General features: G+C 50.6%; 2 protein-coding genes across 4 annotated transcripts; both read right to left on the bottom strand.

Moving 5' to 3' along the window:
• Positions 1 to 8,997: 8,997 nt before the first annotated feature.
• Fxyd2 (FXYD domain containing ion transport regulator 2) lies at positions 8,998 to 16,026 on the bottom strand. 2 transcript variants are annotated; one of them, XM_032910268.1, is made up of 6 exons: positions 15,985 to 16,026; positions 11,041 to 11,079; positions 10,808 to 10,882; positions 9,694 to 9,730; positions 9,525 to 9,555; positions 8,998 to 9,264 (listed from the first exon to the last, which is right to left on the bottom strand). In XM_032910268.1, exons 1-5 carry the CDS (start codon positions 16,001 to 16,003, stop codon positions 9,531 to 9,533), a joined length of 195 nt encoding a protein of 64 aa, XP_032766159.1. In that variant the 5' UTR covers positions 16,004 to 16,026; the 3' UTR covers positions 8,998 to 9,264; positions 9,525 to 9,530. The 2 variants fall into 2 exon arrangements, with proteins under 2 accessions (XP_032766159.1, XP_032766158.1); XM_032910267.1 differs by lacking the exon at positions 15,985 to 16,026 and adding an exon at positions 13,260 to 13,439.
• A 7,214-nt stretch (positions 16,027 to 23,240) lies between these two features.
• Positions 23,241 to 50,153, bottom strand: Fxyd6 (FXYD domain containing ion transport regulator 6). 2 transcript variants are annotated; one of them, XM_032910265.1, is made up of 8 exons: positions 49,924 to 50,153; positions 29,533 to 29,592; positions 28,890 to 28,928; positions 28,711 to 28,785; positions 27,897 to 27,933; positions 27,198 to 27,247; positions 26,761 to 26,810; positions 23,241 to 24,455 (listed from the first exon to the last, which is right to left on the bottom strand). In XM_032910265.1, the coding sequence occupies exons 2-7, from the start codon at positions 29,585 to 29,587 to the stop codon at positions 26,782 to 26,784; spliced, it is 285 nt and encodes a 94-aa protein (XP_032766156.1). In that variant the 5' UTR covers positions 29,588 to 29,592; positions 49,924 to 50,153; the 3' UTR covers positions 23,241 to 24,455; positions 26,761 to 26,781. The 2 variants fall into 2 exon arrangements, with proteins under 2 accessions (XP_032766156.1, XP_032766157.1); XM_032910266.1 differs by having other exon boundaries at positions 28,890 to 28,925; positions 49,924 to 50,152.
• Positions 50,154 to 60,948: the final 10,795 nt, after the last annotated feature.

Genomic DNA, 60,948 nt, shown 5'->3' with positions numbered 1-60,948 from the left:
GATGGTGTGGTTGAGGTAAATGACTTTTCAAATTTCACTGAGGGTTTAGAAACTATGAAGGAGTTGCTTAAATTCAGAGGTAGAACTTGAACTAGGCTCAAGGGATAGGGAAGCCCAGGTGTAGTGTGGGCAAAAAGGGGCAGAGTGAGGGTAGCTGAGACGACCTCACATTGGGACATACAGCATTTTAAGGATGTCTTCAACAACACTTTAGTTAGGACGCTGAAGCTAAGCGGAATCAACCAGTTGTTCGACAGCATCAGCCACTCCATTTGGCAAATTTCAGCCAGAGCCACGGACAACCACCCATAGCGATGACTGTACCAGGCCCTGGTGGTGACTCAGTGACACGCTCAGGCCCTCAGGACACGGCAACGTTATCACAGCTTCGTGCCCGGCATTCCCATTGTACAGATCATTCAGCTGAGGATCAGAGAAACAGCTTACCTTGCCCCCACACCGCTGCTGACCTTTGTGTGGCCACCATAGGCGGCAGCAGCATTTGCTGTCACCTTTCCAGAGCAGATTTGACACAGAAAATTTCAAACACACACGAGCAGGGAGAGCGGTCTACCAGATCACCTGGCCGGTTTCCCAGCAGCACCTGCTGTTCGCCTGAGGCCAGTCTGATTTCTTGGGTTGCCCACAAGGTCTTGGATTTTTACATTTTTATGCTATTTGTTATTTTGGGGGTCAGAGAACAACGTTCAGGTGCCTTGTCTTCTACTGTGCTTTTATCCTTTGAGGTAGCCTCCTGGACACCTTGAACTAATTTGGAGAAAATCTCTCGTGTTATCTGATATCACCAGTAGACTTTGAATTCTCCTAGCAGACGTACCCTAGGCTAGGGACACCCCCATCCTGCTCCTCTCTCACCCATTCTTCCAAACGCCCTGGTATTTGAGCCTAGATGTGAATCGGGGAACTGCCTATCCTAAAGTGCTGACCACCAAGTGGCTGGCTTCTCTGAGTCTCCTATGCCTCTGTGGCTGGAGCCTCTTCCTCAGCCTTGCTTCTCCTGAGACAGAGACAGCCCGATGTGCTGGTCTTCTGCCTGCTGGGGTTGCTGCTGTGAGCACAAGTCTTTCAAGATCAAGTTGGTCCAAACTCACACCCTGGCCCTGCTGTTAAGCCCTGTTCATTCCTGCTTTGGGGGAGGGGAGGGTGGGAGGAGGGGTAAGTCTCTGCCTGGGAAGGAAGGACTCTCTCCCCTTCCCAGTCTCTGAGCAAGAAATACCGAAAAGACCAAAGAGAGATAAGTAAGCTTTCTTAGTTGTTTGGCCAAATTGGGGGGGACCGGGGGGGTACAGTACTTATTGTGGCCAGCAGGTGTCACCAAAAGGCTGAGCACTAAAAACCCGTGGGCGGTGTGGACAGTTACAATGAGGTTTTCTTTCAGTATTAAATCCCACCAGACCTGGGAGAACAGAATGAAGCTTCCCCCACCCCCGACCCCAGTATAGTTTTATCTTGGTCGATCTCACGCTACTTGGATCTCAAGAGAAGCTTTAGTTGGAAGTGTGTTTGCAGCAGACCCGAGGGCCAGCCTGGTGTCGAATTCCCATTCTACAGATGAGGAACCTGAGGCTCTGGAAACCAAGAGGTTGCTAATGTCACACCGCTACCACGAAGGAGCAGAGCTTGGGGTCGGCAGCAGGATGCAACTCCAGTCTCCTGACTGTTCTGGACACTGTGCTGAAGCACGTCCCTACTGGCCTGGTCTTCAGGGGGAGACCAGAGGTCACAGTTGTCCTTGATGCTTTAGGAGTGGCAGGAGACTTACTGTTTTCTGAGGGCCTCTCCCTCCAGGCCTCAAAGTCTGCTTTTCAGCAAGAGGGTCCACCTAGATCAGGGGCTTCCAAACCCTGCTTACAAGAATTCACACACTACACTACACACACACACACACACACACACACACACACACACACACACACACACTCAAATGCATGAGTTAAGAGAGAAAGACAGCCCCAAGACTTGGATGTTAGCAGTGTCCCATGGGGCTCAGGGGCATTTATCCCAGGGAATCCTCTGTGGATTTCTCATTTACATTTTTACAAACAGTCTTCTCTCTAGTTTGTCAAAAGGCCTAGCACAGTGCCTGGCATGTGCTGGCTATTCAAATCCTTGATTGAAGCACACAGTCCACAACACCCAGGTAGAGCTCGTCTTGTCCCTCACTTAAATCCTGTTCTGTTTGGTAGCAATCTATGGCTCTGTTTATATGCCTGATCTCACTCAACGTAATGATGGGGCTTATAACGTCCATCTCACGGATGAGGAAACTGAGGCACAGAGATACGGAAGGATTTCCCTGCTGCTGTCCAGCTGATGGGCTGGGATCTTCCTCTCACAGTCTGTTTCCACACTGTGTCCCATCTCTGCCCCTGCAGGATCTGGGAGGAGGGAAGTACTAAGCCCAGATGGCAGCCAGGTTTCTAGACCTGCTCAGACTGGGCTGGTGAGATGAGTCTATGCAGACAGTGACATCAAGCTTTTGTCCCATTTGGTGAAGAGTTGGGTAAGCAGGAACCTCCATGTGGCCAGAGAGTTAAATTGTCATGTCCACCCTCCCCAAAGGGATGGTTGTGGGGGGCAGAGTTCATCTCCCCAACTCTGCTTATTCTCTGGGGAGGCTACATCCCTGCTTTCCCTGAAAAGGCTAAGTGTATAGTCCTCAGTGAACCTTGAAACGGAGACGCTGGTTATGTGGCGCCCCCTTGTGTCTAAGGACAGGACAGCAGCTCTGTAGGCTGTACTGAAAATTGGCCTGATTCTCTGCCATCCAAAGTTGTGTCTCACAGGCAAGACTGTAACCTGCTCTGTCCCATCCCACTTGTGTCCATATCCAACCCTGAGACTTCCCTGAAAGGACACAGTGTCCTCCAGCCTGGATCCCTCATTCTGTGATATGTGGGCAGAGCTCTGGGGAGGTGGGAGCGGGTTGCCAGTCACAGTTTGCTTGATGTTGCTGTGATAAAAGACAAATGGAGACAGAAAAGGGTTTATTCTGCTTTCACTTCCAGGTCACAATCCATCCTTGAGAGAAGTCAAGGCGGGAACATGGAGGCAGGAACTGAAGCAGAGGCCATGGAGGAGTTCTGCTTACTGGCTTGCTCCCCATGGCTTACTCGGCTTCCTTTCTTATACAACCCAGGACCATTAGCCCAGGGATGACCCCACCCACAGTGAACTGAGCCTCTCATATCAACCGGTCATCAAGAAAAGGCCACACGGATATGCCTACAGGTCTCTCTTCCCAGATAACTCTAACTTGTGTCAAGCTGACAAAAAATTAACCAGCAACATTCCTTGAGGCACATGGGCCTAACTTCTGCCACAGCATTAGCAGACTTGTTAGGGTCACAGCGTGGGATCTAACACACTGGGTCACCCGTCCTCAACAGATCTACTGACAGACAAGTCACAGAGGAAAGTGACTACATTGAGCATTGAGGGAAGGAACAAAGAGTCCCAGGGCCCCTCCAGATCTGCTATAGAGGTCCTGACGTGATGTTAGTTTTAAATAGAAAGAGGAACAAGCCACTGATGCACCATTGCTAGACACAAGTTCCTCCTGCAAGGCGGTCTGTCAGAACTGCATGGGAGCTCTTCCCAGGAGACGGACATGCTCCCCTCTGCCTGGCACCAGGATCTCCTCAGGCTTTTCCTTCTAGCATGAGATTCCTGGGGCCATTCCAGTTCCTCAGTGAGACCCTTATTTCTATAGACAGCAAAAGGGGCACAGAATACATTGATTGCTGCAGGGACCCTAGCATCAGCCCAGAGGCCAGGCTGTCCTCTGCTCAGGCCCTCTGTGCTTTGAGGTTACCCTGCTTCTCCCCGGTTCCAGCACAATCCTGTTCCTCATATAAAAGGAAACCTTTTCCCACATCCTCCTTGGTCTTCAGCCCATGTGACGGTTTGAAAATGCTTGGCCTAGGGAGTGTCACTATTAGGAGGTGTGGCCTTGTTGGAGTGGGTGTGGCCTTGTTGGAGGAAGTGTGTCACTGTGGGTGTGGGCAATGAGACCCTCCTCCTCCTAACCACATGGGAGCCAGTCTTCTCCTAGCGGCCTTCAGAATGAAGAGTAGAACTCTCAGCTCCTCCTACACCATGCCTGCCTGGACTCCGCTATGCTCCTGCCTCAATGATAATGGACTGAACCTGTAAGCCAGCCCCAATTAAATGCTGTCCTTATAAAAGTTGCCTTGGTCATGGTGTCTGTACACAGCAGTAAAACCTTAACTAAGACAGCCTAGTAGGACCATAGATGATCTCCCACCTCCTCAAGGGGAGAAAGTGAGAGCTCCTAGCTAGGGGTTAGGGGCCCAAGGAGTGAAGACATTTCACACATGGCCAACCACCCTTATACCTTAGCTCACATGGGACTGGGAGGGGTAAGGGGGGTTCCAGTCTGTCCCTGAGATCTGGCTATCTTCAAGTGGGCTCATAGAGCATTGCCTCTTTGGCATCTCTGGACATCATGGTGTTCTGAGAAGATGGAGCTGGACAGAATTCTCCCAAATGATTAAGGGGAGGGGGGACCCGGGAAAGTTGGTAACCTTGATTCTTCTTAGCCTGGAGATAATGCCCACCACATAGTCACGGTCCAGGGTCCCAGTGGGTTTTGCTGGTCCCCACGTGTCTTAGTTAGAGTTTCTTTCTATGGCTGTGACAAAACACCATGATCAAAAAGCAAGTTGTGGGGAAAGGGCCTTATTTCATTTACGCTTCCACATCGCTGTTCATCATTGACGGAAGTCAGAACAGGAATTCAAGTAGGGCAGAAACCCAGAAGCAGGAGCTGATGCAGAAACCATGGAGGGGTTCTGCTTAATGGCCTGCTTTACATGGTTTGCTCAGCCTGCTCTCTTAGCACCCAGACCACCAGCCTACAGTGGCACCACCCACCATTGGCTGATCACTAATTTCAAAAATGCCTTACAGCTGGACCTTGGGGAAGCATTTCCTAACTGAGGCTCCTTCCTCCCTGATGACGCTAGCTTGTGTCAAGTTGACACAAAAACGACCCAGTAGACCAAGACTCAGAAGTTGAGCTGAAGGCTGATACTGGGAAAGGTCTCAAAGACGACCCACCTCAGTGAGCCTACACACCACCAACTCTGCCCCAGACCGCATCCCTGCATGACTGTCCTCAACCCTATATAGCGGTGGGTCCCATTGAACCATCTTCCACTACGCAGCCAGTGTGATCACTCAACTGATGCTTACTGAGTACATCCTCTGCTGGATCTGGGATGGCCACTAGGGGGCGCGCACGGACTTAGAGGTATTATGCCCACTCTGGGATAGCTAATCTGCTAGAGCCTGGGGTGAAGAAATGTTCTGCTCTAAGAAGGTACGTCAGGGCAGCAAGAAGGATCCCAGAACAGATCCCTATGTGGTGGGTCCCATTCTGCATCCCCCCTGTTCCTGCTCATGTCTCCGGAGTGGCTGTCTGAGGGTTCAGACCTCTCCTGAATAACTTTATTAACTTGATAGTGGATGTTTGGTCGGCAGACAGGAGACCTGAAATGTTATTTACTGCAGAGCAGGGACGCTGAGTTCCGGGAGTCTCTGTGAGTGCAGACTCAGTTACTGATTGACAGGACTTTCTGGGGAACAGAAAATTCACCACGCTCTCAGAGAGGGCCATACTGTCTCCTTCTTCTGCTTCTCCGGGTGTCTCGTGGTGGTCTTTGTCACTTATCACACAGCTGAGCTCCTGTAGCCGTGTGCATCTAATTGTACATTAAGAACAACTAACCACCCTGGGTAGGGAGAGAATTTACTCCAGCTTCAACTTCCCCTTCAGAGCCACCGCCCCTTGATTTTTAGACTGGATAAAAGTTATTTAGGAGACCTTAGTCTCCTGTTCTGTTTCCCCAAAAGCCAAGTCTGGAGACAGACAAGGATCTTTCCACACAGAAGACTTGGGGACAAGGCTGCTAGGACAGCCATTTTCCATTTCCAGAGTTTAGTCAGTGGCCCTCGGGGCTGCAGTTGCTGTTCTGAGCCACCAGCTACTGCCTGCCTGAGAACTTCCCACCCTCGTCCATCTTCTGCCTGGCTCACCTGGGCATTCCTCCCTGTGACACCAAGATACCCTTCCAGGAGTTCTCAAAACAAGAGAACCAGCTTTAAAGATGTAAAGACAGACAGTAGCGCTGTGGGATTATGGGACACATTGGGCAGCTCAGCCGGCTCGAAGAAACAAAACTGCCAAATGGGGTTTGAAGATTGGCTCTGCCCCCTGACCCTCCCAAGATGTGAGGCCATGACAACTGGGGAGCCTCCCCCTCCCTCCCACATACCCTAACCTATGACCTGCTGCCATCCCCTTGTTCCCCCAGTGTCTTAATGAAAGCCTGGATACAAGGTTCCAAATTCTAAGCAGAAGCCCTCAGCTCTCCAATTGCAATAACAAAGTATTCCCAATTCCTTTTGTATCCTGACACGGGAGGGGACCAGAGTCCCCACAGTCTTCTCACTTGTAGCCCATGCCTCGGTGTTGCTCTCCTAACACACTTAGCTGAGGAGGCCAAGTCGCTGACTCTGAGGCCCAAGCTGATCATCTTCCTGATTGGGACAGCAGTAGAGCTGAGTGACTATGGGATTCATCAGGCAGGGCGTCTATCCCGGGTTACCATCCGACTGCAGTTCCGATCTTGGCCACCTGTGGCGCATGTCTGCGTCCCCAGCAGGGGTACAAGATCCCAGAGCAAGGTATTGGGGAAGGGGGGAACTCAGTCCTCCCTCTGCCCTAGGACCCACCTCTACCCAAGGTTTTTCTGTGGGTAAGATCAGCAGAGCTACTCAAATCGAGTCTTTTGTGGCACCTAAGAATTACTGAACCGGTAACCGCTGAGGTGAGGTGGGAGTGATCCCCAAAAGTGCTAAAGCTTTTAGGAAAGCTAGAGGCCTGCGCAAGGAGTCCTCACACTCCAGATGAGCCAGCCTTGGTCCCAGCTTCTAAAAGGGAAGCCAAGTCCAGACAAGACAGAGCCCCACCCAGACCACTCATCCCAAGATGGGCTCATTGACCTTACCTTGGGTGCTTCATATTTAGATAATTGTGCGTTTAGAAGGGAGAATCTGGACACTGGGGATAGGATCGTGACAACTCGAGCTGTGGGGTCTAAAGCTTCGTGCAAAGGAACGTTCCAGGAAATCAGTCGTAATTTCAGGTGACTTTGAGTAAATCATGGGCTCCCTCTAGTGGTAGGAGAAGGAACTGCACCCTAAGACAACTAGACCTCAAACAGCTGTTTAAGGCAAAGCAACGCTTCCTAGACTTGGTTTGTAGCCTGTAATTTAGGACAGCTCTGATGTGTAGAGAACCTCAGAGTGTCAGGCACGTTCAGTAACTCTCAGCATGCTAACTTCCTGGATAGTGAAGGGAAATGTCCTGGCCCAGGAGAAGCTCACAGAATCAGAATGGCTGTGGAGCAGTGATTCTCAGTCCCGAGCTGGCTCAGCCTGGGTGAGGGTGGCAGAAGGCATGAGGATAGGAGGAAGGTTCGCCAGTAATCTCATGCTTGTACCTAGCTCTCCCTGCTCAAGGATGACATATGGTTAGGCTCAGGTCAGGCAAAGACCTCAAAGTCTACTTCAAGTGGACCAATCTGGTTACTTAGAGAACAGAGCAGTAGTCATGGTGGCAGACTGAAGGGGGAGAGGTGACTCACCCAAGACCATCTAAGTAATGGGCTGGTGTTTAGAACATTCTGGAAATGGGGCTCCTTCCCAGGGCTCCCACTTCTCTCTAGTGAACCACAGACCTTGAATAATGCCTTTTCCCATGTGTCTTGCCCCGGCATCCAGAAACCTGAAGAGTTTGCCTCCTCCCAGGTCCTAACCCTGGCCAGATCTGCTCCACCTCAGCGCGTTTCTCCCACCCTCTAGAGGGAGCTCAAAATAGTGGTTCTGAGTTCTGCTTAAGGGTGTGAGGTCACATTTTGTCAGTGGTGTGATACTGAGCCCAGTACCCAAACTTTACCTGTGTGCCTACTGGCCTCAGCTGACACCTGCCCTTCCACACCAGGCTCCTCTCGCCTCCTAGCTCTTGCAGCAAAAGGCAGGCAGGGCGCCACCCTGTGCACACACGTCACTACCATTCAGGGTATTTGGGGGTGGGAGAGATCAGCATCCCCTTCTATACAATGGAAACAGTGTCTCAAAGGAGTGTCTGCGATTACCTACGAATGGATGGGTGGGTGGGCTTCACAGCCTGGGGCAGTGGGTTAGGACAGGAGGCTTAAGTACCAAGTGAAATGCTCTGTCCAGCCTGGCTGTATCGTCCACCCTAACACACTCTGTTCCTTTCAGAACATGGCTCTGCTTGGATACTTGGAGACGTAGATAAAGAAGCCAGTCACCAGATGATGCCAGTGCCCTGCCAGCCCTCCAGTCTCCTTGGAGATTCCATGGGAATGGAGGGAGAGGGAGTTGGACCTCTGTGGGTCTCTGCTCAGGTGGATGGTGCTGAAGCAGTAACAGAGGACTGCTCTCACCTTCACTCCTGACCCAGGGACAAAGCAAGCCAGCATCAGATAGATGGACGGGTGTGGGTCCAGCTAGAGTTCCCTGGACCCAGCTGACCCAAGGAAGGGCTGGGAGTGTGAGCTGAGGACCAGTAGAGGCCTTTCAGACCACCTGCCCTGGACAGTAGTGTACCTAGGGAAACCATAGAGCCCATGAATGTGGCCACCAGTTAGCACTTGGTTGGCCAGAGCACTGGAGAAGCAAGTTCCCCATGGAAGCTCTGACTTCAATAGCAGCAGCAGCAGCAGCAGCAGCAGCAGCAGCAGCAGCAGCAGCAGCAGCAACAGCAGCAGCAGCAGCAGGACCCAGTCCACCCAGTCACCTTCACCTTAACAGCTTCAGACTTTGGCAGGGCGCCCAGAAGTCAGTCAGAGGTCTCTGTCCCCAGGGTAACTGTTCAGGGGTGAAGGATACACACCCATAGATGACCACACTGAGCCTGCTTTCGTTGGCAGATTCTTGTAGAGCGATTCATTGAAAACCAGGGCAATGAGATTGCACACGTACCCCAACTTGGAATAGGGAGTGGGGTGTAAGAGAGGTTGGGGAGGGGAGAGAGGAGGTTAAGGATCTAGAGGCACGAGGGATGACCATGAGGGGGTCCCAGTAAGCCTGGCACTTCCTTCAGCCAGTGCTGACCATGGTGGGGTCCGTGGTACCTGGCTGGGGAAGGTGGGCATCACTGGTGCCCATGCACTGGTGGCACTGCCGGCTCTGGAACGACAAAGGCTGGCTTTGAGTTGGGAGGGAGGCTTCTGGGGCTTGTGGCTCTGTTCCTGTCCCTCTTATTATTCTCAAAGGCCCCCCTCCCCCACGCTGTTCCTATTCCACACATCCCACCTTAGACACCCAGTGCTCGCTTTAAAACGTTCATGGAAACAGCCCACCTGAGCCCCCAAGTTTCTCCCAGCTTGTTCTCTCTTATTCATGAGCACGCTCTACCTAAGCCCTCATGCCCCTTGAATGGCACATACCTTCCGTCACAGCTCATCTTCATTGACCTGCCTGGAGTGAGGAAGGATAAAGAGGGTGAACGCAGAGGGATGGAGTCCCCCAGATGAAGGACCCCCTCCTCCCCATAGGGAAAACGTCCCACCTTATTCTCTGCCCCACCCATCTTGTCAGTTCCCCGACAGCACTCACCTATGCTTCTTACTGCCCCCACAGCGGAATCTTTTGCCTTGAAAAAGAGAGGGTAAACTTTGTTGCCATTTCCTAAGGAGACCCTGGGAGAGCCAGTTCTTCCAGGCTTACCTCCCTCCTCCAGCAGCACCACAGGGTGGGGCTTGGGGTCCATGTTTCCTCTGTTTATGTAAGGTTGAACCACCAAGCAGTTAGTCAATCAACGAACAGTCCCTGCACCAAATCTGTGCTGGACTGGGGACATGTTGAAAGTGGCCGCTGGGACCAGAGTTCACGATGCCACCAGCCTAACACAGCAAGGCATCTGCTCAGCACTCACGTGGAGGAGGACAGGCCAAATCTAAAGTTCACACACACACACACACACACACACACACACACACACACAACACACACACACGATGCCACCAGCCTAACACAGCAAGGCATCTGCTCAGCACTCACGTGGAGGAGGACAGGCCAAATCTAAAGTTCAGACACACACACACACACACACACACACACACACACACACACACACACACACACACACACACACACCCACCCTGAACTCTTCATAGCTACCTCAGAACCTTCCTTCCTAAAGTACCCCTTCAACCCCTATGGCTATCTTAGGGTGGGTTTATCCCCATTTAACAGAGAGAAAAGGGAATCGCTCCATCCCCAGAGTTAGGAGAAGTCAGCAATAGGCCCCAGGGCCCGGCTCCCATCCCTGCTAACTTGCAGCAGTATGTTAAGGGGTGGATGTCAGATACACTGAGGGAGCCACCCTAAGTCTCTCCCTGTGAGTCTCACTGTCCTTCTCAAATGCTGACAGTAGGGGTAGAGGTGGTGTCCCTCAGTGTGCTGAGACTACACAAGGGATAGGGTGCCAGTGTCCCGATGGGGCGGCGGCACCTGCTCTCCTAGCTGCTTCCACCCTCACAATTGCCCAGCCAGACTTCCCTCTCAGCTTCACCTCCCAAGGCCACCAGGGGGCACACTGAAGGAAGCGGGAGCCCGCTGTCCTCTGCGCACTCTTTCTGAATTCCTCTTCAGGCTGGAGTGTGGGTGGGGACCTGGCAAGTGTCCTTACTGTATGACTTTGGGAAATGCTCCACGGGTCGCCACTTACTGAGGAGGATGAGGAGTCCCACGACGAAGGCAAGGCCCGCGAAGATCAGGCCTCCTTTGCGGACGGTTTCATAGTCTTGGGAGAGAGGAGACATGCGCAGTAGTGCAGGCATGGCCCCTCACAGACCCCCTCCCAAAGTCCACCCACCAGCAGCCCCACGGGGTTAAGAGCAGAGAGCAGGGACCCAGGGCTGGAAGCCAACTGATGGAGTAGGCAGGGGAGGACTGGCTTACCATACTCGAAGGGATTCTCCGTCCCCTTGGCACTGCCACCTGAGAAGAGAGCCAGGGGTGGGATGAGCAAGAAAGCACAGCCCCAGAGTAGTGGGAACTTCAGACTTCCCAAACGATCCCGCAAGGGCCGATGGGCAAGGGAGGGCTGGGTAAGAGTGGCCTGGGAGTCTGGGGGTGGTGACACATGCCTTCAACTCAGGAGGCAGAGGCAGATGGATCACTGTGAGTTTGAGGACAGCCTAGTCTACAGGGTGAGTTCCAGAGCAGCCAGGGCTACATAGAGAAACTGTCTCAAAACAAAACAAAACAAAAACGAAAGAAAAAAGGAACCTGGGAACCCCAGACATCTCAGATGATCACCAAGGGCCCACATGGGCATGAGAAGGCAGGACAAGAGTGGCCCAGGGAAGAGGGGGCCTGTGGGGACCCCCTAAGGTTATATCCCATGAGTATGCTGGGATCAGACACAGGGCATCTGAAGTAGAGACCTGCACTGTCAGAGGGGACCCTCACAGTCTCAGGAGGGCGTGGTCCTCCCCAGCACCCAGCACTATATCACAAGAACAGGACAAGAAAACCAACTCGCAGAAGGCCTCTGATATCATTCCACTTCCTCAAGGAAAAGCAATTATCTGTGAAATAAATCAATGGGGAAATCTATGCTTAAGGAACAGGAGAAGGAATCAAGGGTCCGCGGGAGTCTTCGTAAGGACACAATGGAAATGGAGGGCAGAATCGGGCTTGACTCATCCTAGATTCTCCTCTGCTATGTCACCGTCCTCCCCTCCTGGCAAACAGGAGGGAGAAGCATTCAGTGCCCGCTTTCCGGGCAAAAATGATTCAAGCGTCAGCTCATAAAACCTGTGAGGCATGGTTGTTATTCCCCCTCGTCCACAAGAGACTGGAGCACAGAGAGGGTAAGTAAGCCACCCCATAGCCACACAGCAAGTAAGGGGCAGAGCTGGGATTTGAACCCGGGCAAGACATCACCATGAGTCTAAGTGCTGACCTCCCTCTCAAGTAACGTGGAGGAAGAAGACTTTTCCAGACTAAGCTGCATGGCCCCTGGCCCTGCCTCCTGTGGCTCCCTTCATCCCGGTGGAAGCAGATATCTCGCTCTCTGCCAGCCCGAGCTCAGAACACTTACCCTAGGGTAGCTGGTGGCACACTGGCCAGCAACGCTGCAGTCACCCCACCCTTCCCCTCCATGCCAGCTGCATTCTTTGCTGCCCTGCTGGAGACCCTCTTGTCGGGAGCCCTTTCTAAAGGGGTGAGCAAGTTAACAATTCCCAGGCGACTTTGAACTGTGCCCTGTAGTGATCAGCCACAGGGTCTGGTGAGTCCGGCTGCCTCCAGTAGCCAGAGAGGGTCAGTGCCTGGTTAACCTCAGGTATGGGTTATTCAGGAAGGTGAAAATCTAAGGAGAAGCCACAGGGACCCAGGCTCTGCATCCATGCAAAAAGTCTTCGCAGCTTCTGTCATATTCAAGATGACATGGGAAGCTAGTATCAGCCTCAGCCAGATCCAAGACAGGACTCCCCCTCCCCTTCAGGAGCATTTGATGAGCCCCTCCCCAACCAGTGCTCTAGGTCAGAAAACCCAAGCTATATGGACCTGCAGCAGGGGTCCTCTTGGGCTTCAAGCCTGAGTCTGTGAATCCCAAAACTCTCAGCTTTTCTTGTGGTCCTAAGCCTGCTGGGGGAAGCCGGCCAGAAGGGCTACTCCTCCCGCCCCCAATCCTAGCAACCCCCTCACCACTTTGTAACCTTAGTTGTCCATCCAAGACTAGAAAGTCACACTGAGCAGAGTGTGGAAGGCTGAGAGAGGAAGACTGCAATGAATTCAGGGTTACTCGGGCTATATAAGTTCCAGGCCAACCTGGGCTACAGAACAAGACCCTGTTTTCAGAACAGTCACACACACACACACACACACACACACACACACACACACACACACACACACACCTCCAAATGCTCCAAATTCTGCTATTCTGTTCTTTTTCTGTGGGGTTAGGGGGTCTCTTCTGAATGCTAATTTTCTTAAGGAGACACTGGCTGGGGACCTAAGGAGCAGGAGAGGGAAGGGAGTTCAGCCGCCCACCAGAGCCAGTCCCGGAGGGAAAGGGACTTTGGCTGCCCACCAGAGCCAGTCCCAGAGGGAAAGGGAGTTCGGCTGCCCACCAGAGGTAGTCCCAGGCAGAGTCCTGCCAATCTCACCATTGTTAGCTGACAGCTCTGTCATTTCCCCAGCCACCAGGGCTTCTCCACGATCTTCCTGTGGCCTCCACTACGGGGATAGTGTCTGCCGTGGGGCGACCAGGGCAGAGGTGGGGGGCATTAAATATTAACAGTGTCAGGTAATATTTACCCTAGTCACAAGAAAGGCTGAGTTCCCAGAGGGGCTCTTGCTGAGCCAGGCAAGGGTAGGCGTGGGGGGGAGCCAGAGGCAGGGAGGAGCTGCCTGAGGTCTCCAGCCCCTCCCAGAGGAAATTTCCAGAGAGCAGGGCAAGGATGGGCAGTAACAGTATTCTTCCATCGGCTGGGGAAGCTGCAGCTGAGCGGCGGGATGAGGAAGTGAAAGTTTCAAGCTGCATTCATTGAGAACAGCACATGAGGAGTACATATATAGAGGTCCTGTGACGGGTTAGGGACCTCCCAGTCCCTTAGCCTTCAGAGCTTCCTACAAGCCCCTGTGGATAACACTGTGACAGCTTACATTCTCAAGGGGCAGTCATGTCTCCCTGAGGTGTTCCTAGACATCCCGGCCTGCCTCCCCTCTTATCACAGCCCTGTGAACCTTGGGTCCACAGCAGGATCAGCCTCGATGGCACTGCTGTCTCTGACGGCCTGCCCTGACTCGTTTTATTTATCATGGTCCTGAAGCCACGGTTAGCCACTCACACCTCCGTCTGCAATGCTCCATCATGCCTGACTAATGTGCTACCCTGATGCCCTCCCTCTCGTGGCTGTCCCCATATACTTAGGCCTCCTTCAGGAAGGGGCTTGGGCTTGTTCTGATGGTTTACAAAGCACTTTCTCGCCGTTGTGTTCTCTTGCTAGTTCCTCACTTGACGTGAGACATCTGAGGTACCGAGAAGCTAGGAGCCTTACCACAGTCACACATCCAGTAAGAGTTGGAGACAAGATTGATGGCTGCCCTTTCAGGGCTCAAATACTCTGGCTGTACCTCCCAGGCTGTCCCCCACCTCACTGTAACTGTCCCCTTAGGAACTATGGTGTGGGTCTATAAGCACCACAGTTTTCTTTGGCCTCCAGATGGTAGATTGGGCCTCCAAGAAGCTAATGTCCAACACTAGCAGGTTATATATAATGGAGAGATGATACCAAGATGGATAATAGATTTATGGATGAGTAGAGGATAGATAGATAGATAGATAGATAGATACATACATACATACATACATACATACATACGTACATACATGCACACATATATACACACATACAGGCATACATATATACATATGACCATGCATACATACAAGATATATACAGGATAGCTAGATCTATAATAATTTATAGATGAATAGACAGATAGACAGACAGACAGACAGACGGCATCTACTCCCCTGGTGCAGTCAGTCCTCCTGAGAGGAGGGGCTCCATCTGCAAGTGCTCCTCAACCAATGCCAGGACAATGGCTCTCCTCACTTGCCTAGAAATTTGATCTTTGCCAATTTGCCTACCTCTCCATGTCTGTCTCTTCATCTACACAGAGGACAGGGCACAGGACTCTGGGAAGTTGTGGGGACTGAGCCAGAATATGGCCTAGGACAGCGGGCACCATTGTTCCTGCATTGCTGGAAAATGACAGACATTAGCCTTTTGTTAGCCAGCCACTCCCTGCTAAGTGGGAAGAGGAGAGAACAGCTCTGGCTGCACAACTTAAGAGCACTCAGGCAGCTCTCCCGAGCTTCCGGAGCCCAGCACATACACAGATAGACTGCAGCCCCACCCTGCGAGAGTCCGGACCCACAAGCCAGGCTCTCAGCACTCACCGTCCCCATCTCGTTTCCGGTAGTTCCGTTCGACAGATGAAGGAACTAAGGCTGAACATTTGCTTCCCCTAAACACACCCAAAGGGACTTGTGCCATAACCCAGCAGAGACCAGAAAAACTGAGAGCAAGGGAAGATGAAGCCCGGAGCATCCGGAAAGGGGAGAGCAGAGCTGGAAGGTCCAGGTGCCACCATGGCTGCCGAAACTGTGTGTCAGAGGATGCATCACTACCCCCACCCCTTATTATGTTACCTTGGTGACTATCTTTGTAAGCCCCTGTAAGTTCCTTCTAGAACAAGATGAAAGTAGGCAGCGAGTGAGAAAGCTATATGACAGACAGACAGAAGGATGGGTGGGTGGGTGCATGGATAGATGGACGGATGGGCAGACGGACAGATGGATGGGTAGATGGATGCATGAATGGGTACATGAATGGATGCGTGGATGGGCAGGCAGGCAGGTAGACAGGTAGGCAGAACCATGTGGAAAGCAGGTTGACAGCTAGTCTTCTGTTCTAGGCCCTGGGGAGGCAACCCTTTCACCACCACATGGTTCAGTAGGAAAGAGCAGGAGCAGCGTCATCCTGTCTCCTCTGAGGCGCAGACAAGTGGCATAATCTGACAGAGAGCAGGCAGCTAGAACGTACGGGGACTAAGGTGCGACTCTGTAGTCTGATGCAGGGCACAACGCTGAATGAGGAGGCTGAGAAAGAGTGCATTTCCCAGCCTCTGACTCAGAGTTGCCCAGAGCACCACAGCAGGCCACAGGACTCAGTATTGAGGTGTTCTTATTAGGGTAGCCTGTCTCTCCCATTTCTGTTTCTCCCACAACTGTGGGGAGTCAGTAGGTATATTTGAAAGTGATAAGTGGTCCCCTGAATCCAAGTTGGACAGAGCAGGGAGGGTCAGGCTTGGGAGACTCACCCAGGTACCACCTGTCCATGGCAGGAGCTGCTGTAGGTGTTTGAGGTACACAGGAACCAGGGAGAGCTTGCCCTTGCCTGAGGCCTGGATGGGAACAGTGGCACTTCCTCCCTTCACACTGGATGAGCTGAACTGGGACAGAAGAATGAGGCAGGAGGAGGGGCTGGTGAGGGAACTCTTACCCTGCAGTTGCCTGCCTGGGCTGGTTGGAGCAAGGGACCCACGTGAGGGTAGGGGAAGAGTCTCTGACCTCCACAGGCACTGAAGGAAGGGACGTTCTGAGCAGCAAAGTAAACGGTAACATCCTCTCCTTCCTCCACAGGGGCCTTGCTGTTGCAGCCAATGGTCTGCACTGTGGGTTCCCAGAAGGACACTGATCAGGGTACAAGCTGGCAGGACCAGAGCCACCCCCTTCCCCACTTCCTTGGGCTTCAGGCCAGCAGCTTGAGGAGACATTTAGAGGCAGGTGTGGGTCCCCAGCCTTCACTCAAAGGATTCTTTGTCCTCCTACCCAGCAGGACCCATCCTGATATCTCTTGCCCCTGGGCCCATTCCATAGTTCAGAGGACCCTTGAGACCAGGTGGGAAATTGTTTCAGATGCAGTGGGGACTTAGTCTCTGCTGGTCCTGGACCCGAGGCTGTTAACTAGCCTTCTGAACCATTCTGGGCAGTGGCTGGAGCCACGGCTGGTTTGAGGGTGCTCCCATGGTGGCTTGTCCTAACCCTGGGGGCATGTGTCATTTGTGATGTCACACCTGCCTGGATGTACCTACGGGTCTCAACAAGAGTTCCGGCACATAATGAGGTCCTCTGAGAAGGGTTGAGCTTTCTGTCAGGGGAGCAGCCGAAAGGCAAAATATCTTCTAGTCCCCAAGCTGAGAGGGCACAAGGAGACAACTAAGGACTAACAGGACAGTCACTCGGTGCCTTCCAGAATCTTTGTGCCCTGGCCATGGTGACAGACCCAGAACAAGGCTACTATAAGGAGTCTCTGTTGGCTGACTAAGACTGGACCACAGGGTCTCTTCTAGGCTCTCAAGATCATCCTGGTGTGGCCATTCCACAGGGATACCAGAGTATGAGTAGAATATGGGTAATGCTGGGTCTGGTCACCCTGACAACTAGCTTGCTTGTTCTCCACAGCAGCACCCTAAGAGGGGAGCTAATGACACCCCCAGGGAGATGGAGGAGCTTGGAAATGTTAGCCTGACCTCCTACCTGGGTTCTCTGTTTAGGCTGAGGTCTGTCTTAGGGCTCTGAGCTGGCAACGCCCCCACCCTCCAGCCCAGCCACCTGTGAGGTGAAGGGCAACTCCACCCAGTGACCCTGTCACGTGTTCCCAAGTGGAAATCCTAACCTTCAAGTAGCCTAGAGCCCTGAGTGGAAATTCCCCAAGCCAGGCACTGGGGAAGTTCAGGCAGTATCAATGGTCTCTGTAGACCTCAGCAGGACTCCCTCCTCCTCACAAGCCCACCACAGATTCCTCCTTCCCAACTTTAGGGGCTGTGAAAGAAGGCATTCCCTAATAGACACCCTGTGCCCCCACTCAGCCCTTCCATTGTAAAATCATTTGCTCTGCTGCCCAAGATCCTCTGAACACCGATTTCTAAGCCCTGGCCTTTCTTGTGTCACTCTGTACATTTTCTTATCATGTTTGTTTACTTACGTACTCATCGTGTGTGAGAGACCTTGCCTGAGCCATGTGCATGCCCGGAGACCAGAAGATAATTTGTAGGACCCAGAGATTTGAAGTCACTTCGCCAGGCTTTGTGGCAAGTATCTTTTCTTGCCCTCTTGTTGGCTCTCTTTTTTGTGTTCCTTCTTAATCTAATCCTAGTGGCCTCTCCGACCCTGTCCCCAACTTTTCTGTCCATTCCAACCATACTGCCCCCTTAGTAGCTCTCTGACCTTCCAGGGCTCACTCCTGCCTCAGGATCTTAGCACAGATGGGTTTTGAGTACCCAGCCTCCAGAATGATCCCTCTGTCCTCAGGTTTTCCTCCTGGGCGTCACTTAGAGACCCTCCTAGGTATCCTTTCTAAATGTTCACACTTCCCCAGCTCACAGGGGTGACAGCAATTTGCCAGGGACTCAGCCTCAACCTTGCCTAAGGCCACCTTCTCTCCAGTCTGCATGCAGCAGGTAACTGGGCCCCGTGTGCTCTAGAGAGGCAGTAAACACTCAGTACCCTTGCCCTCAGACTCCTCTAACACCCCACAGTGCCACGTGAGTGCACACACACACACACACACACACACACACACACACACACACACACACCACACCCAGGTGTACACACCTATTCCCATACCCACCCACACACCCACTTCCCAGCCCTGAAAGCTGAATGATGCTAAGGTCTTGCCTGGCTCCCCTTACTCTAAGTTCATCCTCAGACAACTATGCCATATCCCAGCCACTCAAGACCATCAGCAGGGTTTAGCCTAATGCTCGGGACAAGGAATCCTCTCTGAGACACCCTACTCCCCTGAAAAGGAACTGCACTGCTCTCCCGAGAGCAACCGAAGAAGTATCTGCTCCCGTGTCTGTGTGCACAGCCCCTTAAGGCCAGACCACACCAGTGTAAATCCTTCTGTAAGCTGACCTTGCCCGTCTGACCCAGTGAGCCCGGAGAAGGATGCTTCTCTTTATCCTGCCATCCAAATTGCATGGTGACACCTACCTCAGACGCTTGATGCGGGAGGAGGTCGTTAGAAGAAGTGCTTGCCCAAAGAGGGTTCTAACAATGGTATCACCACTCTCTACCCTAAGCTGGGCTGGGTCCCCAGGAGATAAATTTGTTCACGTCCCTTTAGCTCCGGAGCCCCCTTGACTTCTACTAAAGGGTCCCTGCAGCTGTCTTCTGTCCCAGTGCTCCAGTTGGATCCCCACCAGGCATTACCACCACTGGCCCCAAGTATCCGCTCTCCCCCTAGGAGAAACACCAAGCAGCAGGCTCTTCCAATCAGTCTCCCAGGCTCATCCTACTTCTTGGAGTCTTCCCTGGAGCACCAGGGCCCAGAAGTCATAAAAATGCTACCCTCCTGATTATTTAAAAGAATGGGACAGGCCAAGAGCCCCCAGTTTTCCTTCTTGGTTGGGTTTCTCCAGGGTGGAGGCCCAGAGGGGTATCTAGCTGTGATCTCTAAGACCCAGAGACCAGAGCAGTCTTTGGAGCTGGGGAGACGGATCCCTTTCATCCTTGTCATGCCCATGGGGACAGGGCCCTCAGCCACTATGCCTCATTCTCCCACATCCTTCAGACAGGTTTGTCCTAAGACTCAGTGCAGCCATGTGGACAGTCCCCATTGCATTGGTGGGGAGTGAAGTCACAGGTTGAGACATCCAGCTGCGCCTTGTCCCCCTGATTTCCACAGGAAGCACTGCAGTAGGAGTCCTCACCACCAGCCTTCCAACAACAGGGCTCTCCAGCCACCAGCCCAGGGCTTTGTGAGGTTTCCAGACAGAATCCATACCATCAATCTTCAGGCCCCAGCATCATTTCCTTCATGTCGATTCGAAGCTCAAAGGAGCTTCAAGGGTGCAGAGACCCAAAGCCCCAAGAAAGCCCTGACTCCAAGCTGAGGCCCGTTCTCCAAGATATGGTCCCCAGGGATGCTGAGCAGGGACCGTGGCTGTTCCTTGTAGTCTCCATCTGTGCCAGAGGTCCCAAACCCTGAGGAATGCCAGCTCCTGTCTCCTGCTGTGACCACAAGTGCCAGGTCACTGGGGTCTTATAAGGCAAGGGCTTGGAGGAGGTGGGCCCCATAGGATCCAGTTCTTAAATGTTGGCCTCAAGATGGCCCAAGCAGTGGGGCACAGGGTTCCTGGGAGTTGCCAAAGGGCAATGTCTGCTGAGAGTCAAGGTCACCATGTTAAGGCAAGGACAAGCCCATTAGCACAGCCTCCTACACAGAGAACACCCTGGAGAGAAATGCCTTCTTGGTTTTCTCAGAACTCACACCTGGCCTTGACCTGAAGCTCAGGTGTTTCTAGTGGCTCCTTGTGGCCACTGCCTTTGAAGAACCTCAGGGAACAAACCATGCCTTTCCCTCTGGAGTCCTCAGACAGGCTTTTGTGGCTTTCATGTGGCCTGACCCGTAGGCATACACAGATCACCACATCCACTCACTGTACTGTCAGTCGCTGAGGCTGGGTCCAGCTGTCCCCACCTGGCAGGGACTCCACCGATTTCATGGTGTGGAGAGTTCCGAGGATCTGCTTTTCTTTTCCTGACATCACGGGCAGGCAGGCTTTTGTACCACTACTTCACAGAGTGGGGACTGTGGGTGATATGTGTATGAGTCAGGACTAGAGTCCAGGTCTAAGGGGTAGGGACCCTTGCAATCAACGAGGAGGCAGCCCTTGAATAGCCAGGGATGCTAGTACCGGTGATGTGATGTCTTTCTGTAGAAACGTCAATGTGTTTTTTTTTGTCTATTACATCACTATAACTCAGGGAAGTAATAGTATGCAGTATATAGTATACGACACAAGCTATACACTGTACAGTATCATGTCTAGGAGAGGATACTCTAGCTTTGGTGGTTTTCCCAGAGTCACACAGGTAGCTGGAGGCCTAACTGACCTGAAGGATTTTACAGTGCAGGAAGAAAAGTGACCGAGAGGTAGGAGCTGAAGTCATGCAGTTGGACAGAAGAAGGGTCCAGGCTCCGAGGCAGGGGCTGCTTCAGAAAGGTCCACTCATTCTGCCCAGTATCCTTCAGGACATTAGAGACAGCATCACCTCTTGGCAGGAGACCTCTTGTTGTTCAAGGCCATGGAGCTGGGGCCCGGCTCCAGAAAATCAGCAGGTGGTTGGCTTGAACTGGTTGATTCTGCCAGCCAGGAGCTTAGGGGTGACAGCAATGAATCACACAAATGGCAATAGGTGGCCATTCCCTCCTCTTTATGGCCTGAAGACAGGTATTTTCAAAGCTCCTCCCCCTGGCTTGGGCAAACACACCTGACCTTTCTAGCTCTCCCCCAGCATCCGGGGGAGGGGGTGTAGAGCAGCCCGGGACAAGGTGAGAACCAGACTGAGCTGGAGAATTCTTCTCACCTGCCAGTCCCTCATCCTTAGGAAGGCAGAGCCCTGCCTCCCAGAGTGGGGCGGGGGCAGAGCCCCTTGACCTTGGGATGTGCTTCGGCCTGGCATCCCCTTCCCACTTCTACTGCTATGGTCGGTTTTACTCTCGACCTCGGCTCCTCTTCCAAGAATAGCCTGGTTGTTTCTAATCTAAAACCTGTAAGGGGAAAAAAAATGAGCAAACAGAACACCTGAGAGGCTGAGGGCCACGGCCTTTGGGGTCGCAGAGACAGATTAGTGACATGAAAAATGAGCAGCGGTGACTTTCAAAGGGGTTTGACCATCTCTGGGGGTCAAACTCATGTGAGACAAAGTTTTGGAGGGGGGTCAAACATGAAGAACCCTCAAGGTCACTGAGAACAGGTGACTCACTGTCCCTGTAGAGTACAGTCCCTTTCCTGTCCAATCAGGTAAAGTAAATCGCAGGACTGGGGCTGTACATCAGTCAGCAAAGAGCTCACACAGCACACACAAACACCAGCACCCCTAGAACCAGCTGTGGTTGTGCACATCTGTAACCCAACTCAGGAGATTGAGGCAGGAAGACCGGAAGTTAAAGTCGTCGTCCTTGGCTGTATGGCTGTTTTGTTTGTTTTGTTTTGAGTTCCGAGCCAGTGTGGGCTACTGAAGACCCTGTCCTAGAGGAAAAACAAAAACTAAACAAATCAGAAGTGGAAAGGAGCATCAGGTGTCAGGGGCTGAGTGGCTGGCACTGCCCACCCTCATGACCTTGCAGTGTTGATGTGAGTGTGGGAAGTAGGCCCCACAAGAAGCCCCACACCCTGCATCTGGCAACAGCGTGGTAGATATCTTTCTGTATGGTTTTGGTGCTTAGGTGTTCTAACTCTGGGTCTGGTTCCCACACCACTGGCCACTCCTAGGAGCTCCCTCAGAGCACAGGCTGGGGTGCATGCTAGCTAGGTCACATCCTGAAAGGGAATGGAGCAGACAAGATTACAGGAGCCATGAGCTGTCCCCCACCTTTCCCTGACACAGCTCTTCCCAGACACCAGCTGTGTGGTGCACACATGGCCCTGGAAACACTGACTGGGTCTAGCCCCTACTCCCTGCAACTGCTGTGACCTGGGCCAGTCTTGAGGGCTATCAGAGAATCTGTAAAACAAGGCCACCCTGCTATCTCAGGATAGAGTCAGGTTATCAGGCAAACTAAGTGGGTGCTTCTAGACACCTTGCAAAGCCACAGGCAGTGCGCTAGACTCATCGTAAAATAGCAGTGCTCCCTTTTATTGGTGTGGTGAAGGAAGGTCAGAACTTCTCATTCGACCTCTTTAGAGTTGGATGCTTTGGTTTTAGTAAATGGCTGGCACCGTACCCACAATCCTTTGTGCGTCGGAGGCCTCTCAGGGTCTCAGTCCCCTTCAAGGCATGATCTCCCTGATGCATGAGTGTGCCATGAACAGAGATTACCTGCTTCATTAATGAGTCCCCATGTGACCAGGGATATTTTAACCCCTGCTACCCCTGGCTTGACAATATTACACTTGTTCCCTGCTTAAGATCCCATCTTTTCAGAGCCCAAGACACACCAAGTATAGAGGTAGGAGGGAAATAGACCAAGCAGGTCTTGGGATAGCTAACAAGAGGATGGAGTCCACCTGCTCCCTCAGGCCTGTGTGGTTCGGTTCTGTGGCTGGAAGCAACTCAGAATCCTCATGGTGGCTCCTGAGGTTCTATGGAGACCCTAAGATATTCTGGGAATTCCTCACTCCCTAGCTGTGTCTCACCCAAAACACACAGAAGGCTGGAGACAGGGCTTGGGCTGCTACCCTCAAAAGGAATCTGCCTGAAGCTGTGTTTGTTTGGCCAACAGTACTTAAGAACCAACCAACCTTGTGGGAATGTCCTTGAGAGGCTTCAAGTGCCTGTCTATTACTGTCACCTTACTAATCCTCAATGGCTCTTTTCTACTCTGATTTGTCCTGCTGTGAGAAGAGCCTGAGGATGGGGACCTGTGGAAAAGGAGCAAAAGAAGGAGAGAGAAAGGGGGAAGGGGAGAGGAGAAAGAGGCCTAAAGTGCCTGTCCCCTCCCTAGCATTCTTCAGTCTTGACTTCTTCCCTCTCACTGGGGACAGGCTCAGTTGTCCTTTAAGTTTCCCGGGGCCCTACAAACCCTCAGACTCTCGGAAGAAAAGCCACTCAGAGCCACTAGGAAACAATGCTGTATTTATTTATTTATTTATTTATTTATTTATTTATTTATTTATTTACTTTTCTGTTGTCAGAGGATAATAGATCACAAGACAGAGATCAGCAGTCCCAGTACACAGTGTGGCTTGGTTTGTTTCCAAGGGAACACAATGGGCAGGTGGGGCAGGCTCTGGTGTGAGTTTCCACTCTGGTGACCTTTGACTCCCGTAGGCGTTTGCATCCATGGGTGTGCATACCCTGTTGCTCTCTGACCCGCAGCCCCGCTGCCCCTGAACCCTTCCATTCCTCTCCACGACACTGTAAAGTCTGCCAGATTCCACACCATGTGGCAGAGAGACAGAGCCACTGGCACCCTGCCTGCTGCCTGTCCCCTGGGCTATCTCCTGCCACAGACCAGCTTCAGAGAAGGAAGGAGTCCTCTGTCAGATGAACTGGGCTAGAGATGGAAGTCTCAGAAGCAGGGAAGGTGGATGAAGGCAGAAGGGCTCCAAAGCCTACGGGGATATTGCTCAGAAGTTAAGTGAGGAGCTCATTCCTCAGAGGCAAGAATTCCTGGGTGTTCTGTAAAGGGTGGGGCGGATTGGGACTCTGAAGTGGGCACCCTAAAAGGAAAAGGAGGCCTGGAGGGCAGACGCCTCCAGGGAGGCAATCGGAATCTCCAGCTGCAAACGGACCTTCTAAACTGGTGGAATCTGGAGCAAGCTTCTTCTCAGAGTCCACAAAGAACATCAGTGAAGAGGGTACGAACTTTCTCAGCCCCAGGATCGCTGGGGACTCCTGCCCTGGGTACAACTCTCCCTCAAGCCTAAATCCAGAAAGCGGGGACTAAGGGCTCCTCAGGGACAGAGGAGACTCCAGAGAGCAAGAGGAGATGGAGGTCACAGGAGGGCACAAGGTGCTGACGGTGGCATGGGAGAGGAAGCACAGAGTTCACGGGAACAATGAAATCCACGAACGACCACAGTCAGCAGACACACACAGACACGGCACAGACGCGGCACAGAAAGGGTCCAGAGCCCGGCTGCAGTGAGAAGAAGGGCTGTGAGTGTTACATCATTAATACAGGACTGGGGTTAGTAGGGGGCAGGGAGAGGCGCAGGGAACACGCGTCCTCGGCGTCTCCTAGGGAAAGGTCTGGTATGAAGTAGCCGGTTTTCTCAAGCCTCGACATCAGCCTCTAAAGTGTCGGGTAGCTGGCCTTGGCTTCTGGAGGCTGTGGAGGCAGAGAATTCACGTGACAACCCCAGATCCTTTCTGATACCCATACCTTGTCTTCTCTCTGTCTTCAGCACAGTCCCTTTGCCCGAAAATCCCACTGAGGGCATGCCCTTGACGTCCCCAGGTCCAGTGAAGAACAGACAAGGCCGAGAGGCAGGGAAGGCAGATAGGGAGGGTATGGGAGGGTGTAGAGGGTGTGACTTCCTAGACTGGAGTTGTTGACTGCCCCTGCATAACAGGTCACTTGTCTTGAAGATATCCACCCCAAAGATGGATGCAGTGAACCCTGCCTGCTCTGAGGCCTGGGGCTGTCATGTGGAGATGCAGACACAGCAAGGAATTAAAACACTATATAGGTACACGGCAGTGCTGGCTTCATGGCAAAGGCTGGTATCCTGACCTAGACAGCTTTCTGTTGGCTTTGGTCTTGAGATAGGATCCATGTAGCCCAGGCTGACCTCAAACTCACTGTTAGCCAGGATTGACCTTGAACTTGTAATCTTCCAGCCTCTATCTCCCATGGGCTGTCTTTACAGGTACGCACCACTACACCTGGCTTCCCTTAGCTTACAACTTAAGCTTAAGTTACACTCTTGGTTGTTATGCCTTCCTGTGTGGAGTCTGGAGCAGAAGTGAGGGGACAAATTGGCTCTCTTGCCTTTGCATATCCTCGGGTCTGCCATCCAGGACACAGCTGAGAAGGTATTCTGGCTGAGCCTAGCCACAGAGACCTGGATGCTGGGTATTTCTGTGTCAACTTGACACAAGCTATAGTCACCTGAGAAGAGGGGGTCTCCACTGGGAAAATGTCTCCGTAAGATCAGGCTGTCAGCAAGCCCAGAAGGCATTTCCTCAACCAGGGATTGATGGGGGAGGGCCCAGCCCGTTGTGGGTGACACCACCCCAGATTGGTGCCCCGAGGTTCTACTTTCTTATAGCAGGCTGAGCAAGCTAAAAGGAGCAAGTCAGTAAGCAGCACCCCTCCACGGCCTCTGCATCAGCTCCTGCCTGCAGGTTCCTGCCCTGCTTGAGCTCCTGTCCTGACTTCAACATGGAGGCTTAGGGCAAATAACCTTTGCCTCCCCAATTTGTTTTGACCACGTTATCACAGCAATAGTAACCCTAACCAGGACACATTCTGAATGGCTTTCTCTGACTGCAGTCTTTCCCATTATAAATGGGGACAGCCCTGCTTGTCCTGTTTCTCCTGGTAGCTCCAGAAGGTTCCTATATGGCCTGCTGACCAAATGCTTTGTTCAGTCACTATGTATTCTCTGGCATGCCCTAGAGTGAGCAATGGAAGTGAACACACAGTGGGTCCCGAGTGTTGAGGACAGTGGAGGAACAGGGAGTGGGAGGGGCATACATTATTTTAACTACTGCAGAGTAGTACTGGAGAGTTTCATAATAAACATGTAGAGGCTTGAGGTGTGCGTGTGTAATATCTGTTTGTGTATTGTGGTGTTTGATGTGTGTATGTGGTATGTGTATGGTCTGTGCTTGTGTATGTGTGTGTATATGGTGTGCTGTATGTATGTGATATCTGTGTTTATATATGTATGGTATGTTTGGTGTATGGTGTATGTGTGTGTTGTATGTGTGCTTATGCATGTGCAGTGTGAGTGCTCTATGTGTGTGTGGTGTGTGTGTATGGTGTGTGTGTGTATGTGTGGTATGTTTGGTGTGTCTGTGATCTGTGCTTGTGTATGGTGTATGTATGGTGTGTGTGTGTGTGGTGTGTATTTGTATGGTGTGTGTGTGGTGTGTGTGTGGTATGTGTGTATGGTGTGTGTGTGTGTGGTGGGTATATGATATATGTGTATGGTGTATGTGTGTGTGGTTGTTTGGTATGTGTGTATGATGTGTGTGTATGGTGTATGTGTGTGTCTGTGTGATGTGTGTGTGTGTGTGTGTGTGTGTGTGTGTGTGTGTGTGTGTGTATGGTATTTTAGGTGGTTTTCTGAATCGATATAGGAAGCCATTCTCGATGTCACTTTAATACAGAAGTGTTTCTCTAAGTGATTCCTACCCAAGTCATGTCCCTCCCTGCAGTAGCTGGGGCAGTACCGTGTGAGCCTGACCCCAGGCTGGTTAGAAGCCCTGATTCCCTATGCTTGCTGTGTTGGATAAAGACTTCAGTGTCTCTGTGACTGAGCAGTGGTACTCCTCCCACCTCTGAGAGACAGGTAAGAGCAGACTGGTAAGGAAAACTGAGTGCCATGAAGAAGTTAGCACGATGCCCCTGCCCAGACTCTGACAACCGTGGTGAGACGGGGGAAACCAAGCACAGAGCCATCTACCTTCATGCTGGAGGCTGCCCTTCAGTTCTCTGCCTTCTGGGGCTCCGCAGCTGGAAGGGAAGGCAGATTGATGTCATGCGAGGCCCCTCACCACGCTCCATGCTGAACCCTCACTTATGGATACTAGGATTTGGGGTCACTAAGATGTGGTGACAGTCCTTGACATTCGCTGGTCACAAGAACTTAGGTGGTGATGGCTACCTCATGGGGAAAGACGGAGTCTGCCTGGCAGGAAGCCAGTGTTCTGGATACAATGACTGTCACCTGTATGGTGTGAATGAAGCGCTAACGTCACTCGGGTACTGAGAACCCTTTCCTGAGACCTCAGAGGCAATGTCTGCTGAACCCCAAAGCAGCTCGTGGCACCTAGCCCAGTCCCTCCCCACCCCCCAAAACCATGGGAAGACCCCCTCCCAGCACCCTTTCACAGCAGTTACCGTTTGTGGTGATAAGGTTCTCCACCTGGGCCTCTTCATCACCTGGAGCCCTATGACAAGTGGAGACACGCTGTCACCAATGTCCAGGGCAAACCACAGAGTATCCCCCATTCTCTTTGCTGAAGCAGAACTCAGGAGCCCATTCCATCCAAACCCCCTGAAGGATTCAAACGCTCTACCATGGGACACGTAAGGTGAAAGAAGTCGGATCGATACAGACAGAGGCTGAGAACTTATGGGTACCCTTCAGTGTCTGCCCTGAGGTGGGGATTGGGTGTGTCTGCCACCGACCCTGGCTTCTGAGGTCCATGGACACCATGACTGTTTTAATGAATGGGTATAGCTTATACGGTGTAGAAAGGAGGCCAAGTGTCTACACAATGCACAGAGCGTCAGGAAAAGGTGAGAAACAGGCCCAGTGTCTCTGCCCTGCACCTCAGAGCGGCCTTCTGCCTTTACTTCTCTCCTAGCAAGCCTCTCTGTCTCCGGGGCCTCTAAGCAAAGTTCTCGCACATTCCTACCCGGGAATTTACACCCGAGGCTGCTGCTCGGCGTTGGGACCTCTGCTTTGTTCCGAAGTCACTCGGAAATCCCCAGAGTCATACCCCAGCTCCCCACCTTCTCTTTCTGAGACAAAAGAACACCCACGGGGTTCACTCCACATGCCTCTCTCTGTCCCGATGGCCCCATTGCCCTTACCTGGGTTTCTGATTGAAACTGCACTTGCACCTGCGACCTGAAACACAAAGAAACCATACAAGGTCACACTTCCAGCATCAGCTCAAGGTCTGGCTCCAGGCCAGGACACAGAAGACCTACTGTGACTCTGTACACAGACAGAGTCAGTGGAGGCCTGCACTGCTGCCCAAAGCAGCCCTGGGTCAACTGAGACCAGGAGCTGTGGTTGACTTGTAAACCCTCCCACCACCCCACCCTCCACCAGCAGTTAGGTCTGGATATCTGATCCTCACTGGGTGTTGTCTGTGGGAGGGGGAAGCTTTGGGAGGTGGGGCCAGGTTAACCAAAGCGGGTTGTTGGGACAGATCTTGGAGGTGGAAACCACTTCCGGTTACATCCTGAGTTTTCTGCTTCCTGGTCCGTCTTAATGGGAACAAGCCACGGACCAAGCTCCTCCTCTATGCTTTCCCAGGATGATGAACTATGTGCTTTCATACCATGAGCAAAGTACACTCAGCACCACAGCTCAGTAGGGAAAATACACAGGGACACACTCCTAGGAGCATGGAGAGAACAACTTCTGACTCCTGGGATGGCCAAACCCCTGCTCTATGGATGCAGACTGCTCTTCTTAGCTGTGTCTGTCCTCACCTACATTCTCTGGGTGCACCTTCCTTGTTTTACTGAGCACTTACTACATGCTCAGCCCTGTACTGATCCTGGAGACACCATGGGGAGGCAAGACTGTGCCTTCTCCTTTCCCACAGACAAAACAGCTAGGCTTGTATACTGTCTCCAACTGTCTAGCCCCCAGAGAATAAAGGAACACACTTACTTAGGATGAGAAGTATCCCAACAGAGAAGAGGACCACAGCAAACACCAATCCCCCAATCCTCAGGGTCTGATAGTCTGTAAAGGGACCAGAGGTGAGAGAAGGAAGAGGGGTAGGGCCAGGAGAACATACCTGTCCCTCCTGGATGGGGCTGCACCCCAGGGCTGCTGAACTCACTCACCATAATAGAAAGGATCCTTTTCTTTCTCCTTCTCAGCTGCTGGGAAAAACAAGATGGTTAAGAGGAAGACAGCTGCACTTTCTGTGACCACTCACCTACCCCACAACCTCCAGTCCCAGCAAAGGATCCCTGTGAAGGGGGCTCACTGGGCAGAAATACTGGAGATCATAGAAGATGGGCTTGCTGGGCTTAGGGTCCTCGCCTAGGGTGATCATGACTCAGAGCCTTCAAGGTCCCGGGCTCACATCATACCTTTTATTTACTCCAAAAGGCCAGGTCTACTATCATCTAGTGACAAATGGGGAAACTGAAACCGAGGGACAGGGGCACTCATGACTTGCATGGTATTGATGGGTCAATACAGTCTAGGCTGCATACAATTCCAGAGGAGCCCAAGGTTCCCGGAGAGATTAACAGACGGCCAGCTGAACCCTTGCGGGGAGCAGTTGTGGGGGAAGGGCAGGGTGCAAGGACCACCTGAACTAGGATCTGTTTTCCTTTCCTCTGCTGACAGTAGGAGCCCCTGATCATATGTAAAGCTGCCTAAGAAGTCTTAACCCTAATGTCTGAAAGGGCTAGAACCTTCTACCAGAAAGGGCTGTGTCAGCCATCTTGGTACAGCAAGGCCCTGAAGGATGCTTACCACTAGCCAGGACCACAGGGGCCAGCAAGCTGCAGAGGATCAGCACCGTCTCCATGGTGTCTGGGGGTAAAGAAGGAAGACATTACCCCAGGGACAGAAGACCCTCCTCCTCCTCAAGCCGTCACCCTAACAGGGGGCTCATCCCCGCCTTAGCTATACTGGAAGCTTGTGTGACCTGAGGCCACACCGGGACCAAAGCCACCTTATCAGGCTCTCAGAGCTCTGCGAGGTCCTATTAACCCAGATGAGTCAGAACACTTAACAGGCACTGTGTTAGTCCACACTGCAGACCTGGGCCCAGAAGCTTGCCCTTCACAGAGGGAGCGGGAGGGCCCAGGTCGGACGATGGCTCAGGAACTCATTAGCGTGGGGCTTGTGGGCAGAAGCCTGGCCTTCCCAAGGGCTTTGGAGATGTCTCATCAGTGTCCTCCTTCCAGGCCATCTCTGCCTCGTTAAGATGTGGAGCCCTGTGTCCAGCTCCCAGTCAACTTCCCTCCAAGAAGTCTTTGTAAGGTATGTTTATATTTCATGTATGAGTGTGTGTCTATGTATGCGTGTGTGCAGGTGTCCACAGAGGCTAGAAGACACAGGTCAACAGATCTTCTGGACCTGGAGTTACAGGTGGATGAGAGCTGTCTGGTGCGGGTGCCGGGAACCAAACAGGGGTCCTCTGGAAGAGCAGTAAGCACTGAGCCATCCCTCCAGTCCCTAGGAAGTGTTTCTGTCAGTAGAGTGGAGGACTCTTTCTGTCTCCCCCCACCCCCACCCCGCATGCTATAGCATGCCTAAGTGTGCTTCCTGTGGCTGTTTCCTGATTTCTTAGCTCCCCCTAGAGGCCCCATCTCCCAAAGATGATGATTGCATAAAGGTAATCAAGTCAGAGGCTTCTGAGCGTCAACCCCCAGTCTCTCCTTCGGCGGAAGTCACTGAGCGCTCTACTTGGATCCCATCCGTTCCTGGTGGTGAGGTGGGGGACTCCGATGGGACACATGGGCGGAGCCAACAGTTTAGGATCAGTTTTGCTCCACCCGGGGACATGTATCAGTGGGGTTACACTCGTCACTCCCAGACTCAGGAGTGAGAAGGGAGAAGAGCGCAAATCAGGAGCACCCAAAGCTGCTTCATCTTTTCCATGTAGGGTAAGTCTGGCTGCAGCCTGAACTTGTCTAGAACAGCCGGGCCCACGCTCATTCTAACAAGCAACCCTGCTGCCATTCACCGATCGGACACCAGGGGGCAGCAGAGCCTCACCAGAACCATCCCCAACCAGAGTCCTGTAGGTGTCCAAATAAACGCCCGCTGTGTGAACGTGCGGCTTGCTCTTCTTAAACCTATGCTTGACCCAGATATCCAATAGCATTATTAGTGTGATTCTGTGCATATGTAAGTGTCTGGGTGTCTGAGCAGGGCACGCTCTTGCACGTGGAGCCACAAGGGCAGCTTCAGATGTCTTCCTCGACCACTCTGTACTTTATCTTTTGAAACAGGGTCTCTCGCTGAGCCTGGGGCTGACAGATTCTGATTCAGGAGGCTGACAGGCTAGCCAGCAAATTCCGGCCATCCACCTTAACTCTCCACCTTCTCACTGCTGAGATCAAACTGGAGTTTGAGAGGCAAATGCCTCACTGACAGAGCCTTCTCCCCAACTCCTAATATAGCTTTAAAAAAATATTTTATATATATATATATATATATATATATATAATATATATATATATATATAATAGTTACAGGTTCCCCCGGACTTTCCTTAATCAACACTGTTCTGAAGAATTATCGATACTATTACACAGAACCATATACGGTTCGTTCATGTTTAATGGATGGCATTTCGTTGTGAAGACCAATGACTGCGTGCAGATGCATTCTCCTGTTGATGGACATCTGGTGTCTTAACATGACCCTGCTAACTCTACGTGATACCGTTATAAACACTCGCATGCACGCTGACACGTAGAGTTGGGAGGGTTTCTAACGATTTAGCACACCCAGTCTCAAAAGGAACAGTTTCTATTGCACATCGGAGGAAAACACTCGCTCCCAGACACCAGAAAACACGACCACCAAACAACACTTACTGTGAATGAAGTACTCTACTGCTTTGTTTCCTTTTAAAAGAAATATGGCCAGTCCCACACGGCAGCAATGGAAACGGCCAAGAGTGAGCCGTTATGAGGCCACTGTTTGGGTTATAAACCGTCAGCGCTGCACTGTTAATCATCCTTCACCGGTCGTCCGCGTTCTATCATCCTGCCAGCCCGATGTGACTTCTCTGTCACTCCCCACCCTGATCAGTATTGACATTATCAGATGTCTTAATTTTTGTCAATCTTGAGGCATATAATGTCGTGTTAATCTGGTTACTTAGCATTGGGTGTTTGACATTTCCATCTCTTTACCAGTGATGGGATGTTCGCATCTTTTTTCTATTCCAAATCATTTCCTCGATCTTGACATTAAACTTCAGTTACTGAGTATTCCAATATCTCCTCAGTCTGTGATTTATTTGTCTTTTTACTTAAGAACTTTTCCCCCACATTTCATTTATTCAGCGTGTGTGTGTGTGTGTGTGTGTGTGTGTGTGTGCAGATGTGTAGAGGTCAGATGACATCTTGAGGGGAGGTTGTCTCGCCTACCTCACGCATCATGGGATCGAGCCCAGGGATCAGGCCTGGTGGTAGACACCTGGAGCTCCTGAACCACCTTGCTGACGTCTCTACTTTTAAAAATTGCCCTACAGCGCACAGAACTTCTCCATTCTAATATGACTGCGTGTGATGATCTAAGTGTCTTTTTTAAAATTTATTTATTTTATTTATACAAGTACACTGTAGCTGTCTTCATGCACACCAGAAGAGGGCATTGGATCCAATTTACATATGGTTGTAAGCCACCATGTGGTTGCTGGGAATTGAACTCAGGACCTCTGGAAGAGCAGTTAATGCTCTTAACCACTGAGCCATCTCTCCAGCCCCTTATCTAAGTGTCTTATTTAACACATTTCTTCACAGTCAGACCTCGCTAAAGGTTTGTTTGTGTTTTTGTTTGGATTTTGGTTGTCTGTTGTTGTTACTTTTCCCAGAGTGGTCTTAAGCATCTGGATTTAAAAGACTCCCAGCATCTAGGGGAGTGACTGTAACCACAAGCATATAGCACTGAACCCAGCTACACTTAAATTTGTATTCCAATTTGTAAGGGTCCGAACCTTACTTTTCTCTCATTCTGATAACCAGACGTCCCAGAACCATTAGGAACAGCCAGCCACTTCTTACGGTGTTCCATGCCTCCGGCCACCACAAGTCTGGTTCCTACTTGGCTGTGTGGTTATTTCTCTGCCTCATCTTTGGATATACTAGTTAATTTGTCTCTATAATACTCTTCTTACTTTCTATGGATGCAATTGCTCTTTGGCAACTGTGGTCTGAAATCATTGAGTGAGAAGTTGCAGAAATAAACGATGCATGCAGTTTATAGCACACCATTCTACAAATCATTGTGAAATCGCTGTCCCATCCTGCTGTAGAACCTGAATCATCCTTCTGGTCCAATGTATCCACACTGTATGTGCTACCCCAACCTGCCCATCAATCACTCAGGAGCATCTCCTTCTTTTTTTGGCACAACTGTTCTGCATCACTCTCCTTGTGTTTAAGTAACCCTCTCTAACATAACAGACATGAATTCAAAGGAAAATAAAAGCTGTAAGGTGTTTCTTCAGGCATAAAATAAAACAAGATACTCTGGAGAAAAGCCATATTGAGAATCGTCCTTATAGTATGTTTTTATGTACTTGCTCTACATGTTGCTGTTAAGCTCTTACTGTGCCTAGCTTACACATTAAAACATTCTCATAAGTAGATATTATAGGGAAAACAGTATACTTAGTGTTGAATACAAGTTGATTTCGGAGGTCAGACATCTACATGGTCTTGGGATGTGTTCCCTGTGGACCATGGTAACTCATTAAATCCTGTATCTCTGTTACTACAGCTTTTTAATAATCTTGTTGGGTTGCAAGACAGCCTTCTATCTCCTTCTCTTCATCCTTTAAGAGGGTGCTACTCTTCTGGACATATACTCAAACACAGAATTTTCATAAGAACTGTCATGTACCTACCAGGAGGGATTGGGTGAAACTGGCCTGTTCCTGACTCCAATTCCTCCAGATTCATAAATCTTTTAGTTTCCCAAGACCTCATCAATAGTCTCTCATGAAATGTCGTATCTTCACATAGCTCTTAGATCTTTTCAGGGCACATTATAAATTATATTATTTTAAACATTAACGTATCGGGTAGTACAGAGCAAAACAATTGGTTTTTATCTATTGGTCTTAAATACAGTAATCTTAAGATCTCTCACTTCTAATAATTTACCTGTACGCCTTTGGGTTTTCTCTTTACACCGACTTTGCCCATGATTGAGTGGGGTCTCTTCTTTCTAATTGGCACACAGACTGTTCCTATCTCGTTCTAGCACACTGACTGAGCAGTGAAATTCAGTAGAGAGACAATGATTATATATACATGTGCACATACATGTACACAAATTTGTTTTTAACTGCTTATTACTGGCTTTAAATGGAGTTCCAAGATTCTGCTTTAACACTGGGCTTCCAAGACACTTGTTTTCTATTAACTACAAATAAGTAAGTCACATACACTTCCCCTCTTGCAGGCATCCTATTCTGTCTTCCTAGACTCTGGCTTGGGAGTGTGCTGGGCATCTTTATTGTGTTCTACAAATCACCCGGCTGCTCCTTCACAGTTTCTACTTCCTTGCTTTTCTGTGCTACATGCTGGGTAATTGTTTCTGAATTATTACATTTCTCCCTCTAACTGTGTTTAATCTGCTGTTTCATTCATCCACTTAATTTCCTATTTCAATGATTACATTATTTCTGTGTGTTCTAGTTGGTTCTTTTTCTAACTGCTTGGTCATTTCATTAGTCTTCCTTGCCCACTCATTTTTATGATCTCGTTGTTTCCTTTCAACATTTTCTTCAGTTATTTTATTTTCTTTATCCCTTAATTCCCAAATCCTGAATTCGTAGCTTTTGTTTGGTTCTGTTGGTCTGTTTCTTTGTTTTGTTTTGTTTTGTTTTGTTTTTCGAGACATGGTCTCTCTGTGTAGCCCTGGCTGTCCTGGAACTTGCTCTGTAGACCAAACTGGCCTTGAACTCACAGAGACTTGCCTGCCTCCCAAGTGCTGAGATGAAAGGCTCCTGATATTACAGCCACTGCTCCGCCTTCCTTCAAAATCCTGAATTCTTGGAAGCATAAATTGATTTGTGGCCTTCTGGTTTTTAAACAGTGCTTTGGCTTTTCTTGTTTCCCTCCCCTCTCTCTCTCTCTCTCTCTCTCTCTCTCTCTCTCTCTCTCTCTCTCTCTCTCTCCCTCTCCCCCCTCTCCCCCCCCCTCTCTCACACACACACACATCATACACATATGCATACACACACACACTACCTTGGTTGAGTAATCTTTGACTGTGAGCTCCAAATTGTTATATTTTCATCTGTGGGAAATTCTGAGGCTTTGTTTTTCTTTTCCCGTGGGGACTGAGAGTGGCCAATACCAACATAAGACCAGATTAGCCTCTCTCTCAAGGGTCCTCAGCCTAATGAAGAAGTCATGGGCTTGGTTGCTAATCCTGCTGGGTTCGGTGCTTATTGGCCTCCGGTAGGCAGAGATGCCTACTGGCGTTCACTCTCGGCAGCCCTGTTTCAATTTAGTTCACACTTTACATAATCGTGCTACTCTGACTTCATAGGATTTTAGTTGGAAGATCTATTTCTGTTCTAGAGTTTTAGGTGTTGTTTGGTATGTAGAGAGGAGTGACCGGTAAGGGGGGTATCTTTCTTCCTTCGTGGGGGGCGGGCCCAGCCCTGTGACAACAAAGCTGGGATCATTATTTTACAGTTAAAAAAAAAAATCTCAGACAGTCATATTGGTTTAAATATATTGTTCAAGGAGGTAAATAAGTTATATACGTACCTGCTGTGTGTAAAATCTCCCTCCTTCCTTTCCTTCTTCCTTCCCTTTGGTCAAATGTATTGCTACTTCCATTTCAAGTTCCATAGTTAAATTATATCTGGGCCTTGGTCAGAGGAGACCAGACTCAAAAGTGATCCAGAAGGAGAAAGGAGCGGGCATTAAAACCCTCAAATGTGGCTCATGCATGCAATCCTAGCACCCAGCAGGCTGAGGCAAGAGGATTGCCACAAGTTCTAGGCCAACCAAGGATACATAGAGAGACCCTGTCTCATAAGTAATAAAAATACAGGGGCTGGGGAGATGGCTAAGCAGTTAAGAACACTGACTGTTCTTCCAGAAGTCCGGAGTTCAATTCCCAGCAGCCACATGGTGGCTCACAACCATCTATAATGGGATCTGATACCCTCTTCTGGTGTGTCTGAAGACAGCGACAGTGTACTCTCATAAGTAAAACAAAATACAATTCTTAGGAACCTTCATGAGAACACTGGGTCTTGGGTGCCAGGGGAAGGACGGACAGTCTGGGCTTCTCAGCCTACAGCAGAGGAGTTACTGGGCAGTAGAGCTCCTCCTGGAGAAGAAGAAACCCCAGACTACCAGGTATATCCATATCAAGGCCCCCAGACTACAGGTACAGTAACCATCCACTCTGAGGACCTTCAACAGTCACTTCCACAGATGCTCAGCTCAGGATAATTCCACAATTAAATCCCTCAGAGGGACATGAATTCTGGGTCCGCAGGGGATAGATAAATGATCACAGTTTTGCTTCAGCTACCAAGGAGACACAGGTTTGGAAAGCGAAGATCCTGCTACCATCAGTAAGAAGGATAGTACGACAGGAGATCTAAAGTGCCCGTGGAGGAGCTGACATTTCAGTCAAACCTTGAGTGGAGATGGGATCGTGACAGACAAGGGTGGGGAGGAGCAGTGAGAGGAAACCACGGAAAGAAGGGATGGCAAACGATACTCATTCCAAGTTCAATTTAAGTTAAATCCCATGGTACTTCACTCAACAGTGGCTGCCCGTAGGGTCTTCCTAGAAGGCATCAAAATGAGGCTGGGTCCACTAGTGTATGACATAGGAGGGAACTGTGACAGCAACCCACCAAGTGTTTTCATTTCCAGTGCCAGTCACCTTCCAAAGCAGTGAATAATCCAATCTGGGTAGAGCTTGGCGGATGAGTAGTGAGAACCCCGATAAGACAGCTGGCATCAGACTATGGAGGCTCGCGAATGCCAAGCTCTGGAGTGAAGACCTGTCCTTGTGTTCTAAAGCAAACATCTGTGATCAAGTTGCAGAGTGCTGAAAGGAACACTGTCATAAATTTGAGAAGTAGCCCAGTCTCTATCCTCCAAGCTGCTGCTGGGACCTGGTCTACACCAGCAGTTCCTCTCAGTCTGCGTCTCCTCCAAGGCTGCCTCTTGGCACTCAGACCATTTTCAAAGATCACATCGGTGGTACGGCTGGCACTGGCTGGGAGTGCAGTGGCCAGCTACATACACGGAGCCTTTGAGGGGACACAGATGCCTTTGTTTCTGTTAACCAAGGAATTCTATCCTGACCTCTCCTCCCTCTGTGGTAAGACCCTGGCTTCTCCTGACCTTCCAGCCTCCGAGTTCCTTTCTTCTTCCTTACAGGGTAGGAACTGGAGCTCGGCTGAGGTTGGAGGATGTAGATGAGGTAGCATAATAATCTCCTTCCAGGCCTAGAGTTTAGGGGACAATGGGAGGAGGGAGGAATATTCAGGCAAGGGGATAAGCCACACAGAAGAGAACAAGGCCAGGAGGGAGACTCCAGATTGCTCTGTAAGTCTCAACATGCATATTAAAATGTCTTGTTTTGTGGTCCTGGACCCCTACTTTGAGCCATGAGACCTGGCTGGCTGGGACAGGGAACCTAAGAAGTCATCACTGCTGGAGATGAGGACTCCATTACATCATCACTGCTAGGGCTGATGATTCCATTACATCATCACTGCTGGTGTTGAGGATTCCATGACATCACTACTGCTGGAGATGAGGACTTTATTACATCATCATTGCTGGGGATGAAGACTCCATTGCATCATCACTGCTGGAGCTGAGGACTCTATTACATCACTGCTGCTGGAGCTGAGGACTCTATTACATCACTGCTGCTGGAGCTGAGGACTCTATTACATCACTGCTGCTGGAGCTGAGGACTCTATTACATCATTGCTGCTGGAGTTGAGAACTCCGTCACATCCTATTCTGATCACCACTGCTCTATTCTGTCAGATCTTGCACAGTATGAGGAAGAGTTCCACCTCCTTCCCGTGGTCCATTCTGTCTGTGCCCAGGCACACACTGCGGCTGACCGCAGCTGTTCTGTGTTAGTCTCCTCTCCCGCTATCCCGCTGTTTGCACAGTCACCCACGACATGTGCGGCGAACACGATCAGAGAGTCCTCCAGCGATTATCTTTCCATATTGAGTCACATAATTCCACTTAATTGCTGGGTAAAAGCCACTCAGAAAGAGAAGCCACCGGTTGATGATACGGCAACACACTGTATTACTTCTGAGGTATTCCAGAATGCCTGGGACTATTGCGATATAATTTGACAACCATCTCCCCTTACAAGGCAGAAGTCCCAAAATGCCATGAAATTTCCTCATCTAACCTGCAGATCCTCCTCGTTTCCCTTGCACGGGGCCTGTTTGCCTTCCTGCAGGCTCAACCCCAGCCTAGACAATGCACCTTAGGATCACCACAGCCTGCTTGGCTACCCCAGTGAGATGGCTGGCAGACATACCCAAGAAAGGGTAGCCTTCAAAGGACCACAGAACGCCTGAGCACTGTGGCTTAGGCTCACGAGCTACCCAGGCTGTTATTAGAGACCATGGGACATGGTTTAGCTTGTGCTATCCCCATGAATTTCAACAGAGATGCTGTGGTAAGGGATGTATCACATACAGCACATAACCAAGATGTAGAGTTTCCAGATGAATGTGGTATCCAGCAGGCCAGGCTGGGATATGATGAAACAAACATCTGCCTTTAATTTTGGAAAATCTAGGTTCAATGAGAGAGGGCCCTGATTCAGCTGCCAGTCAGGGGTGAGTAGGGCCTGGCTGAAGAACCCACGCCTCTGACCCTGCCAGCCGATTTGATGAAGTGAGGTTGGGAACAGTCAGCCTTGTATCAGGAAAGGCTGGGCAGTACTGGATAGTTCCTGGAGGCAGCCTGACAGGCGCCAGGGCAGGGCAATGAGAGGCAGAAGGGAAGCAGCTGACAGGCTCCTTCAACTGGAAAATGAGCTTGGGTTAGAGATGCAAAGGGAGAAGGGGCAAAGCAGCTATTGCTGGCTTCTAGGACAGGGAGAGAGGGAGTTGGCCCAGAAAGATACACGTAGCCCCTAGCTCGCTCCCACAGAGGAACAAGAAGGCTTTAAAGGAGCAAGCCCCTCATGGGAGTTCTGGTTAATACACGCAGAGCAGGCCGTTCCCCAGTTCCTTCCTAACAGTGGCATCTACTGTCTTAGGAATGCAAGGACTTCACGTCTCTGCTAGCTTGTGTCTCGCCAGCCTGTCCACAGTTTTAGCCCTTGGCTTCTCTGTTGTCTTCAACACTGGCCTTGCACTATGTACAGCACGATATGTGACAGCCGCTCAGCCCAGCACACACGCTATGTAGCCAGAGTTATGGCAAAGACCAGTTCCCACCGTCCCCTCACTCCCCTGTGGGGTGAGCAGAGGCTTCTTAAGGCCCTGAGTTAGCATCACACACATTTTACAAGGAGAAAAACTGGTCAGAGAGCGAGTGAGCGAGAGCTGGATTCTACCCTTCCATCTTGCCCTGTCTGCCTCTCCACTAGTGGAGAAAGAGTAAACTCCCTGCCATGAGTGGGCTGCCCTTGTGGAGAGCCAGCCCCACACTTGAGTTCCCAGATCACACAGCACTGTGGCTCTGTGAAGGACCCCCATCTCCCTGCCGAATGCCACTCTTCTTGTTCCTCCCCTATCCATCAAGTTTAAGACTCTGAGACCTAAGTGTCCAAGGAGGGAGTCCGATGAACTCCACAGGAAAGAGCCCCCGCTTTTCCCAGCCAAGCTCCCAGAATCTCCAGCTTCATCCATATTCACACAAGAAGGAGAGGGGGACTGCAGAATGCAGGATGTCTGCCAGCTCACCCTGAGTGGGAACTGAGAGCTGTTTGCTCCAGAGGGTGATTTTTTTTTTTTCAAAGACGGATTACAGGCCCATGCAGTTCATTAGGCGAGGGTGGACATGTGGGGTGGGCAGTGTGGAGTCAGCTGATGTGTCCTGTCCACTTCTCAAGGCTGCACAGGAAGGGCAAGTGAGATAACACGTGGGAAGGGTTTCTGAGAACAGGAGAACTCTGTGACAGCAATGTGCAACATTTATTAGGAGCCTGTGCCATGCAAGGGTGGTTCTACGCAGCTTACAACCCTTTGACAGTCCTCGGAGTGGCCACCATTTCAAGTATTACCATTAGACAATAGGCCAACTGAGGAGAGACAGGTTTGTTACTTTCTGAAAGCCCTAGAGGCCAGATTCAGTCCCAAGTACCCTGATCCGCAGGTCCCCATGAGGAAGCACTCAGCAATCCTGTATCTGCTACTCAGGGCCTATGTCTCAGGAAAGCAACTGGAGGTCTAGGGTCCTTTCCTCCTGCGACTGTAAGAAGAGGGAATGGCGATACAGTCTCAGGTCTATGAGAATGGATGCCGTGGCCTTTGAATGGGCACAGTTGCTGTCTTGCTTCCACAGTCACTCCTACCATGGCTATCTCCTCCTGGGAGGGAGTCTGACCTCCTTTGCCCTAAGCTGGTTGTCAACTGAAGGCTGCCCCCACAGTCTCACCGGTGACCAAAAGGAAAAGGAGAGGACTTCAGTGTCCCCTTGCTACCTGACATGTCAGAATCAATGAAGGAAGAGACAGGAAAGCCCGGTGATGGTAGGGCTGGAGGTATGGTGTACACACGTGTGTATGTATGTGCATGCGTGCGTGCGTGCGTGCGTGCATGCGTGTGTATGCATATGTGTGTGTGTGTGTGTGTGTGTGTGTGTGTGTGTGTGTGTAGCTAGCCAGAAAAAGACGTTACCAGGGATAGGGAAAAGTTTCTGATGGGCATCAAGCCATTGGTTCCCCAGAGAGCTCTTCTTGAACTTCAGCTCTGTGACTGACCATCCCTGGCTTGCCTAGTTGAGGACAGGTCCCATTTCAGCCATTTGCAATGAAAAGAGATTGGTATGGAGCCAGACATGGTGGCCCACACCCACAATCCCAGCATTCAGAAAGTGGACGAAGAAAGATCAGGAGCTCAAGGTTATCCTCAACTCCAGAGTGAGTTTGAGGCCTCAGCTACACAGTAATCTCGTGAATCACGGGTTGCCTGGGACCCTAGCTGAGAGGAAGGAACCTGGGTCAGCAGCTGGCAGAGTACTATATTGCTTCTGAGGCACCACGGTTGGGCTCATTACTGTTAGCAAGCCTAGCCCTGTCCCCCCTCCCATCCCCCTTTTCTACCCTTTTCTGGAACCTCTCTCTTCTTCCTTGCATTGTCCTATAACCACTAGAAGGTTCCAGTGTCCTACACTGACACAGGTAGGGAGGGCTCAGTCCATAGCCGACATTGGTTCCCCAAGCAATACTTTCTGCTCCAAGAATAGCAGCTGTCACTAGAGCTCAAGCAGGTAGCAGAAGAGTGTGCTGGAGGAGGAGCCAGGGAACAGAGGGTGCTCTCACTCAGAGAGGCGGGCCAAGGAGGGAAAGATGGACCTGAGGCTGGACCACGGACAGAGTTCCCATCAGAAACTGGGCCAGAAAGTGGACAGGAAGCACAGAGGGAAAAAGCAGACTGCAGAGAAAAATAAAATCTGTATGAGGAAACTCCAAGTCCTCCCCTCCCCACAGGGTCACACCAGGATGCCCAGCCTCCTCTGCTGTGCCCCTGGCTCCCTGGTTACCATGATGCTCCAAAGAGCAGAGAAAAAGCACACCAGATTAGAGCCTGCACAGGGAAAGTCAACAGGCAGCTGCTGTGCCCACGAGAAGCATCTCACACCGTTTCCTGGCAGCTGGGGAGGGTTAGTCCCAACGGTGCCCCAACCCTTGAGGTCCTCAGACACCTCTCTAGCAACAAGGCCCATCAACTTCTGTTCTAAACATCCTTCAGAAAGACTGCTTTCTGCAAGGGACATTTCAAAGTGTGCCTAGGAATACTGGGTCCTAAGGTGCCTAAGGCACGCCATGTTCACCTCCCTAAGATCTGGGGCTATTCCTCAGGTGTCACTGGTCCTCCTATTTCCTTGGGGGAGCTTGACGTATCAGCTCAGAGACTCTTATCCTTTAGCCAAAGCTGGACCATGTCCCCAACAAGCTGTAGAGGCTACTGCTCACTGGAGCTCAGCTCATAGCTGATACCAAGAAAAGCAAGAGCCTAGCAATTGGTAGCCTTCCATAAGGGGTACAAAGCTACTGATCACCTTGTGTTCCTTCTGGTGAGAATATTAGCACATGGAGCTGAACTAAAGCTGTCTTCTCCCACAATATCAAACTTAAAGTCACCACATCTACTTGTGAACGAGAAATCCTCCTGATGCCAACAGTGGCTGATGCCTTAGCCCAGGGTGGAGTCAAATTGATTTCTGTATGGCTGAGATACAGACAATCATTGCAGAAGAGGCTGGGATTTCAGAAAGAATATTCGCTTGATCACTCCATTACCGATGGCCACCTGACTGTCCAGATCCCTCCCTTATCAGCAAGGGTTCTGCACCAGGAGAGACACACAGATGGAGCTATGGTCTAACCATGTTCTCAGGCTGCCTGTTCCCTCCCTGACTCCAGTCTGGTTCTATGTCTCAGCTGTATTCACCTTGACAGCAACATCCCTTTAAGTCTGTCCCTCATATTCTATTACCTTTTGGGCCGGTACAACAGCCTGCCTCATTCTGCAGCTGCTGTCTACATCTTTAATCTTCAATGCCTCTCATTCGTAGACTCGCAAGACTCGGATGGTGAGACAGCCAGGAAGAATAGACTGATGTGTCAGGATGTCTCCTTCGGGGAGAGGAGGGAGCACAGCTCCATTAACAGGTTACCAACTGTGTTGCTGGAGCATGGATAGGTAGAGAGCTGGTGCTTTTGACATAGCATGACGTGATGACAGTGACTCCTTACCCAAACCCACGCCCCAGTATTTTCTAATGAGAAAATACTGGCCAAATCCCAAGAGCAGAACTCCTACAGTAACCTGACCTGTGCTCCTTAAAGATGCAACAGTCATCAAAACAAAGATACACTGTCACAGCCAAAGACGAGCCCAAGGAGTCATGATAACTAAATGCAATGTGGTCTCCCGGGAGGTGAATCCTGGGACAGAGAGAGGGCCTGGTTAGAGCTGCACGGAGTGTCAACCTTTGTTTATAATGTATCAACAGCAGCTGGAATGCAGTAGAGACTGTGGCACAGGAAAGTAAGATCTTTATTGGCTTTTTTAGTGTGTTTTATTTGCACACAGAGGCTGTGTGCAGATGAAGAAGGGACAGGAGGCCTGTGCTGTCCACTCAAGTTTTCTGTAAATCTGAAACTGTTCCAGAAGAAAAAGTCTGTTCCTTACCAAATTTGAACATTCAGTTAAAATAAAAAAATCCAATCAGTCCTCCATCTCTATTCATCCCTAGCCTATCGGCTCGCTTTCCTGGCATAGTGCAGAACACAGGTGTTCTCAAGCCACATGCTTCTGCAACAGGCAGCGCATAGCTGGTTCACTGCCATGGAGCCAAGAACCAGCCAAAGCTTTTAAAGCTGCCTTTTTTTACAGTGAGTGTTTGGGGTTGGGATCAGAGGCCACTGATAGTTCTGTGGCCTATTTGCTTGGCCTGTATTTCAAACGCCCATTGAATGAACAATTAAACATCAATTCTTCAGTTTAAGGGCCTGGCTTCAAATGACAGCTCTCTCCGCAGACTTGCCCCCCTCCCCGCCCCCACCATGCCAGCACTCCAGAGCAGAGCCGGTGAGATGGACTCAAAGTTGGCAAGGGGAAGGAGAGGGTAGAGGGTAGTAGCATTCCGATAGACCTGGAATCCTGGTGGCTGGGGTTACTTTGTCTTAAATTCCTTGTGGTGTCCAGAAGGCAGCTGGGTAGTCTAAAGAATGGGGCAGTTAACCACTTTGCTTCATGACTGAGCCTTCATGAGTAGCAAGGGTCCAGTGACTGGGGGTTCTTCTCCACCATTTCTGATTTCATGGAATAGGGGAACCCTGGGTCCTCAAGACTCAAACATGTTTTTGTAGGAGCCCAGACCCAAATCCAGTGGGTTGTGCAGGTCAGAGGCCAAAGTCCTGCCTCAGACAGCACTTCTTACTTTAGAAACCTTTACCTTTAACCTGGAGTTACTTCTGGGAGAGAAGACACTGGCCACAGAAAGAACAATGAGAACAGACCTGGCAAAGAAACCAGGTTTCTTCTTCAGGAAGGGAAGAAGGGCCTACCAGCAGGGGACTGGAACGTTCGGCCACTTCACTGTCACTACCAACTGAGACAGCCTTCAGTGTATCAGCCTACCCAGTGGCCAGAGGAATAGGGATGTTATAGCCAACTCATACCCAGGCATGAGCTGCTCGGCATGAGTCAGGGAGCCAGGCCCTAGCTTTCCACCTAGTAGCAGTTTGAGGACTCTTCCTAGCTCTGGACAACTGAGTTCAGTTCCCAGCAAGTCTAGGTAACCAGCTGCATTACACAGAAGCCATAGTCTAAGTGTGACTTGGTCAGTCAGGAGAGAGGTCACCCCCGCCTGGGTACACACACACACACACACACACACACACACACACACACACACACACAGAGAGAGAGAGAGAGAGAGAGAGAGAGAGAGAGAGAGAGAGAGAGAGAGAGAGAGAGACCCATTCACAGAGGCCAGAAGAGCAGTCCCAGTAGCAAAGACAGAAAGACAGACCTGAAGTCCGTACCAGACCAGGGGCCCAGAGACCAGCCCATGCCACCTTTCTCACAAGCAGACCACATTCCAGGGGATGGTCATCCTCCCTCTGCTAGCTTCCCACTTCTGGAAGCACATCTCTGCCCTCCAGGGCTCCCCATGGATTCATATTCTTCCCCAGATGTGGGAGGGAGAAAAGAAGGTTGCCGGGGTCTAGATAGCCAGAGTGTGTGGAGGTTAAGGGACTTTTGACTTGACCCCATTATGTTTTAGGAAACTGTCCCTTCCCTTCCATTGGCCGGTTCCCAGAGTGACAGAGTTTGTGTGTTCGTGTGTTCTGTTCGTGTGTGTGTGTGTGTGTGTGTGTGTGTGTTGTAATTAGTTAATGACATTTCAGCATCACTGTCTCTTTAAGTCATAATCCACCACGAGTTCAGACACCTGAGAATCTCAATGATATATTTTAAGTGTTTTGAGGCATTTCCTCGACCTTCCCCCAACTCCAGGCCTTCTCTTCATTTCTGCCATCTGGGTCTCGTCAAACCCCAGAATGGGGCAGTGAATCAGCTCTCGCTGTTAACTTCAGCCTTTTGACATCTTGCAGACTACCAAGGGAGAGACATTCCAAGACCATACATGGAGGAAAAGAATGGACACAAGGGCTGGATGACTCCACCTTTGGGCTCACCGGACTTGCTCCAGGTGACCCTGTCTTTAAGGCGAGAGGGGGATAGGATGGGGGGGGGAGTGGCTAAAATGCCGAGTAGGAATTAGGAAGAGCTTCTCGGAGGAATGATCACTAGAGAGGAGACATGACAATGACGTCATTCTACGGACAGTAAGATGGAGTCATCATCGACATTGTTCAACCGCTTTACAGAGCTCGCTCCATCCATCGCCAAGCTCATTTGACGTATAAAGTTTAAAAAAAAAAAAAAAAAAGGAAATCCTCAGAATGCTTCTACAAAGGGTGCCACCCCCAACTCCACAGTCAGGAGGAGTGAATGTTCTAGAAAGTCCCAAGGACTTAGGGTGGGCATCTGGAGGGCCTGAAGGATAAGAGCTGTCATTACTGGGTGACAGACAGCCACACACAGGGGCTTTGACAGGACCAGACTGGAGCTGAAAGATCCGCCGACAACAGATCCAGCTGAGAGGATAGAAGTTAATAGGCCATCCCGGGGGCGAGAGACGGCTGCTGAAGAAAGCGAGAAGTGTGGAGATGTGCAAGTACCTGCCTAAGTGTCAGGGGGAGAGGGTTATGTATGTGTGAGGACGGGGTTGTGCACAGAAGTGTGAGAGTGCTTGTCTGTGAGTCAGGGAGCCCTCCTGTGGAGGAAGAGGGCCACAGGGAGCATTACGAGGTCTTCCTCAAGGAAGGCAGCTTCACGAGGTAAGCAGGCAGAGGGAGGGACAGGTCAAATCATTAGATCTGCCTCAGCAGGAGTGAGTAAGAAAGCATGACTCCACATCTCTACAGGGTTCTGAGAAACCCACAGGGCCTACCATATTGGAGGGACTTGGCATTTGTTAAAAGGGTCAATGAGTAAAACCTAGGGCTGGTTTTGCTCTCCAGCTGTGGAGGACAGGGATGTCACTATGGCTCCAAATAGAACTCCTTTCCTTGGTCTCCTCTCTGACCCTTTCTACCCAAACAATGGTTCTTGACTGGACAGAGACATTCCTACAGTCCCAACCCAATCCCTGGGGCTCAGACCTCTTCCTCCCCGCCCCTCCCCCCAGACAGATGTCTTTGAGACAGATGTTTTCCTATGTTATGGCCAACATGGCTTTATATTCCCCAGGTCAGAATTCCTCTCCAGCCCCATTTTAAAACAGAGAAGATGCTGCTAAACCGGTTCTGTCTTGGTCAGAGAGGTCCAGCTTCTTTTTTAAGGATGGAGGTCCAAGATGAGGGGGTGTTCTTGACCCCTCTAAACTGTCCAGAAGTCTTCAAAGACCCATTAAACGCTGGCCATGGCTTCACACTCTGTAGTGCTTTAGGCCCCTCAAGCCTTTCCGGCCCGCGCATGTCCTAGCAGAACAGACAGGTGACTCTGGTCCAGGAAGCCCCTCCCCCGTCAAGCCCATGAAAAGCATAGCTGACCTTGGCTTCTCAGTCACTGACCAGAGGTGAAAGAAAAGCTCTGTTCAGAGTGGCCAGACAGTCCCTTTCCAGCTCAGCTTAGCATCACACGCACACACACATATGGGTATCTAACAGAGAAAAGCAATCTTTTTCAAGATTCTGGAATCCACGCACATTTAAAGGGAGGATATGGCTTGGAAACCATGACTAAATCCCCCATGGACCGATGCAGAAACAAATGCCTAGGATCTTGGAGGCCTCAGGTTACTTGAGCACAGACCAAGTCATTTTTAGGTTGCTCCAAGAGACCTGTGGTGTGGCCAACAGGATATTTGTGGAATAAATGCATTTGCGCTTGGGAAGCACAGGGCTCAGGGGTGGGCCAAGGAGCTAGCACCTGGCTTTTTGTGGACTCCAGGCTCTGTCTCCTGTGACCTCTGCTTTCCCAGGGCACCCCAGAAAGGGCAGACGGCCCCTCCTGGTAGATGGTGATCCTGGGGCTATCTGGCACTATCTGCACCCCAGCATTAGCCTCTTGCTTCATACAGGGAGAGAGTAGAGGTTGAGGAATGTGTGCTTTGATGGGGGATGGGGTGGGGAGGAGAATCTAGGTGTCTATGTGAGTTGATTTCCCAAAGGCTGTCGGGGGAGGGTCCAAGGTGCATGAAATTGCCCTTCTCACCTCTCCTTGCCATATCTTCCAACACACCTACAAGGGGACCATCACTTTGAAGGGATGGCCCAATTTTCTAAGGATTGATAGAGGTACAGGTCAAACAGTGTAGGATCCAAAATCTTGCCTAAACAGGTAGGCCTCAACCATTGCTGCCTATGGGGCTTTGCTCCGTGTCCCTATCCATGTCCCAACCTAATTCTTTATCAGGTTCTGAGGTCAGGGACGGTGTCTCCTTCCTCACTGTCATGTTCCCAGAAGTTAGCACACAGTAGGTGCTTAGAACCATTCAATAACTGAACAAAATGAGTTCCCCATCAGTCCAAAGGTCAAATGGGAACTCTTCCTTCAAGTTCAAACACCTGAGGACGAGTCTTGATAGTGTCTTGGCAATTCAGCAGCCCTTGGCTTGCTCTCCCGGAGGCATAGAAATGACTGGAGGGGCCAGCAGGAAGCAGATAAACAGGGCTGGGGTAGACCCAAGCTCCACACAGCTGAGTGCCCTGACTGCCATGTCTTTGGCTCCTCTCTCTCTGTCTCTCTATCTCTCTATATCTGTCACTCCCTCTCTCTGTCTCTCTATGTCTCTGCCTCTCTCTCCTTCTCTGTCTTCTCTGTGTCTCCGTCCTCTCTCCCTCTTTCTCTCTCTCTCTCTCTCTCTCTCTCTCTCTCTCACACTCTCACACACACACACACACACACACACACCTTTGTTCCCTGTTTCTTTTTCCTGCCCTCTTGTGCTCTCATAACAGGCTTCCCACCCCTCCACAGAGCCTCCTCCTGTAGAAAGAAAGGACTGTGGGGGTCAGGGAAGGAAGATCACAGCCCGGAGAGACTTAAATCCTGGTTTGTGCCCAGCCCTGGCTCTGGAGTCTGGCCCCTATCAGAGGGGCTCCTCTACTAAGATCTGAGAACTTTTCTTTTGCTCTGTCCTACAAGGTCCCTAGGAGATGTCAGAGGTCCCCTTCTGGGCTACTTCTTCTTTATACTCTAAGTATCCAGAATAAGGCTGAACAGGAAGGAAACCACTGTCTGCTTAGCCTTACACAGCCTGGTGTGTGTCTGTGTTTGTGTGCACGTGTATGTATGTGTGTCCATGCGTGTGCATGTGTGTGTTGGTAAAGTGACGGTTTGTGTTACAGGAGGAGTTGCTGTGTGCACACATAGAGTGAGGGTTGAGGGCAAGTGGTATGCACGTGGCATGCAGTTAATGTGTATGTGGGATGGGGTGCATGTAGTATATTTGGTGTGGGTGCTATATGTGTGTGGTGTAGTTGGTGTGTACGGGGTATATAGGGTAAATGATGTAGTTGACGTTTATGTGGTGTGGTGTGCATTTGGTGTCTTTGGTTTTATGTGTTGTGGTTTCATGATGTGTTCCTTGGTGTACATGTGATATAAATGTATATGTTATGTGTGTCGATTACATTAAAGGGCTGTGAGGGTGATAGGCACGTGAGGCTGTGATGATCCTGGGTGTAATGTGTGAGCATTTGTGTTTGTGGAGCTTGTGGTGATGGGATGGGTAAAGAGCCAGGCAGTTTAGAATGGGAACCAGACATAGGGTGTCCTCCTTTAAAAAGCCAAGGGTAACCAGTATCTAAGCAACCATATTGGGGGGAGGGGAGGCAACTGGAGGTGAGGAATGGGCAGAAAAAACGGAGGGAGGTTGAAGTGAAGGGGTTTCCATGGCAACCATGAGACAGGTCACGTGCAAAAGGCCAAGTTGGAAAACAGATACACACATTCAGACATCTACAATATGTGGGCAGCTAGAACACTAGAGCCAAGGGTCCTTGAGAGGGCTGAGATGCCCACTGGTCCCTCTACAAAGGTGGAGATCCCAGTTCCAGCAGCGCGGGAAGGCAGGTTAGACAAAGGGAATAAAGACAGGTTACATCGGTGGGGCCAAGCCTCCAGTCACCACAACCTCTGGGTCTGGAGGTTGGTGGCAGCTTGGGTGGGCCCATATTTCCAACCTGACTGCTTCGGGGTGCAGGCGCCCAGAGACCCAGGCTCTCAACCAACTCTACAGGAAAGCCCTGGGCAAAAACAAAGGGGGAGGCTCCGCCAGGGCCAGCCAGGGTGGGGAATGGTGGAGATAGGGTACCAACAGCCCTGAAAAGAAAACCGAGCTGAACCGACCACAAGAAGGCCATGCATTCAGATGAATCCCCTCACCCTAGAACCCCAACGCCGTTACAGGGCCCCTTCTCCCCTCCCGCAGCCCACGCCCACATCCCACAAGCACCAAGCCAGCAAATTCCATTTTGTGTGGCTCATGTGTCCACATTCACATCCAGCTACATTCCCGGGTCTTCGCATCTCCATTCCCTACAGGGTCTCCAGCTTCCGAATAACAAAGAGAAGCTACCCGATTAAAGGGTCCCCTATCCTTCTTCTGGAGCTCCTGATGAAAGCTCAGGGCAGCCTCAAAAGCATTTTCCAGCCACCAGCATCGCCCACCGCCGTTGCCTGCAACCCCATCCCGGGATCCTTAGCCTTCGGAAGCTCATCTACTTGTTTACATCTCCAAATCCGTTTCCCGCCGCCCAGGCAGGGACCTGGGCACACACCCACTGAAACAAACAAGACTCGGAGGAACCTGGCCCTGGAGTGACGGGTCCCCCACCCAAGCCTCCTCTACTTGGAAGAAGGCGCCAACTTTACCCACATCCCCTGCTGCTCACCTAGGCGTTGGGTTCCCTCCAAGCGGATCCCAGGAGTCTGAGCAGAGTCCCAGCAGCCGGGAGTGGCGCGCTGGGGGCAGGGCGGTGGGCGCGGCTTGCAGTTTTCCCGCCTCCCAGAGGGGGCTGACTGGCTGGGCTCCCGGGTGGCCCGCGTCCACTGGCTTCTGGGTCCCCTCGCAGACCGCTGTGCTGTCGCCTGCGCCCTCCTCTCGGTGAGCTCTTCGCAAAGGGAAGTGAGGCTTGAAGAAGCAACAGGAGACGCGCGCGGAGGAGGCGCCCAGCGCGAGCGGATTTGCCAGCAGCTGTTGCTTTTGATTTTTTTTCCCCCTTTAGCGAGGGTAGGAAATGAGCCAGACCAACACCGTGACAGGGCTGGTGTCTTTTGGAAACAGTAAATTCACGGGGGAGAGGCAGTAAAATAGGCAGCCAAGGAGCATCAGCCACCTGCAACCTGTGTTCCCTGGGTGTGTTGGTAATTAGCATGAATGGGAGCCGGAGGTAGGTGGAGTCGTTGTTTTCAAATAGAGACGGTGGGCTGGGTGGGGGACAAGACTCTCATCTGAGCCAGGGTTTTGCTGCCCAGGAGCCCATTTTAAAGACACCCATCTCCAACCCTAACACCACCAGAAGGCTTTAAGAGTAGCTCTCCCCAGCCTAGGCACTAGCATCACCTATGGTAGTCACATATGGAGTGTTCCTTCCTCTAACCTAGGAAAGGGCAGGTGAGAATATCACCCAGCAAGTGTTCCACTGATTGACTCTTAAATAATGACAGCAGAGCTTGCAAGAATGCACAGAGGTCAGCTCCCCCACCAGGATGGTATCCAGGAAGCCCTGGAAGACGGTTCTAATCAGTCAATTGAAGAGATGCTGAAGGGAAGGGTGGGCTGGCCTAGCCAGTGCTGAAGGGTTGAGGAGAACAGCTGTCACCATTCAATTCTAGGTCTTATCACAAGGCCTTCCTGACAACCCAACCCCGGAAATAATGGACACTGCTAACAAGAGCTCAGCCCTGCCTCTCCAGCACCACAGCTGGAGGGGGAGGAAGAGGAAAAGGAAGAGGAGGAGGAGGAAGAGGAAGAGGAAGAGGAAGGGGTGGTGGTGGTGCCCACTTTTAATTGAGGCCAGTCTGATCTGCAGAGAGAGTTCAAGGACAGCCAGGGATACTTAGAGAAATCTTGTCTGGGGGTGGGGGAGAGAGGAGAGGAAGAAAAAAAAGAAAGAAAGTAAGAAAGATGGAAACAAACTTGATAATCCTGTGGCCCTTCAGCTTGGTTGAATCACTTTAATAAATGGTCCAGTCTCAAAGGCCAAGCAGGAAACAGACAAGAAGTCAAGGAGACCCTGAAGCTAGCAGAGAAGCCATTAATGGCTACCAGGGAGAAACTGGGTCAGCCTGCGTAAGGCAGCCTGTAGAGGATAGTTTGACCCCTTGAGCACAGGACCTTGGGCTGAAAGGACTCCACCCTGGCCCAATTTCAAAATCGCCAGGGTTCCTGTGACATGAAAACCCTTTTATCAAAGTCTGGCTCAGGTCTTGCCAATTCACGTGGCTCCAGACAGTGGCCTGACCTTCTGTCCCCAACTTTCCCTCTGTAAGCTGAAGACTGTTACCTCCTGTCCTTTTCCACGTGCTGTGGGTGGGAGAAATGAAACCCCACTGCTTACTAGTTCCCTGTCCTGGGCAAGCAGATTGGTTCTCCCTCCCAGTGCCCTTGAGTCCTGACACTTGCCCACCTCCAAGTTGTCTGTTGGAGCCACTCCTTGTAAGTGGATGCCAGGTCAGGCTTTACAGAACTGTTTGGGAAAGGACAGGCCGATGGGTCAGAGCCTCTAAGCCCGACCACCTGTTGGTTCAGCCTGTTTCCTGCCAGAGTAGATGGCCAGGCTACTTCCGGGCCTGTGCCTGATGCTGCTGACAGTTCTGGCTATGGAGGATAGTGGGAATCCGGTCTGTGAGGACTGGTCGGGGCTAGCCTCTCAAATAACACTTCTTGTTTATCCAGGTGGAATTTGGGGGTTACTGCTACAAAGCAACACATAGCCTTGCTCTGGGAAAACCCCATCTCCCTTCTGGGGGGTAAAAAAAACATATCTGGTTCCTGCGATAAATGTGTCCAGTGGTTAAAAGAGGTCACCAGCTGCCCCATTCTTTCATTCTCATACACGGATGTGAGGCGTGACTCTTCCCTGAGCCCTGGGTCAAGCTCTGTAGATACAACAGAGAGAGGAAAGGCGTCTTCCCTTATAGATAAGGAGTGAAAAGGATATTTATCAAATGCTTCCATGGTTCAGAGCCCTGAGAATGTAACATTTGCAAAGCAAGCTGGAGAGTCAGGGAGTGTTAAGGAGATGCGGCGAAAGAAACAATTGAGGTGTCAAGCAGGCTTGGGAAATGATTCCAACTCTGGAACAGAAGTGATGTGTGTGTGCAAAGGCCCTGAGGCATGGTGTGGGAATTGCTTCCGGTGTGGCTACGTGCAGAGGAGACAGGCTAGGGAAGGACGCAGATGCCAGGCTTGGTAGCTGGGCAGTTCCTGGGCAATTGCAGCTTTTGTCTTCAGGGCAATGGGAGGCCACTGAGGGGATACCAAAAATTGCTGTGAACAAGAATCAGGGAGAGGCTGGCTCAGAACGTTCCGGAAGGGTTCACAGTCAGGGTTTAGTGTAAAGAGTATGAAGAATGAGCTTGGATCCTCGCTAAGCAGTTGCTTCTCTAGAAGCCTGAGGAAAAGTGGCAGCTGAGGCAAAATGGCACACCAGAACAGAATGGTTTCTAAACAGCATGGGGTGGGGGGCGTCTCACACACACACAGATAACACGAAGACACACACTCATGGTTGGGGAAAGCACATGACAGTGCCCAGATCTAGAGCCATGGAAGACCTAGTGTCAGGCTTATCGAGACAAGACACTGTTGAGTGGGTCACAGACTGCTCCATGGTAGAAAACCCACTCTAAGCCGTGTAACTAAAGCCTGGCCCTCGTAGCAGTTGCCTAGGTCTATGAGCTATGGCAGAAGTAGCCATTCCAGAGTCGGTGAGAAGGCTGGCTTGTCTAAGTGGGGGCCAGATGGACAATTAAAGGGGTATGGAATGACCAGAATTTTCAGTTACCCTGACTCTCCTAACTCATATGTCTCCATGAGAGACCCAGAAATCATTGGGTGTTGTTTCTTCCCGGGGAGCAGACTACAGAAAAGGAGAGGTTCCCCTCACCAACTACTGCAGTGTAGCCATTCACCACCATCTTATGCACACTGTCACCCAGGTGAGGGCAGCTCCCAGATTCATGTTCATTCCAAACCACTCCCTGGTCTCCTCCCTAACTAACCTTTCCCACATTCCTCTAGGCTTCTCTCCCATGAAACTTCGTCCCTTCATGTAATTTCCAAATAATCTAGTCATCGGCCATGTTTTTTGGCACTGGCTTAGACTTGGTCCTCTCCTCCTGACAAGGAACCCAGGGATCCAGCATCCCTTTGTGTGGGTCACCATCCGTCCACTGTAACAGCACATACTGAAGGTAAGTCTGCTTATAAAGAGGAAAGCACTACTTGGCTCACAGCTTTGGAGGGTTCAGTTTGTGGTGCATCCGCCTTGTTGATCCGATTCTGTGTTGAGGCAGAACATCATGTGAGGAATACATGGTGCTTGGTAGAGGAGAGCCTCTAAGCTCCTGGTATCTGAGGTAAAGGAGAAGGAGGAAGGGGAGGAAGGGGAAAGGTGTGGGGCACAGGGAGTCACCTAGGTTCTCACCAGCTCCTTCAAGAACACTCGGAGAACTTAAGGCTCTCACGAGGCTGTATCTCTTAAAGATCCTCCTGCGTCCCAGTGGTGCTATGGGCTGGAGATCAAGCCTTTATCACTTGGGTCTTTGTGGAACATTGAACGTGCAAGCTACAAGCCATAGCACCCTCTCTCCAAATATTCTCCATCTTTCTTCATTTCAACAACACTGGCGTCAACTCACTTCCTCATCCAGAAAAATTCATGCTCCCCTCTTCCCCCCCCCCCCCTCTTGCCTGTGTACTCTGTTGTAGGTAGCCATTGCTCCTGTGATAGGTCAGACCTTCCTGGCACCAGTCTGCTGGCTCTGCCTCAGTCTCCCCACCTCTACCTCTATTGACTCCTGTTTGGTAAAGGTACTGATCACTTTTCTCATTGTTTTAAATGTCTGACAAATGTCAGGACAGACAGGTTTGTTTTGGCTCAGAGACCAAGGGGACAGGCACCACAGCAGGAGGACATCCACAGTCAGGAAGTAGAGTCACATGCTGGCACATAGGTCACTGCCTCCTTTTCATTCCATCCAGTCCCCAGCCTGTGATGGCTCTGCCTACCCTCAGGGTGAGTCTTCCCTGGTTTGTTAAATCTTTCTGGAAACATCCTCCCAGACACACTCAGAGGTATGTTTCCACGGCCCCTCTAAATCTAACCAACTTGACAACGAGAGTAAACCATCACCATGGACCTCGTTCCCACTATCCCTGTAAGTTTGGGGTGCAAATGCCAAACATCACAGTTACTGTTTATTACCAATGACTACCTCATATTTCATCTCCTGAACCCCTTAATCACCCTTGTCACCCCAATGGGGGTGGGTGCTGAGCTCCAACCCCAGAGTTCACCACCTCTTTCCTGCCCTTTAACCTTGGCTCATATGACTTTCCCCATTTGAAACATCCTCATACCTCACACTTAAATCAAATATTGCCTTTTGGGAATTTGAGGGTCTCATCCCAGGCATCATAAGAAGCACTCTGCCTCTGCGGTAGCCATAACTTTGTGTTCAGAGGTGTATGTTGATGGCCCTAATGAAAATGAGGCCTCCTTAGTAAGATTTGCCATATTAGTCCGCTCACAGTGTGTCTTAGAGGGCGACCCACTGACAACTTTCACAATTTAAATAATCATAGCTATTAACTCATGAGCCCCTTGAGTGATCTTGTCCGTAAACAAACTCTTTTTACCTTCATGTTGAACACCGGCTTTCTTACTGTCTCTTCAGCTAATGGCTGCCAAGTTTAGCCAAAGGTCCTTACCAGAGGTCATCAAAGGTTTTGGGGGCTGGTACCCTGAGCCCTGGTCCTCTCAGCCTAGACCCATGTCATATATCAGCATTGTTAATAAAGCTTCACCTGGGCTGAAGAGGTGGCTCAGTGGTTAAGAGCACTGACTGCTCTTCCAGAGGTCCTGAGTTCAAATCCCAGCAACCACATGGTGGCTCTCAACTGTCTGTAATGGGATCCAATGCCCTCTTCTGGTGTGTCTGCGGATAGCTAGAGTGTACTCATATAAAAATAAATAAATAAATCTTTTTACAAAAATAAAGCTTTGCCATTCGCTCAATACTTCTCCAGGCAAGTTAGCAAGGATGAATTTTTTTTTTCTGAGTGGCAAAACCACCTCCATTCCATAAGTCTGGAGGGCTCATTGCTGTCGACTTAACTTAAAACTTGCTTGTAAGTGTGAAATATCACTCCTAGGTGCCGATTTCTAAGATCTTTAATTAGGAGCACCCATCTTCCAGAGAGCAGGGCTAGCTATCCAAATGAGAACCTATGGCCACTCCCTCCAAAGCCTTTGCACTCTCAAGTCTGCAGCCATTTGTCTCCTTGTGCATGCAAACGAAAGCAACAAGGAACAATGTTGAACAATGTTGCTCTTTGGAGACAATGACGGTTAGAAATCCAAGACATAATGGCTCCCTAGTCAACACCAGAATAGCTTCATATTCCTGCTTTCCCTTGCAGAGAAACAGCCTGTGAGTACATACAAACTCCTGCCTCACCCAGTGTGCCTGGAGCCAGCATTCATGGGGAGACACACCTGTTTATCAATGTCTGCTTGCTCAGAGCCACGGGATGAAAGCTCAGAAACAGAGCCTGAGCAGAGTCCTGGAGCCAGGAGAAAGCTCAACCAACCCAGCAGGCGGCTCCATTCAGTCTGTGGAATAGCTTTGCCGGAGTCTGTAACACCGCAGCCTGGTCATGTTGGCAAGGCAGGGAAGGCTGATCTGAATCCACCTGTTCTCTCTGGCATCTTCCGCTACCGACCCCACCCCCAAAAGTCTGAGCTACAGTTTAGGAAAACAAATAAGTATTTGGGGACTATTAATTCTAAGGAAGTCCCAGGGAGTCTGCAGGGCAACTGCCACCAGGGCAGAGTAGTTTCCCTGTCCCAGTGTGATATCAGGACTTATAGGGCAACAAGACCTATACATCATGGCATTAGATATCCAAGAGGGACAGTGGAATAGTCAGGGAAAAGGCTCAACAGACACTGTGGCCATAGGGGTCCTGCCTCTAGTTTGAGTAGAAAGGACATTCTGTCGAGAGACTGCTCCAGCCCCCCCAGCTATCTGTAATAAGTATCTTTTTGATGATGCAGCAATCAATTCTCAGACAAGGGCCTGTTTTTCTGACCACCATTTAAAGTATCATCCCCAATAATTTTCACTTTCAGGCCTTTAAGGGTCTTAGATGCTGCAGGCAAGAGGTGATGGGTATAAAACAGCCCTACCTTCATTGTTCTCACTAAACAGTTACATAGACCCTGGAACATGGCACCTTCTGGGTTCTTTGTTAGAAAGAGGAGGAGGGGGTTGAGGATTTGGCCCAGTGGTAGAATGCTTGCCTAGCAAGTGCAAGGCCCTGGGTTTGGTTCCCAGCTCCAAATTAAAAAAAAAAAAAAAGAAAGAAAGAGGAGGAGAAGGGGGATAAGGAGGAGGAGGAGGAGGAGGGGGAGGAGGGGAAGGGGAAGGGGAGGGGAAGAGGGAGAGGGAGAGGGAGAGAAGGAGAAGGAGAAGGAGAAGGAGAAGAAGAAGAAGAAGAAGAAGAAGAAGAAGAAGAAGAAGAAGAAGAAGAAGAAGAAGAAGAAGAAGAAGACGACGACGACGACGACGACGACGACGACGACGACGACGACGACGACGACGTCACAGTTACTTCCCTAAGCATAATTCAGAACTAAGAACCAAGAAAGGGCTGCAATGATTCAGCCAGCCCAGGGAGGTAGTCAACAAGATTGTGCTCCTAGATGAAGGTGGGAAGAGAGGGGGACACCTGGTATGCCCTTAGCCTCCTTCCTCCCCTCCCACTTCATCAAGACTATCAGGGGCTAATGATCACTTTCTGAGTACAAAGACAGGACTGATATCAGCAGAGAACACAAGCTGCATCAGCCATCAGTCCATTAGTGTCAGAGCTATGACGCAGTCTAAGGCTGTGCCTTGAATGGAAGGAGAAGGGGGAAGATGACAGGCAGGTCCTCGGGCCATGGCTGCCAGACTTTGGATACATCAGGCTCACTGGCTCACTGGGAAAGTGTTGGTACAATTATGACAATCTAGATGCCCAGAGCCAGCCTCAGTAGCATTTCTTGCCTCTCTGACTCATCTGAGTTGACACACTCACTCCTCCCTCTGTGTGTGTGTGCGTGCGTGTGTGTGTGCAATCCTCCCTCAGCCTAACCTATGTGACTTATTATTATTTTGTTGGGGGGGCATGAGTGTGAGAATGGGGGCTGGAGGACAACCTCAGGTGCTGTTCCTTAGGAACTGACCATCTTTTTCCTCCTCCTCTTCTTCCTCTTCCTCCTCTTTGGCCCCCTCCTTCCTCCCCCTCCCCCTCCCCCTTTTGACATAAAGTTTCTCCGCTGGTCACAGGCTAGCCTCCGGTCCTTGGCCAGCAGCTTGTTGGTTAGGTCAGGCTGGCCAGCAGCGAGCCCTTTGCAAGGAATGGACTCCTGTCTCCCCAGTCCTGAGATTATGGACATGCACCACCACACCCAGGCCTGCAACTCAGTTGGAGCAATAAAAAGAGGTAGACTTGTTGCTGATTTTCTAGACTGGGCTTTGGACGAAGGTGTGACTTTTACCTTCCATGTTTGGAATGTGAACTTGTCTCGTGGAAACCAGCTGCCTTGTAAGACATCAGACACAGATTCCCAGGAAGGGAGTGGCCTGGTGTTATTCATGTAGAATCTTTCCATCCAGCCAGGCTCCCAGCCACTGACTGGGAGTCATTCTCGGGCCTTATCCCAAGTCCTTAACTATGGGTGGTGAGCCAATAAAGTAGCTCTTGTTTAAAATGTATCACCCAGGGCTGCATGACTTCCCAACAGTGGGCGACTGACACAGAGTGACAGGGACCTGTTTCAGACCTGTGAGTCAGGACAGGACCTGGGTCGAGGATATGACCAGGTGATCTGCATCTTCACAAACTCCCTGGGTCTGAGAACTGAGACTCCGGTGACTTTGGCCACAGCCGAGGCGTATGGCAGAGTCTGGGATACAGTGACCTGACTTGCAGCAGCCCATCAGGGAGATTGGGCGGCTTTAGAACAACAGCCTCAGAAAGAACAAGGCTTAGGAGATCTCTGTGTCTGGGGGGCTCAGGATGGAACAGAATGAGGAGAAATTAAACAGAGCCAGAAATATTGGAACCTGATCTGATCTTCAAGAACATTCTGAAAACTAGGAATCCAAGGCCCAAGGAGGGCACATGGTCTACTTTGCTTATCTATTGATGTAATAAACACTGTGACCAAAACAGCTTAGGGAGGAAAGGGCTCTGTTCATCTTAAAACTCTCAGGTCACAATGTATCACTGATGGAAGTCAGGGCAGGAACCTGGAGGCAGGAACTGAAGCAGAAGCCACAGAAGGACATTGCTTATTGACTTGCTCTCCCAGGATTTCTCAGCCAGCTTTCTTTCTTTTTCTCTCTTCCTTTCTTTCTTTCTTTCTTCCTTCCTTCCTTCCTTTCTTCCTTCCTTCCTTTCTTTCTTTCTCTCCCCCTCTCTTTCTTTCTTTCTTTTTAAAGATTTATTTATTTATTATATATAAGTACACTGTAGCTGTCTTCAGATACACCAGAAGAGAACATCAGATCCCATTACAGATGGTTGTGAGCCTCCATGTGGTTGCTGGAACTTGAACTCAGAACCTCTGGAAGAGCAGTCAGAGCTCTTAACCACTGAGCCATCTCTCCAGCCCTCAGCCAGCTCTCTTTTTTTTTTTTTTTTTTTTTTGTTCTTTTTTTCAGAGCTGGGGACCGAACCCAGGGCCTTGTGCTTCCTAGGCAAGCGCTTTCCCACTGAGCTAAATCCCCAACCCCTCAGCCAGCTCTCTTAAACAGCCCAGCTCCACCTGCTTAGGGATGGCACAGCTCACGGTGCACTGAGCCCTCCTACCTCAACTAGCAATAAAGAACAGCCACGGACCAACGTAAGGACCACAACTCCTCGGTGGAGTTTCCCTCTTCCTGGGTATATGGAGTTGACAACTAAAGCTGACAGTGACAGCAAGGGACTTGCCCAAAGTCACACGATTTGGGAGTGGCTGCAGTAAGACTGGAGTGAGGTCTCCTGACACATTCGTTGGGATTTTTTTGTGGACTGAGGAAACACAATGCTTTCCTAAATGCTTGTAAATATTTGTCGGCAAGGTACCTGTGCGAGCATTCTGATCATTACCGTCTCATGCAAGGTATGCCTACCCATAGCATCCAAAGTAAGGGAAGGCCAGGAGTCTTACTGTGGTGGAAGACGACTTTTGAGGAAGGATGGGGGTTGGGAATGGGGGACAAGCGTGCTGAGGCGCAGAGCAGGAACCAGGTCAGTGGATCGGCAGGCTAGTTAGTGTGCAGCAGTCAAAGTCCTGCTGAGGAGAAGCTGGGATTCGTATATGTCTCCCTGGAGAACATCGGCCAATGTGGGAGGACCTGGACCTGGACCAGTGAGAATAACACGCAGGGCCAAGACGGTGGCCAGCACTGGGAACAGAACCTCCTGGGCATGGTATCAGGAGGCTTCTCCCTGCCTCTGTCTCCCTTTAAAGCTCAGCCCCCTTTATCCTGGGAGGAGGACTCCAGATATGACCCATTTGGGGTGGTTTTCAGTGTCTTACTCTCTGAAGAACTGCTGGTCATGGAGCAAACTATTGAACTGGCCCCAGCTGCTCTCCGCTCAAGACTGCACTGGAGAGGGACTTTTTGTCTCTAGCAGGAAATGTCAGACTGGGCAGCAGTAAAAAAAAACTCTCCCTTTGGAAAAATAATCGAGGATGATAAATTTATTTCCTTAGCAAATAGTTCTCTCCCTCCACTGCCCCCTCCCCGTCTTTCTCTCTCTGCTGGCCCCTGTGTGTCACGGCACACTTGTGGAGGTCAGATGACAGCCTTGGCTGGCAGTCTTCATTCACCTTGTTTGTTGCAGGGAGAGTGTCTTGCTCTCCGTGGTACCAGGCTAGCTGGCCTGACGGCTCTCAGGAATTCTTCTGTCTCTATCAGGATTACAGAGGTATGTTGTGTCCCGGGTGGTGGGCGCTGTGGGTCTGAACTCAGGCCTTCAAGCTTCCGTAGCAAGCACTGTTCCCACTAAGCCATCTCTCAGGCCTCCTTCATCACTCTTCGGAGTTCACTAATTACTGACGGTCTTGAATAAGTGTCTCAGCTTCTCTAAGCATTCCAATAAAATTCATGGCATGTATTACTCATTCTGTGGATTTATAAAGATTGATTAGCATGAACAGCAGAGCTGCTGCAGTGCCAGGCAGTGGTAATTGTACAATAAATATCTGTTTCTTCTATTATGTGTAGGACCGGGACAGTGTGTGTGTGTGTGTGTGTGTGTGTGTGTGTGTGCATTTAGAAGTGGGCATATGTACACATGCACATGAGGGTGTACATGTAGGTGTGTGTGCATGCATGTGAGGAGAAGACGATCTTAAATGTCATTCCTTAGGCCCTGGACGAGATTTTCTTTTTTAGACAGAGTCTCTCACTGGCTTGAAGGCCATCAAGTAAGCTTCTGGTTGGCCAGAAAGGACCAGGGACCTGCCGGTCTCTACCTCTTCAACACTGGGATTATCAGCACACATCACTATGCTTGGATTTTTTTTTTATGGGGTTCTGGGAATTAAACTCATGACCGCGCACTTTCAAGGCAAACCTTTTACTGACTGAGCAACCAAACTAAGCGCCAATAATTGTTCTTGGCTTTTGTATAATAACAAAGGGAG

Source organism: Rattus rattus, chromosome 8 (assembly GCF_011064425.1).
Source record: "Rattus rattus isolate New Zealand chromosome 8, Rrattus_CSIRO_v1, whole genome shotgun sequence".
In the NCBI taxonomy this organism is placed as follows: Eukaryota; Metazoa; Chordata; class Mammalia; order Rodentia; family Muridae; genus Rattus; species Rattus rattus.
Note: the sequence above shows the minus strand (reverse complement) of the source record. Positions and strands in the feature narration are given on the sequence as shown.

Bases quoted from the DNA above. Each gene is read 5' to 3' on its own strand.
- Fxyd2 (XM_032910267.1), bottom strand. From the start codon at position 13,284: ATGACAGAGCTGTCAGCTAACAATG. The intron at 9,731-10,807 runs GTAAGTGGCGAC...CTCTTTTTCAAG, and splicing joins GGGACTCCTCATCCTCCTCA to GCAAAAGATTCCGCTGTGGG. The intron at 9,556-9,693 runs GTGAGTGCTGTC...TCCTCACTCCAG, and splicing joins GGGGGCAGTAAGAAGCATAG to GCAGGTCAATGAAGATGAGC.
- Fxyd6 (XM_032910265.1), bottom strand. From the start codon at position 29,587: ATGGAGACGGTGCTGATCCTCTGCAGCTTGCTGGCCCCTGTGGTCCTG. The intron at 27,934-28,710 runs GTAAGTGTGTTC...TTTGTGTTTCAG, and splicing joins TGGGATACTTCTCATCCTAA to GTCGCAGGTGCAAGTGCAGT. The intron at 27,248-27,896 runs GTAAGGGCAATG...CACTTGTCATAG, and splicing joins AGTTTCAATCAGAAACCCAG to GGCTCCAGGTGATGAAGAGG.